Genomic DNA, 72,089 nt, shown 5'->3' with positions numbered 1-72,089 from the left:
AAACCGCTGTATGAATGTATACATGAGGAGGAAAACTAAATGAAATACACGCGAATTTCACTTTAAATATCTATTACCAAATACGATTACAGATGTTACCCCAAATTATAGATAATAATAGAAATAATAGTATTGATAGTTTAATAAATCTGATATAAATGACAAAATATAAAAATACAGTAGTATATTAGAAATACTTATCTCTACCGGGGCAGCAAAGAAAGAGGGAGGAGATTTGAGGGTCATTCTGTATATATAGTCTGCGTTGGATGCTGATTGGCTATCGAGTGTTCCAATTCTGTTATTGACTGTTTTTTTTTTTTTGTTTTTTTTTTTTTCGTCATCCCTTAAAACTTTATTGTAACTGTCTTTGCTGCTGGTGTTTATTAATGGAAAGTTAATGCATATTATGAGCCTCCTGTCTTGTTATAAAATCCAATATTAATTCAAAGGGACTTTGAAGATATGCCTTTGAATCTCACTGTAACCCTGATAGTCTCCATATATTCCCTTATATTTGTATTGAGTCTTTTGGGATTTTGTGTCCTAAATGCATAGTGATATTAAGTCCAATTAACCATTCCTTTAGTATTCTTAAATTATTACTTTCCGTATAACAACAGCTAAACACATCAGCTGTGGTACAAAATGCCCTCAATGTTGCTGGACCTCACACTATTTATTGGAGGAGCAAAACTTTTTAAAAACTGACTGAATGGTATGAGCCACATGGAGTACCACAGTTGCCACTATCCGAGATGGCGCCATAATACACCCGAGGGGCGAGGGCCAGCTCGTAAAGATAAAAAGTAAGACTGAATTTGAAAAGAGGGTAACAGAGACATGCTAAAACAAACAACTTAAAATAAGCTGAAATTCTCGTGCTAAACAGATAGAGAAAAGTTATGAGCACTGAAGCAAAATTTTAGAATTCCCATTTTTGAGTTTTTTTAAAAAGCTAGCCACACAAAAACATTTAATAATAATTCTATTGTAAATACAGAGAGAGGTTTGTAATAATTGCAAAGACTGTGCAATCCAAAAAAATGAAAAAACAGTGTTCCAGAGTACAGTAAAAAAAAAAAAACAGAAAAAATAATCATTTATTAACTGTACGAGAATATATATTCTAATACAGGGTAAGTGTGGGGTGCAATATGTCCAGCTCAGCCCGGGCAGAGATCCTCTGTATTTTCATAGCGGCAGTGATCCGGGTAAGAAGTCAGATAGTTAGAAAAGAGTTCACAACTTACATTGGGGAGGTGGATTGGGCAAGGTACAATGCACTGTAGTGGTTATGGTGCCTGGAGTGTTCCTTTAAACTGAATTGCAGTATATTGAATTGAAATATTGAAGCCAAACTAGATGATTTAGGAAATATTTCCACCACAGTTATAGTGACGGCAGGGGAGGGCTGGCAGCCTCAGGCCTGGGGGGCAAATCCAGTCAAGTGGCCCATTGCACCCCCGAATCAGCTCACCATCCATGCCCACCTTTTCCTGGTTTTATAACGGATGTTGATGTTATGCTAATCAGTAGCTCTTTTCCATACCCGCTCCTTTGCGGCTCTGACTTTCAATGTTGTCAGAGCACAGGCTGAGAATCTCTGAGCCTGTGCTCTGACTCACTAACTGAGCACCGGAACCACGAGGGAGAGGATATGATCTGACTGCACCTACTGCTGGTGCGCACCAATGGACCACCAGGGAATCGTTTAAATTAAATATGCTGGTGTACCCAACTTGTGAGCTGTGTTGGCTGCCAGGCACCTCTGTTGTCATGGCGCTCTACGTGGCCCCACAGCTTGCACACCTCAAAGGCTGGCCCTGCTGACAGACACACTGGCACTCACTCTCAATAACACACACACACAAACCCTGACAGACAAACACTCACCGACAGGCAGACACATACACATACACACACACACACACTGACAGGCAGACACACATTCACTGACAGACCCTTACTTGACAGACACACTCGCTGACACACACACTTACTGACATACACCAGTGCCATATTAACAACATTATGGGCCCCCGGGCAAAGCAGTACACTGGGGCCCTGCCTACACAACTTACAGGAATAAAAAAGTAAATTATAGATACAACGAAGATTATATTTATAAGTACCTCCAACAAACGCAATGCATTCATACAACACATACACACCGACTGCTGAATACAGTCACACACCGACTGCTGAATACATACACGCATACAGACTGATGAATAGACACACACAGACTGCTGACTACACACAGACACACAGACTGCTGACTACACACACAGACAGACTGCTGATTACACACAGACAGACTGCTGAGTACACACAGACAGACTGCTAAGTACACATAAAGAGTGCTGAATACATACACACAGTCTGCTGAATACAAACACACACAAACAAACATACACACAGATGGCTGAATAAATACAGACTGCTGAATACACACACACTGCAGTGAGGGGTGCAGTGTATGTGTTTGTGTGTACGGGTGCGGTGTGTGGGGTGCTGTGTGTGTAGTGCTATATGAGTGGGGTGCTGCGTGTGTTGAGTGCTATGTGTGTTGGGTGCTGTGTGTTTGAGGGGTGCAGGTAGCAAATGTTTTTTGTTTGTTTTTTAATACTACTATACAGTAAATACAATCTATATGTGTCACCCCCTCCTCCCCCCACCCTTCTTCTTACCTTTGGTGACAGAGGCTGGGACACAGCCAGCCCTGGTGGTCCAGTTGTGAATTCTGTACAGCCTGCAGTTTGTCTGGCTGCAGGCGGTCTCCTGTCCTCCTGCGCGCAGAATGCTGTGTGGAGCATTGCCATGGTAATGCGCTGCAACGCTCCACACAGCCTGCTTGCGGGAGGAGCGATCTGCCTTACGGGTCGGCTTCTCCTGCAGTCCTGGGTCCTAGCTACTTCTCTCCCCGATCGAAAGGATCGAAGGGGGCCCACAGCCAGAGGGACAGGGACACCTCTCCACTGTCCGGCCGGGGAGATCAAAGGATCTCCCCTGTCGGCCGGGCATGTGCTGGGCAGCTTGGTAGGGCCCCCATGCCTGTGGGGCGCACGGGCAACTGCCAGAGTGCCCATGCGGAAAGACAGCCCTGCTAAGGGACAGACACACACACTCACTTCCAGACATACACACACACACAAACACAGACACACACACTTGTGAACAGACACACACTCACCAACAGACACACACGCACACACTTCCAGACAGACAGATACACATACACACACTTCCAGACACACACTCATTTCCAGACACACACACTCACACTTCCAGACACACACTCATTTCCAGACACACACACTCACACTTCCAGACACACACACACACTCACTTTCAGACACACACACAAATACATTTTATTTCTTGTAACTCCTACCTTTAGGAGTCCTCTCCCCAGGGTGCAGTGACTTCCTGCTCCTCTCTCCTCCCTCGCGCAGTTTAGTGATGCGGGGCCGGAATGACGTCATATTTCGGCTCCCGGCATCACCACAGAGGGCGCGCGAGGGAGCAGGAAGAACAGCAGCAGAGGCAGTGCTTCCTCAACGGCGCCTGACTCCTTCCTTCCTCACCCGGCCGGTATATTGCTGCAGAGTAGGCACCTGCCATCTAGGACAAGCAGGTGCCTACTCTGCCTTGCTACTGGGGTGCCCTAGGTGGCCAGCTGGCCACCTGCTGGCCTCCCTGTAACAAGCCATCGGCCTGCTCCGCGCGGTACCCCCCTCCTTCTGGCGCCCAGGCCCAGCCCTGCATTGGCCGTTTTTCAAATGATTTAGGGTGGCCTGGGGGGCAATTGCCTCCCTGCCCCCTGGCCCAGCCCGCCCCTGAGTGACGGGTTGACTATTTTAGCCTGAATTTTGCAATTCAGATTTCAATTCACTGTTGAATATAACCCAGGTAATATGTATCGGGTTTCGTATTGTCATAACTTGCAGGAAGCAGAGGGGCAGAGCAAATAGGAGCCTTCTTCCAGAGTTTTGAATTAAATTGTTTATTAAAAGGTTTAACCTAAAATTGCCTGGGACTAGACTTGTGCATTTGCTATTAAAAGAATTTAGATGAATCCGAATTTTGGTTGATTGGCAATTCGTCTTAAATTTGGAACTCCGAAATGCCATACAGACGTATCAAGAAGCAAACAAATTGGGCAATGGACACGCCGTTTATTTTTTTCCCCATGATTCGGAGTTTCGTCTGTGACTCCAGAAAAAGAAGGAGGTAGTAGAGAATTTTTGGTAGCTTAGTTTGCCATCATATGCAAGAGGTCTGCCCAGTGATGTTGGCTGTATCTCCTGTCCAATCGAGAGGAAAAATAAAAAAGACAATTGATAGAAAAAGATGGTTGATAGTTAGGGGACAGCTAAGACTTAAGGTACAGCTTGGGGAAGGATTGTGGTGGGGAAACCATGGAGGTGGTAGGTTCGCATTGTCATTATGTTGGTATCATGACTCGCTGCCTGTGTACTGGGCCTCATCTAATCTTAAGTCGTGCCACTACAGTAATTCAATAATTCAGTGTGTGTGCGTGCGTGCCCCTGGTCGCAACATTTGCCCTGATATTCGATCATGTGTGTTTGCTAGTCTTGTGGTCCAGCATTCCCACTCCCGCACCCATCTGTGTTCGCATCCTTGTATCCTCCTGGCTATCTTCTTGTACCCACTGATTGTATCTAGTTTGCTAGTAATGATCTCCAACGTGGGAGCGCCTGTACTCTTCCAGTGGAACGCTAGATTGATTTTTGCAACCTTGAGGATTATAAGGATCACTTTGTGGTAGGGGTGGTTCGCTATACCGGGAATCATGTGCAAGAGGTAGCATGTCGACTGTTTGGGGATAACATATTGTTTGACGTCGGAGCTAAGCATTCCTACCTGCTCCCAGTATTTGTCTAGGGCTGGACATTCCCAGAATGTGTGTAGCATAGTGCCTATCTGCCCCCCCACATCTCCAGGACAACTCCGATGACCCTTATAAAAGCGTGATAGTTTATAGGGCGCCAGGTACCATCTCATCAATTGACCCCTCAGATCACCACACTTTTCAACTCCGTTAAAATGACGGGCGAATTCCCGAAGGATATGCTAGAAGCTTATGTAGTAACGCTGCCCAAGGCTAATAAGCCCCCACCCTTTATGCCAATCCCTGCCCGATATCTCTGCTTAATGCACATGTCAAACTCTATGCCAAACTAGTGGCGACAAGACTCAAACCACTACTCACCTCACTAATATCAGAAGAACAGGCGGGCTTTGTACCCGGCAGGCAAGTTGGGGACAACAGGAGACACTTCTCTCTATCCTGGAGATAATTGGGAAGTAACTCAATTATCTCTGAGGATAAGGCAAAACTCCATTTTATACATGGCAATAAAAACACAAAAATATATAATATGAAAACTACTGAATGCACTAGGTACAATTAACGTACACCCAGATAGCTTAGATCTGAGCGCACATTATTACCGAATGGTGCTCAGATCACATACATACAGTTCAATCGCCATGGAGCCAAAGTCTTTCACATAGTCTTTCGTCGAATGGGCTCCATGGATGGCTATCTGGGGTAAGTCCATTCGTAAAGAAAAGTACCAAACAGGCCGGCGTTCGTATGGTGGAGAAATAGAAGAAGGGAGGTCGGCGGCTTCAGCTGTGTTCATGCCAAATAGTGTTCATTTTAAATTCCATGAAATCGTCGACGAACACCGCTGGGCATTCGTATGTCCAAGATGGCCGCCGCCTCGTGTTTGTTATACGAACGACGACCACCCAGCCTACATTCGACAATTAAGAGGTGTCTGCGGTTAACCTCAACGTTCTAATGAGGCCAAGAGGTTAACCAGCAGCACACTTCTCTGCTGGGTGGCCGGCCGTTCGGTAGTTCATTCGGTAAAATGAGAAATAAACGTAAGTGCTGTACGGACCAGGAAATAGCCAAACAAACAGATGAACCAGGGAGAAATAAAGTAGTTTAAAAGACAGAGAGGTCTGTCACAACACAAATCTCTGGTTTGGCCACCCCAGAGGGAATGAAAAAAATAGCGTTATTCGCGGATGATTCTTTTGTTTCTCTCAAACCCAGGTGGTTGGCATTCGTGTTCCTGGTGTTATTCGTGATGGTTTTTGGTGGTACAGGCGCATGAGGGTATTGTGATCTTACCGTGGATCCCAGATTTTATGGAATGAGTTTGGTGTGCCATGTGTCTGGGCTGTTAGTTTATCCATATCTATGCTGTCAGTTATTTTGTGATGGATTTGGGCATGGGTGGGTATATCGGGGATGAACCAAGCTGCTATTGCTCTGCGGGTAGCTAGGGCGATGAGTTTTTGTTTTCGTTGCGGGTGAAGGGGACAATGGGTTTCAAAAGTAGCAGAGCCCAGGAGAACTGGTCTGGCGAGCAGTCTTGTTAAGAGGTCTGAGATGCTCTTCCAGAGGAGTATGAGCTTGGGACATGTCCACCAGCAGTGGCTGAGTGTCCCCATTTCACCGCACATTTTCCAGCAGAGGTTGGTGGGGATACGTTTAATTGCTGCAAGTCGAAGGGGGGAAAGGTACCACCTGAAAAGCATCTTGTATGCTTGTTCCTGATGGGTAACACACATGGATATCGATTTGGTAGCCTTCCAGATGTCAGCCCAGTCTGTGGGGTCGTCTGGGGAGCCTAGGTCTTTTCCCCAAAAGCTTTCTTTTTTAAACGTGTGATGTGCAAGTGTGTAGTGTATTGTTTCATTTTACAGTTAAACAAAATAACATTACCGTAGTAGTAAATCCAGCAGCAGCAACCAATTTCTCAACACAAACATCTGTTTTGACTTAATAGTGTTAGTTATACAATACACATTCATATCTCCATGTATAATAATAATAAAAACAAATCCATCATCATGGTACAGAAAGGGAAAAAAGTATTTCATCCACTGCTGATTTTGAACGTTTGTCCACTGACAAAGAAATGATCAGTCTATAATTGTAATGGTAGGTGTATTTTAACAGTGAGAGACAGAATAACAAAAAAGAAATCCAGAAAAACGCATGTCAAAAAAGTTATAAATTGATTTGCGTGAGTGAAAAAAGTATTTGAACCCTTCGACTTGGTACTTGGTGGCAAAACCCTTGTTGGCAATCACAGAGGTCAGATGTTTCTTGTAGTTGGCCACCAGGTTTGCACACATCTCAGGAGGGATTTTGTCCCACTCCTCTTTGCAGATCCTCTCCAAGTCATTAAGGTTTCGAGGCTGACGTTCGTCAACTCGAACTTTCAGCTCCCTCCACAGATTTTCTATGGGATTGAGATCTGGAGACTTGCTAGGCCACTCCAGGACCTTAATGTGCTTCTTTTTAAACCATTCCTTTGTTGCCTTGGCTGTGTGATTTGGGTCATTGTCATGCTGGAATAGCCATCCACGACCCATTTTCAACGCCCGGGCTGAGGGAAGAAGGTTCTCACCCAAGATTTGACGGTACATGGTCCCGTCCATTGTTTCTTTGATGCGGTGCAGTTGTCCTGTCCCCTTAGCAGAAAAAGACCCCCAAAACAAAATGTTTCCACCTCCATGTTCGACAGTGGGGATGGTGTTCTTGGGGTCATAGGCAGCATTCCTCCTCCTCCAAACACGGCGAGTTGAGTTGATGCCAAGAAGCTCGATTTTGGTTTCATCTGACCACAACACTTTCACCCAGTTCTCCTCTGTATCATTTAGATGTTCATTGGCAAACTATAGACAGGCCTGTACATGTGCTTTCTTGAGCAGTGGGACCTTACGGGCTCTGCAGGATTTCAGTCCTTCACAGCTTGGTGTGTAACCAATTGTTTTCTTGGTGACTATGGTCCCAGCTGCTCTAAGATCATTAACAAGATCCTCCCGTGTACTTCTGTGCTAATTCCTCACCATTCTCATGATCATTGAAACTCCATATGGTGAGATCTTGCATGGACCACCAGACCGAGGGAGACTGACAGTTATTTTGTGTTTCTTCCATTTGTGAATAATCGCACCAACTGTTGTCACCTTCTCACCAACCTGCTTGGCGATGGTCTTGTAGCCCATTCCAGCCTTGTGTAGGTCTACAGTCTTGTCCCTGACATCTTTGGACAGCTCTTTGGTCTTGGCCATGGTGGATAGTTTGGAATCTGATTATTTGCTTCTGTGGATAGGTGTCTTCTATACAGGAAACAAGCTGAGACTAGGAGCACTCCCTTAAAGAGACCTGTATAAAAGACACCTGGGAGCCAGATATCTTGCTGATTGATAGGGGATCAAATACTTATTTCACTCATTGACATGCAAATCAATTTATAACTTTTTTGACATGCGTTATTCTGTCTCTCACTGTTAAAATACACGTACCATTAAAATTATAGACTGATCATTTCTTTGTCAGTGGGCAAACGTTCTAAATCAGCAGGGGATCAAATACTTTTTTCCCTCACTGTATGTATATCTGAAGAAGGAAGTGAAAGAGTAGTGCCATCACCTCTAAGCATCTTAACAACTCTTCCTCGGGCATGAGTACTACTCACACCATCACCACTACCACCAGAAGTGGTAAGTAGTATTTAGTCTCAGACTTGATGGGCAAGCATGTCCGAATTACCAGCCTCTGCATTACACACTCTGTATTCCCTGCTCTTTTATGCCGGAGTTGGTGACTTATGTAAAAAAAAAAAACAGAAAAGGCGGTAGTTACGTTAGTAAAGTCAGCCTGGCATAAATATAGTAGCTACAAGTTTGCAGGGCTTCCCCACACAAAGACAAAGTAACACCGCACTCACTGGGGACAGGCTAACAACTTTGCTATGCCACCGAGCTCCACCTCTCCTGACTGCTTCCTATCCAGGGAGAGTGGGGCCTCCATGATCACATTGACATAACTAATCAAGCGATGATGAAGGTGTAGAACAACAGCCGGTGCTGGTCCAGTGAGGGCCATGAAGATAGACACAGTACTATCTCTATGGGTTGGCTCCTTTTTGATGGTGTCACCTGGTGGAGACTGCACTCCCCACACCCGTCAAGTGACGCCATTAGGGAAATGAGTAGTCAGGTGGGCGATTCCTCCAGTGTGCTGCACCAGAGTCAACATTTGTTTAATCAGTGTCCGCAACACATTCTTCAGGTATGGTATCCTCAGAGCTGGAATAAAACTTTAGATATGGAGCAGAAGACTGGTGATCCAATCATAGAATCTAAAGTTCCAGTTTCTGTCTCTTGTGAACCTGATCTCGAGCTTCATTTCTTGTAGTGTAAAGAGGGTAATTGTAGTGGTTATGGTGCTCAGAGTGTCCCTTTCATTACAAAGAGGTGTTAAGAGTAATGAAAGGTGTACAAATGCTCAGTACTCTGGCCCATTATGGCTAAAAAGCAACAATGAGTAAACAGGGTATAAAATGACAGTTGAGTATTTCAGCCAAAACAGTATGAAAAAAAATGAAAATTAAATCAGATCTGTAGTTTTAAAGGGACACTGTAGCGTTGATTGTGACACCAACCATTTTTAATGCATTATGCAAAATTCATAACTTCTAATTCATATCTGATTGCAAAAATCACAAATATCATTTTAGATTTCTGGAAGTAGAAAAAACATTGACTGGGATGTAGGAATGGAGAATATATACAATTAACAAGTACAGCCAGAGATCATACTTATTTTAGGCAGGACCCATGCTTGTGGAGGTCTCGGTGTGGCATTCTTGAGAATGAGAGAATGTTAATGCATTTTGTACACTGTTTATATTAATCTAATCTTACCATTGCCTCAGTATACACTGGGAATATTCAGTCTGGCTGCCCTACGTTCCTATCATAAGGATTGATACAAAGAATCTTAAACTAAGCACGATGTCTGGACTCTTATTGTGGGTGAAGTCGTCTAAAACTGACAAACAAAAACATTTATCCATGTTCAATACCCCATCCCTTAGGAACTTGATACCCAGAACAAAACACTGAAGACAAAACATCTGGCCCCCTGTTTTCACCTGCCAATGATTCCTTGGCACAGAGGGTTAGACGAACAACACTGCATGTGAGCAGAGTATTAAAGTACAGGGTGAGCGTGACGGCACTCCTACAGGTGGCTCTCCATCATCTGGTGACAATATCTCACACTTTGCTAGAGGAATATTAGAACAATGGAACGCTCTACTCAGATACCAGTGGGTCAGTATCATAGAGGAGATGCACCCTGCTTGAGGAAGTGATCCCAAGCATGGAAATTGGGTAGCTAGTGGGCAGTGTTGCTACATTAACCTTTGACCCATGGACCATGCATGTTCTTGGAAGAGACATGAAGACCTGAATGCTTAAAGGGAACTTATAATGACATGGAAGCACTTACTGCAGTATTGTTCATTCCCAAGTAATTTTAATTTAAAATGATAATAATTATTGTGGGGATATTTATGGGATAATAATAGTAAATGGCTGACACAGTCTAAATTGTCAAGACAAGATTTATGACGGTAGTTTCACAGAGAAACAAAAGTGAAACTTACACACACAGAGCTTGCAGCTTAAGGCCATAAAACGTTAGCTGACAGTTAGAATAACCCTTTCAATGCTGGTTAGACCTCCTAGGTAATTAAGATCTATTCTCATGTAATTTTAAATAAAATAACTTTCAAACCAGCTCATTAGTCATTTCCTGGAACCATCCAATAAGAGTAATCTACCATGTTCTATAAGCAGAATTTTAACTTGCCTAAACAGATATTTTATCTTATTTTAGAGCAAATCAATACACCTGGATAAATATCACGATATGCTAACATGTGATATGTCACATTAATATATATAATTATTCCTTTCTATCTGCAGAATAGAATATTATAACTATATATTCTTTAGTAACTAAGATTTCTAAATATCGAAATCTGATCGTGATTTATCCAGTCATATATCATGCTATTAGAACATTTTTAATTAATTTAGATTAATTAAATAAAACCAGTATAATTACCAGTTGAGTAGATATTTTCATCAGATGTTCTCAGGAATTTGAATGTCATGGGTCTCTTTCTCTGTCTCCTGACTTAGCCTGCTTCCGACTGCTTCCTCTGACTTCTTCCCCCGACTGCTTAGCCCTTTGCTTCTTTGCTTACTTTCTTGTTTCCTTTGCATCCATTGCATACCTCTCTCTTCCCTTTGTCTTAACTTTTTAAGGGAAAATTCACTAGGTGATAGACCAATAGAAAACTGGAGGTGTGGTTACCTTCCAGATAGCAATGTAAGTATTTGGTCTATAGAGGGCAGTCTCGTCCCACTAAACATTCCTATCCAGGAAAGAGTTCACTTTTCCTGGTGGCTATTTTGACGTCATTTAGCTTATCTTTATGGTTATTTATAATTTAAGTTTTCTGTCAGTTCAAAGAGTTTCTTTGGGCTTTCTTCAGACTATGTGTCTGGCAAATTCGGCTATAATTTCTAATATGACAGTTATAACTAAGTATGACCCCTAAACTTACAATGGGACGTTATACAATATCGAAAGTAAAATTAAATTATTTAATATTCTCTGTCACAAATGTCTTGGTTTAGAATTGATTATATTCCATTAGCATTTAGACAGTCTGTCCATCCCCCGTTCTCATCTCTTATCAACAGGTTTGTATATACTTAGCATTCCTTCAGCTCTGGCAAAGTGGTTAGTTTTACAGAAGGGATAGAAATCTTGTGTCTTTTGTTAGCTTGAAAATAACAAAATGGAGTCTGCTCTGTTCAGAGTGACTCTGACAATATACACTTTAATTTCTATCATAGCACAAAATGTCTGCCGATATAAATACCCTGACATTATCCAATTTCCTCTCAAAATTAAAAATAAAAGACAAGTATGGATTGGCTAAAACATTTCTACCACTTCCAGGAGGCAGCGGAAAACCAAGGCATCAAGGGAAATCCTTGGCAAAAGAGCAGCCTATTGAGGTATTTTCTTTTTTACCAAACTGTCATGTTTCTTAAACAGAAAGAAAAAAAAACATTCTTTAAAAAGGACCAGTTTGGGCACCATAACAACTTCAAAAAAAATTAAGTTGCTATGGTGCCAGGAGGTTCCTGGAGTCAGCTCACCTTTCCAGGTTAAACCAGTTAAATCTCTGTTCCAACGGCGTATTGTTCACTCCCCTGTCCTTCCTCTCTCTGAATCTCAGATGATGGAAGATTAGGTCAGCAACGGCAGGAGTGTCCCCTGATTGGCTTAAAGCAGTCAGCTGACATTCCAAGCCAATCAATAGCTCCCCATTTATAAAAAAGGTAATCTGCTGTTTCAGCCATGGTTACCGTGAGATGCAGAGGCTCACGTACCTGTGATGTTAGCCGTTTCATTTCTCTAATTTCAGTTATTATGGTAAAGATGAATTTCCTGTTTTGGTTTGGTATATATATATAAATATTTTTTAACGTCAGTTTACTTTGAAAAAGGGCAAAGTAATACATAAAGTGTCAGCATATCTGGATTGCTGCAGACCCGCTCCCATTAGCTTGGAAGAAGAAGAAATTACAGAAAGTTCTGATCATAAACAGAGATATCAATTAAAGACTTAGTATCTTTTTTTCTTTTTTCTTTGTAAATCAGTTTAAATTTTAATATAAAGCAAAGGTTTAGACCTACAGATCATCTCCAAGTACTATCATGTACTTAAAAAAAAAAACAATCACAACTGTGAAGTAAATAAAAGTTATAAGAGACATATTATCAGAAACAAAAAGAACTTTTAAAACGTAGCATACACTCTCCCCCCTTTACTATGTCTTCTATTTGTATATTCTGCAGCTGAGCTTATTTCCAGTACTTTCATGGAAAAAAAATGAAGTTTTAATAAACCTGTGATTTATTGTGCATAATAATTGAGTATGTGCATAAATGTATTCCAACAAACAATTTCGTCATGGCAAAACCAATTCATTTCTCACAAAACACAACGATGGTGTTTACCACAATGAACACGCTATGATACATAGAAAATAAAAACGTAACATTTTCTCTTTAAATACTAAAGAAATGTATCAAAATAAGTCACATAAAAAACAAATAAGTTAGTTTGTTTTTCTATTCACAGCCTTTAATTAGACAGCCCGTTTTACATCTTGTAGTAAAAGGGAGGACTTTCTATGTTGCATGCGTTTTGAATTGCATGAGGTATATTTGATTGCGACTAACATCTTGTAGTTAATATCTTGAGTAGTTTAGTTACTGGGAAATTTACATTTTTGCTGACACTTGGAGTTTTTTTGGATAATCTGTCCATGTCGTTGGCTTGGGTACAGATAGAAATGATTGCACAAGTCAGCAGCCATTTTGCTAATGGCTTCAGAGATTGACTCCCGTATGAAGAAGAAAATGGGGCCTCAATAGTGTAATAGTGGGAGCAGCAGGAAAATAATGGAGACATTCTGTAAAGCGGAGCTGGGGGCACAGTGACACTAGTAGCCAATGTGTGAGGTGGAGCAGACATTTTACACTCACATTTTTCGACTCAGCTGTGTGTCCTATATCCTCACCTTCACTATATCTCAGAGCTGTAGGAGATTGTGTAGGTGATTTACTGAACTTATACTCAAATTGTTTGAGTAAAAAAAATAAAAACAAAACAATATATATTTTTGGAAGCGAGAGTGGACTCTAAATATCAAGAAATCATTATCAAGTTTTAAGTAAAAAGCACAGCACAGAAATAGGTACAAGATGTAAATATTTTTTGAGCAAAATATCACTTACATGATTTTTGCTCAAAATTTGATTATTTTCTGCAAGATGTACATAAGGTGTAGAACATAAAAACTAAATAAATAAAACTGATCATACACATTGTACAAACAGAATTGCAAAGATAAATAACAGTACGTAAGAAAAAGAAAAAAAACAATGTCCAAATATTTGGCAACATCCTCGGCAACTTCCGTATATGAAGTGTAACGTTTTGCCACAGTAACATTTTAATAGCAGATATAGGCAGACATAAGAATAATGTTTTAATATTTTTTTTAACTAAGAGGTGGTGAGAGAATTATGGGAAATGTTGATCAATATAATAAAGGGCAAGGCTGGACTACCACTATACAGGCTCAATCTAAAGTTCACTATGTGCCACGATTAACATCTAAACACAGTTTATGGGACAGAGTCATTTTAAACGACTTAAATCCCTGTTTGGGGAAAACAAAATGGCTGCCGGTCTATAGTACCATATTTACACTTCCCCAATATGGGCTCCACATAATTGTAGTTGCAAGATATCCAACATGGCATGCAGCAGACGAACTGTAACATACACAACTAGCCAACCACTTGTGCTTGAACCAACTTTTTTTCTATTCCAAAAAATAAAAACATGCTTTATAAAACCATTAATGCTTGAAAAGTGTGCATATATACACACAGGCATCGTGTGCTTGGCGACGTCAAACATCCTGCCCGCATGCAATAAAAAGTGTGACAAGAATAAACACACTGAAGGGAGAGGTATAAAAGTGTAAAATAGCTACATTTTGAGGCAAAGTTGTAAAAATAGAGTAATCTCCATAGAAACCAGTGGTGTCAGCAGTAACATTTCACTGGTTTTTATGGGGAGTGTTTGCTTTTAGAACTTCGACCCACACTCATGTTCAATGTCTAACCCCAATGGACTCATTCCAGAACATGAATGTTGCAATAGTCTTGTTTAGTAGGTCAGTAGTGCTGTATTAAGTCTGCAGAGATCAGCGGTTTCAATTTGCTGAGTTGATTTAGGGATTAAAGCCATCTCGTGGACATAAAAACGATACAGTATCAGAAATGTCCGCTGCGTAACCTCACTTGTATTTGGTAATGTCTGTGGCCAAATTCCATGCCATTGGTGAATGGCCATCTATGTGCTTTGGCATCTGCAAGCAGAGAATTTGTAGTCGAGAACCAAGGTGGGGACACGAGGCTTTGAATTGACAATGTGTTACTTAATGTTCTTCAGCAAGGCTGTCCGAGCATTGACAACAGCCTTAAAGGCATCTTCGCTTCCAGGAGCCACACACTTATCCGGATGAAGGAGAACGGCTAATTTACGGTACGCTTTATTGACTTCATCCCTAGGAGACATAACATGGTGGAAATATAGTTTTCAGAACATTTTTGCAGGAAAACAAATACAGTTTGTAGAGATTGATCTCTGACTTTACCTAAAACTAGTCCAGATCAATTCAAGAGGAAAAAACAAATAGCTGGAGGCAGCAAAATATGCCCTAGATGAATGCACATCAATTAAAAATGCCTTTATCCCGGGGGAAGCACAAGCTGGTTCTGTGAAACGCGTCAGAGTTAATCCCATGCTTCCCCCTGCATGTCTGAGCCATGATGTCAAATAAGAATAAAGGTCGTTTTTCCTTAATCTATGTGGATTTAGGTGGAGGAAATCTGGCAATCAAGTTAAACATCAAAATCAATAAACTGAATTATGGTGGCAGGTAAACACTGGTGTATTTTGTTGCCAAGCTGTTTGTTGGTTTTCCTTCTGGGTGTCAGAGGAGAGGGGCAAGAACACTACACACCTACATGCAAACATCTCATCAACAGCAAGTGCCAAAGAGCACATTACTATAGGGAGTAAAGCCTGATCGTATGTAATGAACTACAGACAAATGATTAAAAGTGAAGTTACATTACTCCTTATAACAGACAGCATATTGTTCTGTAAATGATTAATTCTGACATCGTGTTTTAAACCAACATGGATTAACATCGACACTGCTGTCCTAGGTAATCACACACTAGATAGAGTATAACGTGTAAAGAAAAGGCTATATTAGTACCATTGTTTAAGAAGGATCTATCAATACTGGGGAAAAAAACTGAGCAAACAATATAAAATGTATAGATTTTTCTTAATAAATGCAGTGTGCAGCTTGCTAAACTCTATTTCTCCACGTGAAGTGATAAAAGACACAAGGTATATAAAATACTGGTAAATTGGATTTTATGCTGGTAAAACAAAATGGAAGATGTTGAAAGCAGTTATTACCTAGTGGCCCCAGGCTTGACACCTAGCATGTCCCAGCTGTCTTTGCTACTACGGATTCTGCGAATTGTGTCGGCTTGCTCTTTGGTGAATCCGATATTAATGGAGGACATTGGCCGTTTCCCACCATTCTCGCACATATCCACGATGGAAGAATAAAAAGACTGAAAGGAAAGCACGTTTATTTTTATATGAGCACTGTTATACACAAAGCAAAGACTTGCATAGAATTCATTCAAATGAATACATAAATATTAAAGCAGGACATTCCTTGGTCTGATCTGCAGCTCTGTAGTGTTTGTCTTCCATAAATATCTCACTCGAGAATGAAAAAGCAAACGAGGCCTGCTAACACATACCATTCATGGACACAAGCCAATAATTTAAAGCAAAGATTCAGAATTAAAAGAAGAAGAATTCCAATAATATATTGTATTATTAAAACATTTGAAACACTCAGGATGTTTAGCTTTAGTGTGACCTGTCTAGCATTCATATTGAAATTTTAATTTTTTGTCCAAAATAGCTGAATTTGAAACATTCTCTAATTGAAGACAGTTATGCTTTCATTCCAGATATTTTGGTCAAAAATTTAAATTCACTTTAAATTAACAAAAAATAACACATTTAAAGGACCACTCCACACCCAGCATGCTGAAGTGCTTCTTGGATGAGGAGTAGCCTGGTTTAACCTCAGTTTATAAAAGTGCTGATTTCTAAGAGAAACATTCACTTTTATCAATTTGCTAGGCAACACCCCCCTGGCTGTCAATCAAACAGCATGTGCTCAATGAGAAGCCTCGGATTGGTTATTTCCCTGTGAAGAGACTGGAAGTCTCTTACAGGGAAAAAGGCTGCAGTTCATAAGATCTAAGATATTTATATAACAGGCACCCCTGCTGGCTACCACACTTTTATCATGCTCCTGACCTCTCCAGGAATTATCTTAATTTTAACCTCCTTACACTCATAATTCATCAGAAATATTTCAAGGGCCAATATCGACTCCACATATCACACAACTGGATATACCACAATTGAACGGATGGCCTTAGTAAACTGAGATACACAACGGATTGAAATATACTTCCACTGGACCATCTTACCACCAGGAAGAGATACCTTCAGCTGAACACCACAAACAAGGTGCAGTTAAACTAAAAAAACGACTCATACCATTTGTAAATTGGCTTTTGAATTTGATCGTCCATTCAGCAATGCTCAGATTTAATTTCTAAACACCAAGAAAACTAATTGATGAAAACTAGTTCACTAAAACCCATTGGTTTTGATCTGCTGTAATCTGACCTGCATGCATGCGTTCTTATCTGTTATCTACAATGCAGCCAGAAGTGCAAAATCTTATACCTCGCTCTGGCCTGAATCCTATAGAGCAAGGCAATGTTACCAGCCCCCACTGCTAACATCCCTATAAAAACTACAAGCAACTTTAACTCCTTCACTGTTGGATCAACAGCAAAAGCATATGTGAGGAAGGCTGAACTTGATGGACGCAAGTCTCTTTTCAGCTATGTAACTATGTAACTGCTGCTATACACCCTCATATCTGTATTCCCTAAGACCCCAAAAAGCAGTCACTGCACTCAATTTCTCGCTAGTGGTTACCCTAAAATCACTTGGCATCTTCAAAGGGACTGGCAGGGGCTGTCGTGGAGGAAAATCAAAACTTAAAGTTCTATATCCTCCTGACTATCATAGCCGCTCCACCACCCTGTCTACCTGCGAGCACAATTGAAGTGATTCAACCTAGAAGCCACAAAAACTGCACTATCAAATCAAGGAAACCTCTTTATGTGATCCCCATTAGAAGACACACTGTCTCCAAAGTACAGAGCAAAAACTTAGAATTCCAAGACTGTCCTGTCAGATCAATCCTGTGTAATGCCAGATCAATAAGGAACAAAACAGCTATTATTACCGACCTTATTAAAACATGCGAGTTAGCGTGCATTACAGAATCATGGCTAGTTGAAAATGCGGGGCCTATTCGAGAGGTAGCTATTCAAGCCAATTACACAGTGTTCCACTGCCCGAGACAAGATCGCAAGGGAGGTGGAGTTATGATCTGTGTGAAATCATCCTTAAATCCTAGACCTAAATAGAGGATTCCGGATACTGTTAATATACAGACCCCCAGGAGATGGGAAAAGATTTCTTCAGGAACTCTCAGACCTTTTGGCTGGCTTAATCATTAGGAGACTTCAACATTTGGATTAATGACACCCTATCCCTGTTTGGGCAGGATCTCCTCAGCTTAATGAATGCACTCTGCTTCACACAAATAGTCACCATTTTCACCCACAGAAAAGGTCATACACTTGATCTAGTGTTCCAGTCTGGACTAGAAGTGTCACCAGTAACTGTAAATCCAGTTGTTTGGTCAGACCACCACTTCATTCACTTCTCCATTATATCACAATCAACCAGACCCCAGCCTCAGAACCTGGTCAAACACCGCTCATTAAAAGGGGTGACGCCATGGGATGTAACATCACATATAGATGTAAGTGAAGACCCCAGCTCCTTAGTCCGACTCTACAACAAAACCATGAAAGATATCCTAGAAAGCATTGCACCAACACGCATACACACTGTCAAAACCCACAACAATGCACCGTAGTTTAATAGCACCATCAGAGCCTCTATCACAGCAGGCCAAACAGTTGTTTTGGATCAAAGAAAACTTTGATTATTTGTCTATCTACACCTTCCAAATTGATTGATGAATGCGTGCACGCTTTCCCTAGAAGTAATTCACACCGGAGACAAAGTTTCTGATCAGTGAAATACTAAGGAATGCTTTATTCCCCAGAGGGGGGTCTCCTTCTTAAAGCAAAAATACGTCACAGTTTAAACATACAATATCAATTCAACAATTGGTTAACATTCAAAAAGGGTCCCACCCTACAGGATGTGATGTCATCATTACAGAGCTCTTCCCCCCATATTCCAGCTCTGGCTTGGATACATGAAGAAAGGGGAAGTGAGTAGTTTCTTTGTTACTTTAACAGTGATTCTCCATTTTGTTGCACGTGGAATTGGCACAAAGGAAGTGGGGGAGGAGTTAGCAAAGGAGGCTACCTATTAACACAAGAATGTGTAACAAGAAACTTGCAGAGGAAATAATGACTGAACCATAAAGGGGGAAGGGAATTTTTACTCTAGCAGCCAGTTTTAACATAGTGAACACAGAATAAATAGACATTAGTAAATAGCTATTTTGGTTTAATTCTTCTGTCCACAACACAGTTACACACCAGAACCACTACAATGGAATGTGGATATAAAGGGAGTTAAAAGAACTATGCAAAAGTTACACCCTACTACGTGTGACTTAGACCCAGCTCCAACTTAGCTTATGTCTGGTTGCATTGAAACACTCGCCCCAGCCCTCACAAAAATAGTGCAGTGTTCACTAAAACCTAGAGACTTCCGTGATTCTCTAAAAGAAGCTGTGGTAAATCCACTCCTAAAGAAACCTTTATTAGACCCAGACTGCATGGCTTATTACAGACCAGTATCCAACCTTCCATTTCTGGGGAAAATAATTGAAAAAATAGTGGCAACTCAACTGGAGGACCATCTATCAACCAGTGGTGTATCCTGGTTTTGTGCAGCCCTAGCCCCGCGCGCCGCCACCACCCCCACCCAACCCTTCTAAATAAACACACAGATTCACTGACAGACTCACACACACTCACTCACTGACATACACACTAACATTAACACACTCACTTTTTTTTTATTTCTTTAATTTAACCCCCTTACCTTTGGGAATGCTGGGGGGGGAGAGGGTGTGTCTCCCTGGGGTCCAGTGGGGCTGCTGGGCGGTCGGTCGGGCGGCGCTGGCGAGGGAGCACTTTCCCCTGAGTTGTCTGCTCAGCTCCCTCGCGCATCGCAGAGTGATGCCGGGAGCTCATTAATCAGTGCTCCCGCGCCAGCAGCCCGCCTGGCTTGTCAGTTAGCCGCAAGGCTAACAAGACATTTGGCCCTGTATGTTAAGGATGGTATAAAATCTAGCCTAATAAAAGTTAGTGAGGCGAACATAGAGTCCGTTTGGGTTATGTTAGAATTTGGTAATCACACAGTAACTCGTGTAGGTTTTTTTAGGCCCCCAGGACAAATTGAAGAGTTAGATAATCTACTAGTTATTATTATTCTTATGATATTTATAGAGCGCCGTCAAATTCCGCAGCGCTTTACAATGGGTGGAGTTGGACACACAGGAACAGAGGGGTTGAGGGCCCTGCTCAATGAGCTTACATGCTAGAGGGAGTGGGGTAAAATGACACAAAAAGGTAAGGATAGTATTAGACTAGTGACAGTTGCAGAAGAGGAATCAGTTGGGAGCTATTAACAGTTTAATTGATACGCTTTTATGAAGAAGTTGTTTTTTAACGATTTTTTGAAGGAGTGGAGACTGGGTGAGCATCTAACGGAGGAGGGAAGCGAGTTCCACAGGAACGGCGCAGCCCTCGAGAAATCTTGAAGGCGAGCATCAGAGGTGGGAGTACGGATAGAAGATAGACGTAAGTCTTCAGAAGATCGTAAGGGCCTAGACGGGACATACTTGTGTATAAGGAAGGATAGATAGGTGGGAGCATCATTATGTAGAGATTTGAAAGCAAGAACCAGAATTTTAAATTGAGCTCTATATTTTATAGGAAGCCAATGTAGGGCCTGACAGAAGGGTGAGGCATGGGAGGTGCGGGCAGACAAGAAGATGAGCCTCGCCACCGCATCCATTATGGACTATAACGGCGCAAGTTGAGGAAATAGCTAAAATTACATTGAAGGGGGAAGTTATCATCATGGGTGACTTTAATCTTCCTGATGTGAATTGGAAAACAAAAATAGCTGCTTGTGCCAGGAGAACACATATTCTAAACTCCCTACTGGGATTGTCTCCAAAACAAGTCATTGAGGAGCCAACTCGTAAAGAAGCCATACTAGATTTAGTGTTAACAAATGGAGATTTGGCATCCGATATTACTGTAGGTGAAAGTTTAGGATCCAGTGATCATCAGTCAGTGTGGTTTAATATAAGAACAGTGACTGAGTCACACCACACAAAAACAAAAGTTTTAGACTTTAGAAAAACAGACTTTTCTAAAGTTAGAATATGTATAAAGGAGTCATTATCAGACTTGAGCAATTTAAATTGAGTCCAAGAGAAATGGGATTATTTAAAAGTTGCACTACTGAAGGCAACAGAAAATTGCATTAGGCTTGTGAGTAAAAGCAAAAAATTCAAGAAACCACTGTGGTACTCCGCAGATGTGGCCAAAATAGTAAAAAACAAAAAGTTAGCATTTAGTAATTATAAAAAACCCAGAGTGAGGAAGACAGAATGATCTATAAGATTAGGCAGAAAGAGGCTAAGCAAGTTATAAGAGCTTCCAAATCACACACAGAAGAGAAAATAGCACAGTCAGTAAAAAAGGGGGACAAAACTATCTTTAGATGCATAAATGAGAAAAGAAAAGTAAAACAAGGATTAGTTAGATTAAAAACAAAAGAAGGAAGGTATGTAGAAGAGGATAAAGGTCTAGCTGATTGCCTCAATGAATATTTTTGTTCGGTATTTTACAGATGAAAATGAAAGAAAGGGACCTCAGTTAAGAAAAAGGATAAATGAGTCATTTATTACACGTGAGTTTACAGAGGAAGAGGTTCTATTTCAACTGTCAAAAGTAAAGACAAATAAATCAATGGGACCTGATGGAACACACCCAAAGCTATTAAAAGAGCTTAGTGGTGTACTAGCAAAACCATTAACAGATTTATTTAACCAATCATTGATAACAGGAGTAGTCCCAGAAGATTGGAAGTTGGCGAATGTTGTGCCCATTCACAAGAAAGGTAATAGGGAGGAGTCGGGCAACTATAGGCCAGTAAGCCTTACTTCAGTAGTGGGGAAAGTGATGGAAACCATGTTAAAGGATAGGATTGTTGAACATCTAAAAACACATGGATTGCAAGATCAGAGACAACATGGGTTTACTTCAGGGAGATCATGCCAAGCTAATCTTATTGATTTTTTTGATTGGGTAACTAAAATTATAGATCAGGGTGGTGCAGTAGACATTGCTTAACTAGATTTCAGTAAGGCTTTTGACACTGTTGCACATAGAAGGCTTATCAATAAACTGCAATATTTAAGTTTGGATTCCAATATTGTTGAATGGGTAAGGCAGTGGCTGAGTGACAGGCAACAGAGGGTTGTAATCAATGGAATATATTCGAAGCTTGGGCTTGTCACCAGTGGGAATGTACCCATTCTCTTTAATATTTTTATTAGTGATATTGCAGAAGGTCTTGGTGGTAAGGTGTGTATTTTTGCTGATGATACTAAGATATGTAACAGGGTTGATGTTCCAGGAGGGATAAGCCAAATGGCTAATGATTTAGGTAAACTAGAAAAAATTTCAGAGTTGTGGCAACTGACATTTAATGTGGATAAGTGCAAGATAATGCATGTTGGACGTAAAAACCCAAGGGCAGAGTACAACATCTGAGGAAAGGGATTTAGGGGTGATTATTTCTGATGACTTAAATGTAGGCAGACAATGTAATAGAGCAGCAGGAAATGCTAGCAGAATGCTTGGTTGTATAGGTGGAGGTATTAGCAGTAGAAAGAGGGAAGTGCTCATGCCATTGTACAGAACACTGGTGAGACCTCACTTGGAGTATTGTACGCAGTACTGGAGACTGTATCTTCAGAAGGATATTGATACCTTAGAGAGAGTTCAGAGAAGGGCTACTAAACTGGTTCATGGATTGCAGGATAAAACTTACCAGGAAAGGTTAAAGGAACTTAACATGTATAGCTTGGAGGAAAGACGAGACAGGGGGGATATGATAGAAACATTTAAATACATAAAGGGAATCAACACAGTAAAGGAGGAGACCATATTTAAAAGAAGAAAAACTACCACAACAAGAGGACATAGTCTTAAATTAGAGGGACAAAGGTTTAAAAATATCAGGAAGTATTACTTTACTGAGAGGGTAGTGGATGCATGGAATAGCCTTCCAGCGGAAGTGGTAGAGGTTAACACAGTAAAGGAGTTTAAGCATGCGTGGGATAGGCATAAGGCTATCCTAACTATAAGATAAGGCCAGGGATTAATGAAACTATTTAGAAAATTGGGCAGACTAGATGGGCCGAATGGTTCTTATCGGCTTTTTTTGTCACCCCCTGGAAAATGCCGCCCAAGGCAAATGCCTTGTTTCTCTCGCAGCTAAAACGTCCCTGCTATCAACATTGAACATCTTTGATCCTTTCCAGTCAGGCTTCAGATGCAGCCACAGCACTAAAACAGCGCTAGTCTGAGTGCTAAATGATCTCCTTATGGCGAGAGACATTTGACACTATTGACCATAGGACTTTAATAGAGCGCTTGCAGCACATCTGTGGTCTAGGAGGCACAGTCCTTAAAAGGTTTAAATCTTTCCTCACTGGTAAATCACAGAGAGTAACATCAAGATCAAGTTCATCGGCACCAACAGAAATGGCCTGCGGAGTTCCACAAGGGTCCATCTTGTCTCCCATGCTACTCGCAATTTTACTTGCTACCACTGGGGGACATTAGGCGACATTTCCTAAGGTATCATTGTTGGGCCGATGACACACAACTCTACTTCTCCTTTGCTCCAGATACCACAGACCCAACATGATGTAACAACAGTCACTTAGCAGACCTCATAGAATGGATGAATGCTAGTTGGCTTAAAGTGAACCGGACAAAACAGAGTTACTCTTTTTGAGGGGACCCCGGGCAACAAAAATATCCCATGATCACCCAACTGGCCTGGAGCTTGGAGGTTCTGAAATTGTTAGTTCATACAAGGTAAGAAACCTCGGAGTGCTGATTGACTCTGGACTATCATTTAAAACAGCAGATTTCCTCCGTTTGAGAAAGCCCCAAGAGGCGGGGCGAAACGAGTCACGTGACCTGGTGATCAGGATACAAGGAAGTGAACTGAATACACACACCAGCCAGCAGGAGAGAGATTACACTGAACTGTTATCAAACTCCCCATGGTGTGGTGAGCTGCAGCTGGACTGTGCTTTTTACTATTTGACTATTAGTTGTTTTTAATAAATGTTTTTTTGCCTGACACTGGAGTCACAGGAGTATTTATTAGATCCCACGTACCCAAGGGGCTGATCCTCCCTGGGCGAGATAGCTTAGAGTGGGGCTCATACCACTCTACATTTGTGAGTTGCATTCTTAAAGAGGCATTTTATCTTAGTTTACATTTTAATAATTGTATTGCACTAGGAGTGCTTTCTCTGTTCCCTCCCCCCTACTTTTGTCTCCCTAACTACAGATATCAACTGTACAGTGTAACAGGCTATAAGTATACACACGTATACACCTGGGCTTGTAGACACCCTATAAGGGATCAAACTTGCTTGCATTGTATCATCTGTTTGTAAATACTTCTCAGCACTTGAGGGGTTCTATACATATGTATGCGCACCAGCACTTTTCTGTCTTGTGATTGTTTCTGTACCATATTACATGGGTATATTGTGGGTGCTGCAAACCTATTTATATTTTATCTTAATTTTTTGCGCTTACTTATCTACTGCACATTTTTTTCAGGATACAAAACGTAATTCCACCGGATGATATGCCAACATTAATCCATGCATTTGTATGTATTTGCTAGATTACTGCAATGTACTTTACTTGCGCCTCCCAGAAAAAGAACTCCATCGCCTTCAGACGGTAGAAAATACAGCAGCCAGACTACTGACCAATCAAACTCGCTCATGCCACATAAAACCTGTTCTCAACTCCCTGCATTGGCTTCCAATTAAATGGCGAACATATTTTAACATTGGCCTGCTAACCTTCAAAGCCTTAAACAATCAAGGCCCACAGTACCTGAAAAAGCTCCTGACACCCTACATTTACTTCGGTCAGCCAGCAAATCCCTCCTGTCAGTGCCCAGAATAAAGACAGACTCAGGTTCTAGAGCATTCAGACACGCTGCCCCTACCTTCTGGAACTCAATCAGAGAGGAACCGGCCTTACAGAATTTTTTTTTTTTAAAAAGCTACAAACCCACCTCTTCCATCAGACATTCAGTCCGCTCAGCTGACCTTTAGAAACTCCTAACTTTATGTTTGTATATTTGTAAAGTGCTTTAAATCTCACAGGGAGAAAGCACTACACAAATCGCAAATTATTATTAGAATATTATTATTATATACTCCAATGGGGTTATATCTACTAACCTATATCTAACAGTGATTTGTGGAATGCTAGCCCTGCCAGGATAATGTGCACTAGGGATTGACCGATATTGATTTGTTTAGAGCCGATACCGATGATCTGTGAACATTCAGGCCGATAGCAGATAACTTACAGATATTTTGCACATTTACCATTTTGCGAAAAATAAACGATAACTAAAATATACATGCCACATGTAGTAAATGCAGTGTGTTTAGACAGGGAAGCTGTGTGTGTTTGTGTAGTGTGTATATTGAATGCAGTGTGTGTTTGCGTAGTGTGTATATAATGAATGCAGAGTGTGTGTGTTTGTGTAGTGTGTGTATATAATGAATGCACAGTGTGTGTGTTTGTGTAGTGTGTGTATATAATGAATGCACAGTGTGTGTGTTTGTGTAGTGTGTATATAATGAATGCACAGTGTGTGTGTGTTTGTGTAGTGCGTGTATATAATGAATGCACAGTGTGTGTGGTGTGTATCTAATGCAGTGCGTGTGTATTTCTGTAGGTATGTAATTGGGGGTGTCGGAAAGGGGGCATTTTTTATTTAATTTTTAAAAAAAATATTAAAATATTTATTTATTTTTAGTTCCCCCTCCCTGCTTGTTACCTGGCCAGGGAGGGGGGAATTAGCATTCCTTGGTGGTCCTGTGGCATGAACTGGGAGGTTTGGACCCGCAGGTAGCATTTACTTACCTTCCCAGCAGCTTCCTTCAGCTCCCCTGTGTAAATCTGCGTGCCGCGCGGAGCGTTATTATTATTATTATTATTGCCATTTATATAGCGCCAACAGATTCCGTAGCGCTTTACAATATTATGAGAGGGGGATTTAAATATAAATAGGACAATTACAAATAAACTTACAGGAACAATAGGTTGAAGAGGACCCTGCTCAAACGAGCTTACATTCTATAGGAGGTGGGGTGTAAAACACATTAGGACAGGAATTTACAATCAAATAAGGTGGGCTGCCCTTTAGGAGAGGGCAAGAGACAGGTATGTGAGGTAAGGGTTAGTCTTGGAGGCCATAAGCTTTCCTAAAGAGATGGGTTTTAAGGCACTTCTTAAAAGATGCAAGACTAGGGGAGAGTCTGATGGCGGTAGGCAGGCTATTCCATAGGAAGGGAGCCGCCCGCGAGAAGTCCTGCAAGCGCGAGTTGGCCGTACGAGTGCGGACAACGGACAGGAGGTGGTCACGGGCAGAACGGAGAGACCGAGAAGGGACATACCTATGGATCTGTGAGGAGATATAAGAGGGGCTAGAGTTGTTCAGTGCTTTATAGGTGTGAGTTAGTACCTTGAATTGACTCCTATAGCATACAGGAAGCCAATGTAAGGACTGGCAGAGGGGTGAGGTGTGAGAGAAACGACTAGAGAGGAAAATCAATCTAGCAGCAGCATTCATTACGGACTGTAAGGGTGCAGTACGGCTATTGGGGAGACCAATCAGGAGAGGGTTACAATAATCCATGCGGGAAATTACTAGAGCATGGACAAGCTCCTTGGTAGTATCTGGTGCAAGAAAGGGGCGGATGCGGGCTATGTTTTTAAGATGGAATCTACAGGATTTGGCAACATGCTGGATGTGAGGCTCAAAGGTGAGACCAGAGTCAAGTATGACGCCAAGACAGCGCGCTTGCAAGGATGGACTGATGTTGGTACCACAAACTTGGAGGGAGAGTGAAAGAGGAGGATCAGTATTAGGAGGAGGAAAGACAAGGAGCTCAGTTTTTGAGAGATTGAGTTTCAGAAAGCGGGAGGACATCCAGTCAGAGATGGAAGAAAGGCAAGTTAACCTGTGGCAATGATCTGACGGCCGCGGGACTCGCAAGATTTACACACGGGAGCTGCAGGGAAAGTAAGAGCTTGCTGCGGGCCCTCCAGGACCGCCGGGCTTGTCTTGGGCCCGGCTGTCCTGGTATGTATTATCGGCAATATCGGTATCTCTATAGTCCGAGACCGAATTGCCGAAAATACCGAATATCGTCCAGACCGATAATCGGTCTATCCCTACTGTGCACACTATCAGGGTTATTTACTATAGTGAGAATTCAAAGTAAATTCAAAATGGAATATCAAATTTAAAGTCAAAATAGCTGAACTGAAAAACCTCTTAGTCAGCTATGCAATCAGGTTGGCTACTCTGGCCTTCGATGATAAATTCACAGTTCAGTAAATCACCCTGTATATTGCTGGGTTAGCCTACCTACTAGTGTGGTAAGTGCTCCCTCTACTGTGGAATACTATGCATAACAGAACAAAGATTACAAAGATTAAGATTTTCAGAATTACAGCTGCCATGAGTCCTATTTCACAGCAGCTGAAGTGCCAGAAATGTCCAATTCAATTGCAGGGCTTAGCTCAGGAGATCCAACAGAAGTTCCTGCTTAGGAACATCTGGATTTCCGGTGAAAGTATAGGAAGTGGAGAGTGGGGCCAGGTAAGAAGGCAGACCATTCAAAGAAAGGATTTATAGTAGTATTTGATTTTATTTTTTATATGAGATATTTGTATATTATTATATGTCCAAAATCAAATAAAGATTTATACAAAAAAAAAAAAAAAATTAGCTATAATAGAGTGTAGAGCATTCACGGTGACTACACTTGCTACGTTTCGGCCTGTGTGTGACTTCCCTTTCAATGGATGTAAAATACACGGTGGACAATTTTTCCAACAGCTATTAAATCAGCACCTAAAGGGGTAAGGCGCATTACACATTTTATTATTTTATGCATATCTGATATGACCAAAAATAAGCAACTACCTCTCAATCAATGAGTTGTATTCCCATCATGACTCTTAAAACTGTTTTAGTGCTCTCAATATGTCAATGAATAGGTCAGCAAAATAACTAACTAGTAGTGGTACTTACCTATTCATTATTCAAATATTCACCCAAGCCATGATAACATGGTTTCCAGACCTCAGAATTATTTGTCAAAGTCTGCAAAGCATATCACTCCTTTTTTTCCTAGTGATAATTAGTTACCATAGCATCTAATACGCAAATGTGCCCAGAGCACACCATTAACAGTTAAACGGAGGATTCAATTTAACACAGATTATATCTTTGGAAAACCTTTCTATTAGGAGAGTCAAAGTCACTGATGCTGGGGCAATCACATGCAAGATTTGGAGAGCAGAAAGGACGAAAGGGGCACAGCTAAAGCTACATTTGGAAACCAGTTGTTAAAATGGCCATAAATTAAATTGCAGACAAGGAACGAAATAGGGTAAGGGAAAGTGATTTCTAGAGGGCAATCGTGGCTAACTTTCAGCACTACAGAAATTTGGGAACTACATTTCCCATAAATCTCAGTCAACCTAGGTGCCAAAATTAATACATCATTATTATGCAGAATTGTTATTTAAAATAAAATAGTAGTTTTTAATATTAGCAAATGTGAATTGAAAATGAAAAAAAAAAAAAAGGATTTATCTCATTACAATAAAGTTGGGATGGGTCAGGCCACCATGACCACTACAGTGAGTGGAAATGGCTATGATCCTTGGAGTAATCCTTTAAATAAATTGAATTAAAAAAAAAAAGCATAGTGAAAACTGGCACTACTGTTTTAATGAATGCTACCAATATAAAGACTTTTTATTTATTTATTATGGCATCCTTCAAGCAGAGAAGCTGCGAATAAAGTGTGTACCTGGAACATCTCGTTGATTCCTTCCCCACTTTGTGCAGAAGTCTCAAAATATAAAAATCCTCGGCTTTCAGCCCAAAGTCGCCCTTCGCTTTCATCCACACAGCGATGCTTGGAACAGTCAATCTGTGAATAGAAGACCATGTGTATTATTACGCCTTCTCTTCATGCTGACAATGACTTCTAACAGCAGCAATCTGTAATAGCAGCCCATAAACCAGACCCGTTTCTGACACAGCAGAGGACATGGTTTATTTCCTCCTCTGCCTTCTTAATTTCACCTAACCTCTTCATCGCACACATATGTAGAATTGTAGGTGATTCAAGCAATCTCTGCATTGTACAAGCAGGATTGCTGGCAAATGTCTAGATTTCTCTAAAATCAGAGGTTTAAAAAACAGCCCTTTCCCCCTCCTGTTGGATGGCTATGCTGTGCTGTCCATGTCTGTTATCAGGGAAACCCTCCACTGGGTGTCTCTCTTGCTTGAAATTAACTTAAAGGGACACTATAGTCACCTGAACAACTTTAGCTTAATGAAGCAGTTTTGGTGTATAGAACATGCCCCTGCAGCCTCACTGCTCAATCCTCTGCCATTTAGGAGTTAAATCCCTTTGTTTATGAACCCAAGTCACACCTCCCTGCATGTGACTTGCACAGCCTTCCATAAACACTTCCTGTAAAGAGAGCCCTATTTAGGCTTTCTTTATTGCAAGTTCTGTTTAATTAAGATTTTCTTATCCCCTGCTATGTTAATAGCTTGCTAGACCCTGCAAGAGCCTCCTGTAATTAAAGTTCAATTTAGAGATTGAGATACAATTATTTAACCCCTTAAGGACACGTGACATGTGTGACATGTCATGATTCCCTTTTATTCCAGAAGTTTGTTCCTTAAGGGGTTAAGGTAAATTACATCTGTTTGAAAGTGAAACCAGTTTTTTTTTTTTCATGCAGACTCTGTCAATCATAGCCAGGGGATGTGTGGTCAGGTCTGCATAAACAGAAACAAAGTGATTTAACTCCTAAATGACAGTGAATTGAGCAGTGAAATTGCAGGGGAATGATCTATACACTAAAACTGCTTTATTTAGCTAAAGTAATTTAGGTGACTTACCAAACAGATGTAGTGTTCCTTTAAGTGAAAGCAAGAGGAAGGAAGGTCAGATCTTGTGTGAGAGCACACAACAGAGGGAGGAGAGAAACAGCCAGAATGATTTATTGCAGCAGCTTTGGGCAGGCATTCTGAGAATGGAGAAAGCAGATACATTTTATTTACACAAAGCCAACAAAGTGTTGGGGACTTTTAACTTGTGGTGTGAAGCAAGTCTGTGCTTCCCAAACAAGGATATGCAGGAGAGGTGCATCTTACTGCAAGTGTAACCCACTGAAAACATGACTGATGCTCTCAAATGGAGATAAGGGTAGTGGAAATAAATTAAAATAGAAGCTTTTAATGTTATTAAGGGAAGAAGCAGTTAATTTGCTTACACTATATGGTGACATCACTACACCAGAGTATCCCAATATCAGTGGGTTCTACGCCAACTTTATAGAATTATAATACACAGGCAACCGACAGCAATTACTTCAATGTTAAAGTAACCCTTTCAACCTTTAGCAAAATAGAACAAAAAGACACAGACATGTCTAGACATTGTCTAATATGAGCAATAATGAAGCAATTCTACAGCAGAAAGAAAAAACGGTAATAATGGATCATTTGTTACACTGAATCAGACGTGCTGGATTACTAGTTTTTATGTAACAGGCCACAACTTCCCTTTGAGGGTTTTTTTTTTGTCTTGCACTCATTTTACATTTTGAATGCTTCTTATTGCCATCACCCAGCCCCAATTGCATCACTAATTCCTAATCCCATCATCCCCAGCCCTAATCAAATCACCCATTGCTAATCTTACCATTCCCAGCCCTAATCACATTACCCATTCCTTGCCTCTCCGTATTCAATACCTACCTCTCGGGTACACTCTGTTACTCTATCCATCTCACCTTCTCTGCTATCCCCTGTCCCACCTAATGGCTACTTATCATGTACCCATTCCATCTCTCCTCCGGTATCCACTCTGATAACTCTGTTCCCCCCATCCCCGGTACCCAGTTTCTCCCCATCCTCTCACCCCCTCCCCCCAGTCTCTCACCGTGGTTCTGGTTGAAGCCCGCATACAGCAGGCCATTGCCGTGCGGGTTACAGGGCAGTAGGTTCATGCTTGCAGTCTCACCGTAACAGCAGCCACTTCCGGCTTCCACAGGCACCGCCGAACCCGAACACGTGATCTACCAGATCGTGCGTGCGCTGCCAGAACAATCGATGTGAGCAGAGAACTGGGAGCTCCAGTTTCCACGTGTTCCTGCAGGACTCGAGCCCTGGCTTAACATGATATGGCCATATGGTGTGACTAATTCCCCATTACTGTTTGCCAAGATAGAGAATTTGAAATAGCCGTGTAAAATGAAAAGCTAGAGTGTGTATGCGCGCTGTTTCCCTAATCTGTAGCATGAAATTATAATCCCTGTTTATGGACGACCATCTACCCCACACTGTAAACGTGACCGTATATCGTTGGCCACACCCCGCAGACGCGGGCCATCCTCTACCGCACGCCGTGGACCAGTATGCTGCAGACCCTGCAGACGCGGCCTATCATCTGCCGCACCCTTCAGACGCGGCCTATCATCTGCCGCACCCTTCAGACGCGGCCTATCATCTGCCGCACCCTGTAGACGCGGGCCATCATCTGCCGCACCCTGTAGACGCGGGCCATCATCTGCCGCACCCTTCAGACGCGGCCTATCATCTGCCGCACCCTTCAGACGCGGCCTATCATCTGCCGCACCCTTCAGACGCAGCCTATCATCTGCCGCACCCTTCAGACGCGGCCTATCATCTGCCGCACCCTTCAGACGCGGCCTATCATCTGCCGCACCCTTCAGACGCGGCCTATCATCTGCCGCACCCTTCAGACGCGGCCTATCATCTGCCGCACCCTTCAGACGCGGCCTATCATCTGCCGCACCCTTCAGACGCGGCCTATCATCTGCCGCACCCTTCAGACGCGGCCTATCATCTGCCGCACCCTTCAGACGCGGCCTATCATCTGCCGCACCCTTCAGACGCGGCCTATCATCTGCCGCACCCTTCAGACGCGGCCTATCATCTGCCGCACCCTTCAGACGCGGCCTATCATCTGCTGCACCCTTCAGACGCGGAGTATCTTCTGCCGCACCCTGCAGACGTTGGCCATCATCTGCCGCACCCTGCAGACGTGGGCCATCATCTGTCGCACCCTGCAGACGTGGGCCATCATCTGCCGCACCCTGCAGACGCGGCCTATCATCTGCCGCACCCTTCAGACGCGGCCTATCATCTGCCGCACCCTTCAGACGCGGCCTATCATCTGCCGCACCCTTCAGACGCGGCCTATCATCTGCCGCACCCTTCAGACGCGGCCTATCATCTGCCGCACCCTTCAGACGCGGCCTATCATCTGCCGCACCCTTCAGACGCGGCCTATCATCTGCCGCACCCTTCAGACGCGGCCTATCATATGCCGCACCCTTCAGACGCGGCCTATCATATGCCGCACCCTTCAGACGCGGCCTATCATCTGCCGCACCCTTCAGACGCAGCCTATCATCTGCCGCACCCTTCAGACGTGGGCTATCATCTGCCGCACCCTTCAGACGCGGCCTATCATCTGCCGCACCCTTCAGACGCGGCCTATCATCTGCCGCACCCTTCAGACGCGGCCTATCATCTGCCGCACCCTTCAGACGCGGCCTATCATCTGCCGCACCCTTCAGACGCGGCCTATCATCTGCCGCACCCTTCAGACGCGGCCTATCATCTGCCGCACCCTTCAGACGCGGCCTATCATCTGCCGCACCCTTCAGACGCGGCCTATCATCTGCCGCACCCTTCAGACGCGGCCTATCATCTGCCGCACCCTTCAGACGCGGCCTATCATCTGCCGCACCCTGTAGACGCGGGCCATCATCTGCCGCACCCTGTAGACGCGGGCCATCATCTGCCGCACCCTGCAGACGTGGGCCATCATCTGCCGCACCCTGCAGACGTGGGCCATCATCTGCCGCACCCTGCAGACGTGGGCCATCATCTGCCGCAACCTGCAGACGTGGGCCATCATCTGCCGCAACCTGCAGACGTGGGCCATCATCTGCCGCAACCTGCAGACGTGGGCCATCATCTGCCGCACCCTGCAGACGTGGGCCATCATCTGCCGCACCCTGCAGACGTGGGCCATCATCTGCCGCACCCTGCAGACGTGGGCCATCATCTGCCGCACCCTGCAGACGTGGGCCATCATCTGCCGCACCCTGCAGACGTTGGCCATCATCTGCCGCACCCTGCAGACGTGGGCCATCATCTGCCGCACCCTGCAGACGTGGGCCATCATCTACTGCAGAATTCAAACATGGTGAATATTGTTTTACTAAGTGAATTATTACTGACATGCCATTGTCTATAATAAGTGACATTATACCATAAAATAGTGACAGGCTGTATTTAGTAGGATGTAAGAGGGTTTTGTTAAACGGCCGAGTACCTTGTTTGCACACACGACAAATACCACATTCTCTATGTTTCCTTGTGAGCCAAGCTCCTGTTTCATCTCTGCTAGCCAGGCATCGAGTGATTCGAAGGACTCCTTCAAGCAAACATCATAGACCAGGATTACACCTTGAGTGTCTTTGTAAAACTCATTGCGTACCTAGGAGAACAGACCAAAAAAAAAACAGTGTAAAGTATGTTAGCAGATAGTGCAGCAGCCATGTTTGAGAAGGTACATTTGTTTTTTTTTAAGGGTGGAATAAAATAAATAAAATCTGGATAACTGACACAGGGAACATAAAGCTTCAAGTGCCTGTTTTGATTTGAATCAGCGTCTGACCCTTTTTTAAAGAAGTAATTTACTTTAGTACTAGCAAGGAGCAGAGAACATGGTTCATTCAACAAAATCAAGACAGTCAAAAACCAAAAAGGGATGATGGGTAAAGTTCTCGATTATCTGTCCCACATGCCATAAAGCTGTGTGGCTAACCTTGGCACCTCAGATACTTGTGAACTACATTTCCCATGATTCTCAGCCAGACCGTTGGGCATAGCAAACTTATAGCAAAGAAATATGAATAATACATCATAATCATTACCTTTTAACATAATTCATACATTTATAAGAATGAGCATTGTTTAGAGGGACACTGTAGTCATCAAAACAGCTTAAAGCGGCACTGTCATGCCGAACTTACCTTTCCCCAATCGCTTCCTCTTCTCTCACTCTCTCGGGATCTGTTCTTCTTTTCTTCCTGTCTGCTCTAGTTTTCTTTAAAACATAAGACAAAGTAGGGACTACTTTGTCTTGTGTATTTTTTCTACGCTTGACCCGCTCTGACCCACTTCCTGTTAGTCAGAGAAATTTTCCCACAATACTCACCCTTTCCTCTGATCTTGCGATGCCTGCTTTCACTATTCCCGAACATCCTGTCATTTAGACAGAACGCTGCCGAAACTACCGAATTTCGTCCTAACAGAATGAGAACAGTTTGTTCATCCATGTTAAGACCACATTAGGTACTTTTAGGTCGGTTCGAAATTTCATTAGAATGAATACAATTTTGATCCGATCCGTGCTGCGGCTGCATCTTGCAGCCGCTTAGTAGATAGCTCCCTGATACCATGGGAATTAGGGAGCTATCTACCAAAAGGCTGAATGACCAAGATTGGTCTTTCAGCCAAGTTTACTAATACTAAGTAAAAATTGCTATGCTGCGAGGAGCGCCATGACTAAACCTGCTCACTGTTGTAAAAAATAAATAAAGCATTCATTAACTAGTGGGGGGAACATAGTGTCCCTCCCGCCCCCTCAAGTGGGGGCTATTCAACTAAACAGGGGACATGGGGGCCCCCTTGGCCCCCACCCATGATATTTGGTGTTTGTTTGTTCGTTCTGACAAATGAATGAATAGACGAAATTTCCGTCCGCATTTCGGACAATAGCGAATGCCCAAGTGTTTAACTGGGCATGTGTGGGAATTTCACAGCTCTATTTGGTGTAGGCAGATGACGTGTCCCACAGGGACTTCATCTACCCACACAAAGATGGCGGCGCCCAGGACCTAGGTCCAGGCACAAAATGAAGAGAAAAAGGTAATATGGGGCATTTGGGGGTGACAAGGAGGACAATTAGATGTAGTGAAGTCGGGAGGGGGATTAAAAACAAAACAAAAACTGTACTCGGCCATGACAGTGTCGCTTTAATGAACCAATCATGCCCCTGCGGTATCACTGCTCAGTTCTCTGCCATTTAGGAGTTACATCACTTTGTTTATACAGCTCTAGCAACAGCTCCCTGAATGTGACTTACACAGCCTTCATAAACACTTCCTGTAAAGAGAAATCTAATGTTTATATTTCCTTTATGACACTTTTATTAAATTTTTTTCTTCTGCACTGTTATTAGCCTTTTATACCCTACATGAGTCCCCTGTATATTATTACAGTTTAATTTACAGAGCAGGAGGTAAAAACATCCAAAACAAATTAAAGCGATACTATAGGCACCCGTATCTCTTCATCTCATTGAAGTGATCTGGGTGCAAAGTCCCTGTTGCTTTAGCCCTGCAATGTAAAACAATGCAGTTTCGGAGATACTGCAATGTTTATATTGCAAACTTAAGCCCGGCTCTAGTGGCTGTCTACTAGAAAGACACTAGAGGCACTTCCTGCTATTTTGACTCTGTAAAATGACTGGACGGACGTCCAGCATCCTCAAAATGCTCATAGGAAAGTATTGATTCTGTGCCTAATGTGTGCACTCGCGCATTAGGTTCCCCCTCAGTTCTGACATCAGAGGAGATGGAGACAGCGCAAAAGGTCTTCAGTGCTGGAAGGTGAGTGAAAGAAAAAAGTTGAACTCTTTCAAGGCTGCAGGGGGTAGGGGAGGTGGCAGAGGAACACAGCTTTGTATTCCTGATACTATAGTGTTCCTTTAACATCTAATTAAAAACAAAACCATTTTTTCATGCAGGTTGTGGGAGTCTCAGCCAGGGGAGTCTCTGGACAGAAAAGGTGATTTAACACCTAAATGGCAGAGAATTTAGCGAGGAAACTGCAGGGCCATGAGCCATACACTGAAACAGTGTCATGAAGTTAAAGATGTTTTAGTAGCTATAGTATCTCTTTTATTTTGAGCATGGGGCCTGAACAAATGTCTTCTAGTACAACAATCTGACAAATCGCCAATGTTAGAAAACCTTGTAATCTGAGAACTGCATACGTAGAATTGTATGCAATAGCTTGAATTTTTAATTTTATTCCATCACAATGGACTTTTATTCCATCACAATGAGACGCTTACAGGAGACGAAGCAAAATATAATCTGAAACCATGAAAAAATGCTTAATTCACGCATTACTTTTCCCCTTTACACTACTTTTTACATACCTCGTAGAAGAAGGGATGTCCTGCCATGTCAAATATGTTAACTTTGATCTCCCGTTCTTTCATTTGAACTCTACAAACCAAAAGAAGAAAACATGAAAGGAAAAAAAAGAGAAGACTGAAATGAAGACAGCAACACTGTGTAATGAATGAGATTAAAAGCTATAAAAGAATGAGATTGAATTTTTAGAACAGAGATAGATTTCAGTTAATATATAAAACTACTTACTTTGTTACACCATAGTCGATTCCAATAGTTGTCTGATATTTCGGGACAAATCGTTTTTCACAGTAACGCTTTATAATGCAACTCTGAAATAGTAAGCAGATTTACATTTAAAAGTTATTCAAAAAGTACAAAATGGTTAAACAAGTAATAACCTGATGCACAAATAAATCTTGTGAGCTAAGCAATAGAGTATGTGTGTGTATATATAATATTTATTTCCCAGCCACTCTAGGGTTAGCTCTTCTAATCACTCCCATTGGATAGGACTACATTTAAGGTTAGGTTAGGCCACATAAACCACAATACTCCGGTTCTTTTCCTATCCACACTCCCTTAGATTTTCTCTGTGAGATATTTCATTATCCTATTGTTTCTTTTTTGACATATACTGGTATTAGTTCAGCCTCTTTTCTCCCAGAAGCTGCCATATACAGTGCCTCACCAAGGGCGACCCCCTGCAGAACCCTCTTAGTGACTGGGGGTGCATGCTGCACTGACCCTTGGGTAGCAGCAATGCGGTGTGATGAATGAGAACTTTGCAATGTCGGATAAATCCTTACGGTACTTGATCTCTGCTGAAGGGAACGGGTTACAGATTTCCTGGCAGCTGAGGAGTTCCTACATGACTTGGCAGAGGTGAATTTTCGTTCCTGCTAGCATTCTTTGGGTGCCTCACACAAACGCGGTAAAGTACTTCCGAGTCAGGTGGCGTGACCTTTATTTTGGACCAAATTTGGTAGAATTCGGGTGAAATCCAGGTGACATTCGCCAATTTCATTCCTATGAACCAGATATCTATTTAAGGGAAATGTATCCCTTAGAGGAGAATCTAACAACTACCTGTAACTAATGGCGATTTTGGAGCCCTTGTGTCACCTAAAGTCGGAAATTCGACACTACTGGTGAAACTACAGGTGGACAACACTGCAGTGGTGGCATCACAGCCACAGCCCGAAAATGATGAGCATCATGATTCCCCTCATGAAATGGGCACAAAAACACCTTATGGGGCTGTGTGCGCTATATCTTCCAGATTCCATCAAGGTAAATTTCCTGAGCAGACACCAAATCTTGCCAGGAGAATGCTCTTTAGCAAAATGGGCCTTTCAGATGTTGATTCAAAGATTGGGTCTTCCGGAGATTGACATTATGGCCAAACTTCCATAATAGGCAGGTTCAGAGATTCTTCTCCAAGGAGCATCATCCCCTGGCGGAAGGTTGGGATGTCCTCAGCTGTTCCTGTAATCTCCGTAAAGGTTATGCATTTCATCTAATTCCCCTTATCTTCAACCTCTTCAGGAGGATTCAGGACAAACGAGTGGTGGTGATAGCTGTTCATATTGGCCGTGGAAACCATGGTTCCCACTGTTGAGTCTTTCCATGGAGAGCCCACATGAGTCTGCCAGTGAGAGAGGACCTGCAGTCTCAGGGTCCTTAGTTCCACACGGCTCCGCAAACCCTCCAGCTGATGGCATGGAGACTGAAATTAGGTGATTAAAGGAGAAGTGGTCTTCAGATGTGGTCATTTTAACTACTCTTCAGGCAAGGAAACGGATTACTTCTGCTGCCTATTATCGTGTCTGGGACATCTTATCTGACTGTGCACCTACCAAAGGTATCTCCCCAGGGTCCTTCTCTGCTGTGGATCTCCTGGGGTTTCTGCAAGATGGCCTGGACAAGGATCTCCGCCTGAATATGTCCACATTTTAGCCTTATCTTGAGTGAGACGGGCACTCAACTCTGATGTGGCTCATTTTATGAAGGCTGTCATGCAGCTCAGACCTCCTATCACGTCCATTTCTACTCCTTGGGATTTGCCACTTGTCCTTTCAGCCTTACAAGGTTCCCCATTTGAACCTATAAGAGATTACAGTTATGCTCCTTACTCTTAAGACATTACTTCTGGTTGCCTTGACAACAGGTAAAAGAGTACCGGAATTGGCAGCACATATCAGACGAACCTTTCATCTCGTTACAACAGAATAAGGTGATTTTGAGAACAGTTTCAGAGTTTAGGCCTCAAGCGGTTTCATCATTTCATATGAACCATGAGAGCATCTTACCTGCTTTCTTCTCATCTCATTCTGCTGAGGAGGAACAATTGTCTCAGATCCTGGATGTGGTTCGCTGTCTATCGATCTACCTAAACAGAGCTTTCAGCTGGAGAAGATCCTTTAGTCTTTTTATCTTCCCTGGAGGACATGATAAGGGCCTGTAAGGATCTCCTAAAACCAGGCTGGTCTAGGCCATTAAGCTTATGTGACTAAACAGGTTCCGGCTCCAAAGGTCTTAAAGCCCATTACAACTGAGCTCTATTCACTTCCTGGGCAGCTGTTGCACAAGTCTCTTCTGATCAGATCTGCAAAGCGGCTACATGGTCATCATCAACTTGATGTGAGATCCTCTAAAGAGGCTCAATTTGGTTCTGCCGCCTTATTGACTTCTTGAACCAATGTTTGTCACTTAATAAAATGTCAGCATTGTATGAAGTAGTGTTGCCTGGGCCATGAAAACTGAAAATTGTTTCATACTTACCGATCTGTTCCTTTTCCGGTAATGGCAGCACTAAGCACCCTCCCTGATCGTTGGCTTGTTTCAAACTGTTATCATGGTTTATGTGTCCTTTTATGAGCTAAAATGGGAGTGATGGGAGGAGCTAACCCTGGAGTACTACTGCCATGGTCCATTACAGGGAAAGCAAAATATCAGGGAGTATGAAAGAATTTCCCATTAAAAATATATACAAAAAACATTGATAAATACAAAAATAATTTAATTTGGTTTCTTAGTTGTTGTTTTTTTAATTTGCAGAATAATATGATTTTTTTTTACTTGCACAATGATGGCAAACACTGCGATTAAAGGAGAAAAAAAGGAGAAAAGTTATTGCTGCACTCTTGTTTTTAACTGGTTCTTTCTGTCACTTTTATTTACTAAAGTGAGAATTCAGAGTAAATTTCTAATTTAAGGCCAGAGTAGCCAAACTGAAAGCATAGCTGATTTAGATAATTGTTCAAGTTCGGTTATTTTGACCTTAACTTTGAATTCTCACTTCAGTGAATAACCCTGTATGATTGTAGAAAGATTATCTTTCTAACAGGGCAAGCGGCAATCTGCGCAAACAAACACACACACACACACTATATAAACTAGCCTTTTCTAAACGACGACACAAAAAAATCAGCAATGATTGATTGACTGATACAGAGAGAAGGAAAGCAAATCCCATTTATTTTCACTGGTGCAGATGGCATAGTGTTTGGAATTGTCACAGCTTGAAGGATGCTGCTGTTAAATAATGGAGCTGATTAAGAAAGTACATGGAGATAATGGATGACACACAGGCCCGGACTGGCCATCGGGCAAACGCCCGGTGGGCCGCGATAGCCATGGGCTGAGGCCGGCAGGTGAGATCACAGGATCTCCCCTGCCGGCCCTATGAGGGACCACCGTCCCTTTCCTGGCCAGAGGAAAGATTTGTGAATCCGGCCTACCTTTCTCCCTCTCACGAGCTCCAATATTATCAGTGTTGCCATGGAAACCAGCGGCAACGCTCAGTAGTACCGGCGCTCGCAAGAGGGAGACAGGTAGGCCAGATTCACACATCTTTCCTCCCTCCGGAGAGGGAGAAGCATGATCTGTACCCTGCGGAGGTACAGTCCAAATAACCTCCCGGCTGGACCACCAGAGATTGTCCTCAGCATGCTCCCCTCGACCCCAGCAAGATAATTAGAGGGAAGGGGGTGGAATACATATATTTTAATTGATAAATTAATTAAGCAGCCACCCCTGCCATCATACCCCCTTTTAACCCACCTAACCCCCTGCTCTCTCTATACCCCTTATATACACCCCCTGCACTCACACACACACTACACACACACTGCACTCACACACTACACACTCTATATTGCTTGTACACACACACCACACCCCCATGCATTCACACACAATTAACACATCCCCTTTTTTGGCCCCACCCCTCACTGTGGGCTGCTCTGCCATTAACTGCCCGGGCCGATTTTTCGCCTGATGACACAGAATACCTATTGGATATAAAACACGAGAGCAGCATTGCTATAATGGGATTAATATTCCACGTGTTCCATTTCTATCACGTATGTGGGTATTAGCAATATCTCCTGCTCCTAGCTTATTGTGTTCCAAAGTATTCTAGTTAAAGGAAAATTATACAAACCTGTACTCCTAACACTAGAATACCCTTAGCTCTGCTTAGTCCCAGTAGTTTTACCCACCTTTTTCCTGTTCACTCCTCCCCCGTCACAGGAAGTATGGCCTCCTCCTTGATGGTTCAATTCAATGCTCCGCACAAAGGAAAATTATCACCTAATGTGCATGCAGCCTCTGTGCCATGTGCATACATTTTACTCGGTCAGTACAGCAGAAGTGCCTCAAGTTGGTGTCTTACTGACAGGCACTAGAGGTGGATTACAGTGGACTAGGTGACTATAGTGTCCCTTTAATAAGGATTACCACTGACTGCAGCAAATTTGTAACTCCACCTCCGGCAATGTCACTGGGGTGTCTTTAGCAGACTAGGAAATAGCGTTCCAGACTGGCTATATTCCTACGCACAGAATTGCATTCATTGGCTGTGAGCAATGATGCCCTCAGCCAATGAATAGCCAGTGAGATCGATTCCAGGCTTCTGCACCTGGGAGTCGAGAGAGCCAAGTGTCAACCTGTTTGTAAATGGTTTGACATTTTGTTGCGGAACAATGTCGCCGTAGTGGTTATTAAATTACATTTCTATGCCTAAATAGCTGAACTGACACCTTAGTGAATAGCCTGACAGGAATGATGTACACTTCAAATAACAGGTTTTATACATGGTGAGAAATCTAAATAGAACCTAATAAAAGGCACACACATCTAATTTTATTATCCAATACCTGCCCTTCAGAACATTAATGAATGGATTAATAAACATGTTGGAAATAATTTAGAACGAACCAACCTTTCTGAATTGTCATAATTAACATGGTAGACATACCTTAAATCAGATTGAGATCACTGACAAGAGTACAAGTGAGTATTTTCATACAATCATTATACATTTTTTTTTTTTTTTTTTTTTTTTTTTAATTCTTTATTTTGGTTGTGCAATAGTTTGACAAGCAGACTTTTTATTATGCCATGACATATTGTAGATTATAAGCATTTCACATGTTAGATCTTTGTGGCATATAGAAAGAACTGCACATTTTCTGTTTTTTTTTTTTTTTTTTTGTTGTAAAGGTAACATACAAGTAGGAACATGGTATGTCAGACAGTGATATGAAAACAGGTGTACTAGGGACCTAGCATGTGAGCTGACAATAATTGTGGCGTGAGTGAAATTGTTTTATAACATGCTGACTTATTAATTTAGTGATGTGTCCGAAGCGTATTAGCCGCTGGGAGCTCTTCAACCGGCCGGAGCCTGGTTTAGGTTGACGCTTAGTATAGTGATTGTGAGTATGCTAATCCGACGTGGTGACCATCTAAGCAATCTAACAGAAAAGATTACAAATGCGGGCTAGTACAGTGCCCCTAACGTAGGGGGGCTGTGGGGGGTGGGGAGGTATTAACGCCATATGGTGTATGGGCCTAGGTGAAAGCCCCTGTGGGGTCTTTAGACCTTGGGTCTTGCGTATGTGTGAGTTCCTCCGGTTCCCCCTCCATGAGCATGTGGTGTAGTGGCTCCTGTGTGTGTGGGGGGGAGGGAGGGTGATATTATAGCCATAGAGGTACATATTCCTATGCAATTGAAAAACATAAAAACATGAGAAAAACTTGCGTAAAAGAAACAAGAAAACATTTATAACTAGGGTAGCTCGAGCCAGTCCAGGTAATGTTCATCGGGGTTTCCAACCACGTCTATACGGTGTGGGTGCCCATGTCCCGTTAACATGGCCAAGTGTCAGCGCTCAGCACGGTATCTTACGGATCTGGCGGCGGTGTGGCTCTGGATCGCGGCACAAAGGGTGTCACTGCTGTCGGATCCCAGGTGCTTGTAGGTAGGCCAGAGGTTGCTGTGCTATCGGGCAGCCCCAGTTTTCGGAGGAACGATGCAGCTTCTTCCATGGTTTGTAGGACGTGAGTGGTCCCGTCTCGTGTGACTTGGATACAATTGTCTGCTCCCCACCTGTATGTTATGCCAGCTGCTCGTAGTTGAATAGTGACGGGGTTACAGGATTTTCTCCACAGCAGCGTCGCCCTGGATAAGTCCTGAAAGAACAGTAGTGCGGAGTTCTCAAAAGAAAGTGGCGTTTTGTCCCTCACGGCCTGCATGATCTGAATCTTTTCCTGGACAGTGCGGCATCTCAGGATGACGTCTCGGATCAGGTTAGTTTTCGTGTGGGTCGTCGAGGGGAGACGGTATACCCCGTCCGGGGTCAGCTTGCGGGCTGCTGCTGGGGGTAATAAGGTTGCGAGGAGGCGTCTTGTGTAGTGGGGTAATTCCTCCGCGGACACTGTGGTCGGGACTCCCCTGATCTTTATGTTTAGCCGGCGGTGTCGGTCCTCCATAACTGCAAGCCGGCCCATCAGGATTCTTTGGGACTGTTGCAGCTGGAGGACCGTGTCCTGCATCGCGTGTATCTTGTTGTGTGCCTCCGTTACCCCGTCTTCAACCGCTCCAACCTTCTCTCTGACCTCTTTAAGTTCTGTTTTGATCTTTGCTGAGTCCGCCTCCAGCAGTCTGTGTATATTGGCTAGGAGAATTTTTAGGTCGCCCTTTGTGGACGGAGCGGTGTCGTCTGAGGCCTCCGTAATTGGTGTCACTGGTGCCCGAGAGGCTGGTGTCGTCTCTGCCTCCCGGCCGCGTGGCTCGGTTTCAGCCTCGCTTTGGGTTTCCTCCGAGGACGTATGGGTTTGGTGCTGTGCCGGCCGCTGGAGCATGGTCCCGATATCCCTGGTATCGGGCCCCGCAGTCGGTTTCTGAGACCGTCGGCCCATAGCCGGTTCGTATGTCGGCCCTTCCGCTTCTGGGTGGCCTGTGTAGCTGCTCCTCAAGAGTGCCTCGAGGTCCGCGGTTGTCAGCGGGCGGTAGGCCTCAACTCGGCGGCGCCGCTTCTGCTGCTTTTGCGGCTGGAAAAAAGGCATCAGCCGGTTCTGCCCCACTTGCTTGTTTGAGATTTTTGGGTTGCAGGGTCGGATCGATAGTATTTCAGGCGATATCTGGTGAATTAAGGGTTATTCAGGGAGAGCTTTGGGATATGGCGTCTGTTCAGGTTTGAGTTCAAGCTCCGCCTCTCATTATACATTTTTACATAGGAGTCAGACTGCTTTCAGGTATATCTGTGCAGATAGAGCACAGTCCACACTTGGATGGGGGGTTGGGAAATACTTGAAATCATCCTTCTGTGTAGGGAAACATTTATTAACCCCGTGTGTCCTCAATCAGGTCTTAGAACACATTAGGACACGTTATCAGAGGACGAGCAATGTGAGGAATTTGGGTTAGAGAGTAGAGATCACTAGGCATTGTCTAAATCTTTCAAAGCAGACATCCTACCAAACACTCCGGTACTTATGATTATTATTATACTAAAGCACTGTACATGGGTACAAGTAAAAGACAAAATGTACAATACATCTAAGAAATAGTGCGAAATTTGACAAAAAAAAAATACAGGGTCCTTCTCCCGGGAACAATCAACATAGATGGGTAGGAGAAACAGGAGGTGGCACATTGAAAGTGTGGGAAACAGCAGCAATGGTCGAATATAACAAGACAATTTGATGTATTGCTGCCTCTGCTAATGTCAGTCCAGAAACTACCGTTTCTTTCCAGAAACTACCTTTTCTGGCCCTCTTTGATCCAGTACGCCTTGGTGTGGCAGTATACACCCCATTATCTGTTAAACAATGCTGCCAAGCGTGGTTTGTCCGCTGAGAGTGGTGTCTAGACACTGGCACATTCAGATTACCATTGGAACACACATTTATTAGTTTAATTGATCTTACCGAGACACAGAATAATAAAATCTCAGAATACACATGGCCACAATGGCAGTGTTTTAGACAATGTTTAACGTATTAATCCAACAATCAGAACCACCGCAGTCCACTGTAGTGATTATTACGCCAGGAGTACCCTGCCATGGTTCCTTGGTAATAGGGCAAACGGTCTCCTAACTCCTCTGCTGATGCGAATCGAAGCACGCACGCCCACCCTGCATGCTGCATCAAAACACACAACAGATGGCTGCAGCTCGCTAGAATATCTAATCTGATGTGAATATTAAAAACATATGCCATCTGATCCCTTCACTTCACTGGATGAGACAGGAACACAACAGGCCGTTCCAGGACTGAGATAGTTAAACACCAATCATAAAAACTACTTCTAGAAAGGAAAATGAGTGGAAAAAAAACATTTCCACCAATATGTAGCCAGTAAATACCCCATGTTGGGAGTCATGGTACCGTGAGATCTTTGAAACGTATCAAAGGTCTTAAAAAGGAAGCATCTCTAGGAACAGTGTGATAGCCACTAGAGGCATGCTTTCAGACAAATCAATTAGGACTAAGTAGTTTTGGTGCCTGGAGTGTCCCTTTAATTTCAATATTACCTTGGCACTGCCAAAATATTAACTAAAGACAAACCCAATCCTTCCCAGACTCAGCAAAACCTGGACAATACACCTGCATTAACCCTAACCCTACTCAGCATCTACACTACCCATTCATAACCTCTTCCCTTACTTATCCAAGCATTGCCTGGGCATTGCCCTCCCCCCAACTTTCTAAATTAACACTTTCTTTACCTACATCAATGAACGTATCTTAACGATTTAACATGTTTTATTTTATTTTCAGGCAGCAGGGGGAGTACCTGTCATTACAGGCACTCTCCCTACTGGCATTGACATGGACGGCAATGCCGTCCAAGTGATCGCGAGGTCCTCGCAAGGACCTCACGATCACATGGCCCAGGGGGGCCGAAGAGGATGGAGGGGGACTCCCTGGGCTCCCAGGTTAGTCCCCATACCGCGATTGGGTAAGTACAAAAGATCGCAGGGCGTTCTATGCCGCCCTGCGGCGTTTAGAGCCACCAAAATAGGGACGGCATAGAATGCCCTGCGGTCTTAAGGGGTTAAACAGTCATGTTTCAGTTCTGCTCAATATGCACTATTAAGGGTTAAAGGGTCTTAACATGTATAGCTTGGAGGAAAGACAAGACAGGGGGGATTTGATAGAAAGATTTAAATACATAAAGGAAGAGACTATATTTAAAAGAAGAAAAACTACCACAACAAGAGGACATAGTCTTAAATTAGAGGGGCAAAGGTTTAAAAATAATATCAGGAAGTATTACTTTACTGAGAGGGTAGTGGACGCATGGAGTAGCCTTCCAGCTGGAGTGGTAGAGGTTAACACAGTAAAGGAGTTTAAGCATGCGTGGGATATGCATAAAAGTGTAGTGGTTTCTATAAACAAACAAACACAATTCAACTTTTTGTCTCAAGAGATTTTGCCTTTTAGCAGTAAGTAGCAAGGTGAATTATTTACCTTGATGTGGCAGGTTAGCTTACACTAACGGTCATTGCAGTGATACTAAAAAACTTATTTTATTTAAATATACATAGGGATTTGAGATAGTGTGCACTGTGCAGGTAACATTTTTAGATTTTGCACATTGATAATTTTCCATCCCAGCATTGTATGTACATGAACAATAATGATTCCCGATACCAGGACTCACTAGAACCGCTGCGTACCATTGCCCACCTTGCAGTCCGCGTGTTAACCCTTACCTTGCCCACCTCTGCGTTTCCCATGCTGATGACTTTGATTCGCAGAGCCTTTCTGCTCTCCTTCCTCTTCTGCAGGTTGGTTTCCATGGCAGAGCTATGTTTGAGTTTCCTGAGTGACACAGACAGGTTTTGATACAGCAAGGTGTGTGGGCGACGTTGTGCTATACATGCAGGTGCAAAGATAAAACGTTTTATCTTACGACAAATGAAAATCTAGAAATAAACAGAGATAAATAATAAAAAGGGTTTATTATCATACCAGCAAAGGGTGTAAGAAGACACATTAGGTATCAGGGTAAGGGATAGTGCATGCCTAGGGACTAATCACTTTCCTGATAGTAAAAGATATATAATATACAAAATTCAAAATAGAATAATCATTAAAAATGAGCATGTAGCACCCAAACTTCCTGTTATAAGGGCCCCTATCTATATATAAATAACTGGCACTAGCTGTATAGAACTGATCCCAAATCTATATATAAATGATCCCTAGCTTTATATAACTGAGATATATATATATATATATATATATATTATAGGTATTCTGTCCTGATGAAAGTTCCCGAGCGGAACTGAAACGTTGACCGTTGGAATAAAGACTGATGTTCATTTCTTATACAAGTCCTGGGATTGCTGATTTTTTTTGGCTATATATATATATATATATATATATATATATATATATATATATATAGGAAACATGGGGGGATGGTTGTGTATTTGTGTATATTTTGTGATGGATCTTGTGTATTTATTATATATATATATATATATATATATATATATATATATATATATATATATACAGGGGCGTTTTAGCCGCAAGGCAAACAAGGCATTTGCCTTGGGCGGCATTTTCCAGGGGGCGGCAAAAAACGCCGCCCCCAAATGCCCAGGGCAAGTGCCTTGTTAGCCTTGCGGCTAACAAGGCTGCCGGTCGGGCTGATGGGCTGGGCGGGCGGGCGGCTGGCGAGGGAGCTCTTCCTCTGAGCGATCTGCTCAGCTCCCTCGCGCGCCGCAGAGTGAGGCTGGGAGCCGGAATATGACGTCATCTTCCGGCTCCCAGCCCCACTCTGCGGCGCGCGAGGGAGCTGAGCAGAGAGCTTAGAGGAAGAGCTCCCTCGCCAGCCGCCCGCCCAGCAACCAGCCCAGCAGCCCGACCGGCAGCCCCACTAGACCCCAGGGAGATAGAGAACCCCCCCCCAGCATTCCCAAAGGTAAGGAGGCTGGGGGGGTAGGTTAAATTAATTATATATTATATTATATATATATATTATATATATTAAATATATATAATCTAATATATAATATAATATAATAATATAATATAATATAATAATATATATAATAAATATATATAATATATTATAATATTATATGTATTATATATTATTATATTATTATATATTATATATTTTATATTATATATGTTATATTACATTATATTATATATCAGAGAGTGTGTGTGTCTGACAGTGAGTGTGTGTGTCTGACAGAGAGTGTGTGTGTCTGACAGAGAGTGTGTGTGTCTGACAGAGAGTGTGTGTGTCTGACAGAGAGTGTGTGTGTCTGACAGAGAGTGTGTGTGTCTGACAGAGTGTGTGTGTCTGACAGAGAGTGTGTGTGTATGACAGAGAGTGTGTGTGTATGACAGAGAGTGTGTGTGTATGACAGAGAGTGTGTGTGTCTGTTAGCTAGTGTATGCGTATCTGTCAGTGAATTTGTGTGTGTGTGTGTGTGTATTTAGAAAGCGGGACGGGGGGGAAGGGTTGGGTGGGGGTGTCGCGGGGGGGGGGGGCGAGGGGGTCGGGGGGCGCCTGAGTTTTGTCCTGCCTAGGGCAGCACAAAACCAGGATACACCACTATATATATATATAAAAATGAGAATGTTGCACCCAAACATCCTGTTATAAGGGCCCCTATATCTATATATAAATGATCCCCAGCTTTATATAACTGAGATATATATATATGTAAGCTCACTGAGCAGGACCGTCAAACCCTCTGTTACTGTGTCACTATACCCCACTCCCTCTAACATGTAAGCTCACTGAGCAGGGCCCTCAATCCCTCTGTTACTGTGTCACTATATCCCACTCCCTCTAGCATGTAAGCTCACTGAGCAGACCCTCAATCCCTCTGTTACTGTGTCACTATACCCCACTCCCTCTAACATGTAAACTCATTAAGCAGGGCCCTCAATCCCTCTGTTCCTGTGTGTCCAACTTGTCTGGTTACAACTACATGTCTGTTCGTCCACCCATTGTAAAGCGCTGCAGAATTTTTTGGCGCTATATAAATAACATAAAAATAATACAAAATGTATATAACTTCCCCTTGCTATGTATGCATGTATATATATATAAACAGAAAAATTCCCCTGCACTGACGCTTAGTAGATTCACATTAGCCGGGTGCTGAAGCCTGGACTCCAAAGATACAAAAGATAGCTGCTCATCGGTCTTTATTTAAATCAGGATAAAATCAGCGATCAACGTGTCAGTCCCCACTCCGGACTTTCCTCAGGGTCAAAATAACAGGTCCTGACAGTAGCGGTGAGCAGCTATCTTTTGGAGATAGATAGATAGAGATAGATATATATATATATATATAACCAGACTCTGGCACTCAACCCAAAAAAAGTATATAAAATGTGTATTACCAGGGTGCCTCCAGGCCAGCAGGTATAAAGGTGAAAAACAGGAGCACTCGCTTGGATTTTTCAAATGTGAATAAACTGTTTAATCACAACTCAGCATCAACGTTTCGACCCTTCAGGGTCTTCCTGAAGGGTCAAAACGTTGATGCTGAGTTGTGATTAAACAGTTTATTCACATTTGAAAAATCCAAGCGAGTGCTCCTGTTTTTCACATATATATATATATATATATAAAACGACTTCTAGCTATATATAACAGACCCATACAAATATAACTGCCCCTAACTTCCCCCTTGATAGATATAGATATATATTTGTGTAAGGGGCAAATAGCCGTATATGGAGTAAGGTTCAAGTAAGAACGTAGGATAGTATAAAAGAGCAAAGTCGGTTGTGGTGTGCCGAGACCGACGATACGGTAGGCCTGTAAAGAAAGACGGCCCACCAAGAAGTAATGAAAGTAAAGTAAAGTAATAGAAAGAAAAATAAAGTTTTGAGAATGAGGAGTGGGTGGGAGGGTCATTTAGAAGCTGACCTTGATCGATATGGAGTCAGATAAGGGGTGTACCTTATATAGGGGAGTGATTTAATTTAAGCCCCTCCCAAAATTACAGGCCAAACGGCCTTAATACTTGTGTAAGGGGCAATTAGCTGTATATGGAGTAAGGTTCAAGTAAGAACGTAGGATAGTATAAAAGAGCAAAGTCGGTTGTGGTGTGCCGAGACCAACGATACGGTAGGCCAGTAAATAAAGAGGGCAAAAAGTGAATAACCAAAGATTTACAGTCAACAAATATATATACAATTATCCAGACATTTCTTTAAATGCATTTCTTAATTCTTGTGTAGGTTTGGGTATGCAAGTCGTATATGCAGATGACTTCCAACGCCCCAGTGATTTTATGATGTGCACTGGTATGTTAGCACTGGAAGCAGGGCCGGCGCGTCCATAAGGTCCAGCAGGCCGCCTTAGGGCGCACCCGCTCCGGGGGCGCAATATTTCAGTGACCGGCAGGAGGGAAGCTATCTAGACCCCCGGCGCGGCTGTGCTGTGATCAGACGCGGCGAGGGAGCTCTAATCTCACCGCTCTGCCTTCATAGCGCGCTGTCTGCTGATACCGCGGGAGCCAGAATATGACGTCATATTCCGGCTCCCGCGGCATCACTAGACAGCGTGTGAGGGAGCAGAGCAGAGAGGTTAGAGCTCACTCGCCGCGTCTGATCACAGCACTGCCGCCCGCCGCCCAGCAGCCCCACTGGACCCCAGGGAATGATTATCATCCACACCAGCTCTCCAGGTAGGGAGGCTGGGTGAAAAATGTTTATTTATTAAAATAATTAGTGAATGTATGTGATGTGTATGTGTGAGTGTCTGTGTGTCTGTGAGTGAGTGTCTGTGTGTCTGTGAGTGAGTGTCTGTGTGTCTGTGAGTGAGTGTCTGTGAGTGTGTCTCTGTGTGAGTGTCTGTGTGTCTCTGTGTGAGTGCCTGTGCGTGAGTGTATGTGTGACTGTGCGTGAGTGTATGTGTGACTGTGCGTGAGTGTATGTGTGACTGTGCGTGAGTGTATGTGTGACTGTGCGTGAGTGTATGTGTGACTGTGCGTGAGTGTATGTGTGACTGTGCGTGAGTGTATGTGTGACTGTGCGTGAGTGTATGTGTGACTGCGTGAGTGTATGTGTGACTGTGCGTGAGTGTATGTGTGACTGTGCGTGAGTGTATGTGTGTCTGTGAGTGAGTGTATGAGTGTATGTGAGTGAGTGTATGAGTGTATGTGAGTGAGTGTATGTGTGTCTGTGAGTGACTGTATGTGTGTCTGAGTGACTGTATGTGTGTCTGAGTGACTGTATGTGTGTCTGAGTGACTGTATGTGTGTCTGAGTGACTGTATGTGTGTCTGAGTGACTGTATGTGTGTCTGAGTGACTGTAATTGTGTGCGTGAGTGAGTGTATGTGTGTCTGTGAGTGACTGTGAGTGCGTGTGTGTCTGTGAGTGATTATATGAGTGTGTGTGTGTCTGTGAGTGATTGTATGAGTGTTGCATGTGAGTGTGTGAGTGTGTCAGTGTATGTGTGTCTGGAAAATCAGTGAGAGCATCTTTGTCATTGAGTCTGTGTGTGACTATCAGTGTGTCTGTCAATGAATGAGTGTGTGTCAGATCAGTAAATCTGTGTGTTTGTCATTGAGTGTGTGACTGTCAGAAGAACACTAAGGGACGGGGAAGGGAGGGGACCAATAATGGACGGGGAGAGGGGCTGGTTAAGAGGCACATAGGTGAAGATGTTATTTTTGGGGGAGAGGGAGGGGGGGGGGGGGCAGAAAAATACATCTTCGCCTATGTACCCAAAAATCTTTGCACCGGCCCTGGCTGGAAGCTGTGGAGGCCGCCCCTATGCGGAAGTAGTGACCTGAGTAGTGAGAAGGGTTAAAACCTAGCATGGTTAACAGGGATAGGATGTATTTCATGAAAGTAGTGGTAGTAAGTACAGAGCCTTGTAGTGTGAATAGGTGTTGTGATGGTGGTGATGTGCTAAGTTGAAGGTAGGAATCTAGCGCCGCCCCTGGACACAATTTGTTTTGGGTAGGGAACTAAGTGATCTCCACTGGAGGTGCGTGTTTGCTTGTTTTTGACTGGGGTAGTGACAGTATGTAGTGATCCATGTGTTTGCGTAGATGTGTGCGTAGAAGACATCTGTATGTCTGCGTGGTGGTGATAGCAGTGAATTATCTTGGCCTGAGGAACCCGTAGAATGCTATGTACATGGCAGCTTTGACTGTGCTGGTGGTAGAGTGAAAAGGTTTGGAGTCTAATAGGTCAGACAATGATTGGAAAAGTGTGTTGTCTATAGGTAATCTCTGCGAGGGACGTGGAGGAACGGCTCTCTGAATACCGCTGAGTATGTTCTTTATCGGATAAGATGACATGAAGCTATGTGTATTAGGTTGTAGAGTTAGCATGTGATGTTGAATGCCTGTAAGATATAGTTTGATGGTGTTGTAAGATAAGTGTAGATTAAAGGTGGCAAAAGGAAGTGAAGACTATGATAGATGTCATGACAAAAGGTTGGGATTTAACTTCTCCCTAGCTGTATATAATATATATCTATATCTGTATGTTATGTCTATATAACTGCCCCCTGGCTGGATATAATATATATCTATATCTGTATGGTATATCTATATCTGTATGGTATATCTATATAACTGCCCCCTAGCTGGATATAATATATATCTATATCTGTATGGTATATCTGTATCTGTATGGTATATCTATATCTGTATGGTATATCTATATCTGTATGGTATATCTATATAACTGCCCCCTAGCTGGATATAATATATATCTGTATCTGTATGGTATATCTATATCTGTATGGTATATCTATATAACTGCCCCCTAGCTGGATATAATATATATCTGTATCTGTATGGTATATCTGTATCTGTATGGTATATCTATATCTGTATGGTATATCTATATCTGTATGGTATATCTATATAACTGCTCCCTAGCTGGATATAATATATATCTATATCTGTATGGTATATCTTTATCTGTATAGTATATCTATATCTGTATCTGTATGGTATATCTATATCTGTATGGTATATCTTTATCTGTATAGTATATCTATATCTGTATCTGTATGGTATATCTGTATCTGTATGGTATATCTATATCTGTATGGTATATCTATATAGTATGGTATATCTATATCTGTATAGTATATCTATATCTGTATCTGTATGGTATATCTGTATCTGTATGGTATATCTATATCTGTATGGTATATCTATATAGTATGGTATATCTATATCTGTATGGTATATCTATATAGTATGGTATATCTATATCTGTATGGTATATCTATATAGTATGGTATATCTATATCTGTATAGTATATCTATATCTGTATCTGTATGGTATATCTGTATCTGTATGGTATATCTATATCTGTATGGTATATCTATATCTGTATGGTATATCTATATAGTATGGTATATCTATATCTGTATAGTATATCTATATCTGTATCTGTATGGTATATCTATATCTGTATGGTATATCTATGAGGTGTGTGAGTGGGTGCAGGGTGTTGTTACCTGTGTCCAGGCAGGTGAATGGCTGTCACTCTCTGTCTCTCAGAGACCCCCGAGCTGGGACACTCACAGACCCCCCACTTCCCCTCTCTCTGCCATGACACAGGGGGGCAAGGATGGTGACGTCACCCCTCCGAGCACGGACAGGGACCCCCACGCCCCGCCCCCTCAACGGTATCTGCTTGTCTCCTGTAGGACTACATTACCCGGCATGCACCGGGAGCGTAACGGTACGGTGGCACCTGGCTAAGCAGATATGAGTGACAGGTCAGGGATTACGTCACGCCCTGTGCCCCTCCTCTGCCAAGATTTCATCTTTTGTGCGTCTGTCTGTCACCTGTGGGACTACATTACCCGGCATGCACCGGAAGACTAACGGCTCCTGGTTGAGAGGAAAACGGTCTCCTAGCAACGGCAATGCGCGAGCCCAGTTTGAAGGCAACGCCCCTTCCAGAGTATTATTATTGTTAGTATTATACATAACTGCCAGGTCACAGGGTGCTGGGGTTACCTCAAAGCTGAGCTCATACCAGGAGCCATGATAAATGTGGCCCCCAATAACTGCCAGGTCACAGGGTGCTGGGGTTACCTCAATTCAGCTCCATCATACTAGGAGCCATGATAAATGTGGACCCCAATAACTGCCAGGTCACAGGGTGCTGGGGTTACCTCAACTCAGCTCCATCATACCAGGAGCCATGATAAATGTGGCCCCCAATAACTGCCAGGTCACAGGGTGCTGAGGTTACCTCAAAGCTGAGCTCATAGCAGGAGCCATGATAAATGTGGCCCCCAATAACTGCCAGGTCACAGGGTGCTGGGGTTACCTCAAAGCTGAGCTCATACCAGGAGCCATGATAAATGTGGCCCCCAATGGCTGCCAGGTCACAGGGTGCTGGGGTTACCTCAAAGCTGAGCTCATACTAGGAGCCATGATAAATGTGGCCCCCAATGGCGGCCAGGTCACAGGGTGCTGGGGTTACCTCAAAGCTGAGCTCCATCATACCAGAATCCATGATAAATGTGGCCCCCAATAACTGCCAGGTCACAGGGTGCTGGGGTTACCTCAAAGCTGAGCTCATAGCAGAAGCCATGATAAATGTGGCCCCCAATGGCTGCTGGGTCACAGGGTGCTGGGGTTACCTCAAAGCTGAGCTCCATCATACCAGGAGCCATGATAAATGTGGCCCCCAATGGCGGCCAGGTCACAGGGTGCTGGGGTTACCTCAAAGCTGAGCTCATAGCAGAATCCATGATAAATGTGGCCCCCAATGGCTGCTGGGTCACAGGGTGCTGGGGTTACCTCAAAGCTGAGCTCCATCATACCAGAATCCATGATAAATGTGGCCCCCAATGGCTGCTGGGTCACAGGGTGCTGGGGTTACCTCAAAGCTGAGCTCCATCATACCAGAATCCATGATAAATGTGGCCCCCAATAACTGCCAGGTCACAGGATGCTGGGGTTTCCTCAAAGCTGAGCTCTATCATACCAGAATCCATGATAAATGTGGCCCCCAATGGCTGCCTGGTCACAGGGTGCTGGGGTTACCTCAAAGCTGAGCTCATACCAGGAGCCATGATAAATTTGGCCCCCAATAACTGCCAGGTCACAGGGTGCTGGGTTTACCTCAAATCTGAGCTCATACCAAGAGCCATAATAAATGTGGCCCCCAATGGCGGCCAGGTCACAGGGTGCTGGGGTTTCCTCAAAGCTGAGCTCTATCATACCAGAATCCATGATAAATGTGGCCCCCAATGGCTGCCTGGTCACAGGGTGCTGGGGTTACCTCAAAGCTGAGCTCATACCAAGAGCCATAATAAATGTGGCCCCCAATGGCGGCCAGGTCACAGGGTGCTGGGGTTACCTCAAAGCTGAGCTCATACCAGGAGCCATGATAAACGTGGCCTCCAATGGCGACCAGGTCACAGGGTGCTGCGGTTACCTCAAAGCTGAGCTCATACCAGTAGCCATGATAAATGTGGCCCCCAATAACTGCCAGGTCACAGGGTGCTGGGGTTACCTCAAAGCTGAACTCATAGCAGAAGCCATGATAAATGTGGCCCCCAATAACTGCCAGGTCACAGGGTGCTGGGGTTACCTCAAAACTGAGCTCATACCAGAATCCATGATAAATGTGGCCCCCAATGGCTGCCAGGTCACAGGGTGCTGGGGTTACCTCAAAGCTGATCTCATAGCAGAAGCCTTGAAAAATGTGGCCCCCAATAACTGCCAGGTCACAGGGTGCTCGGGTTACCTCAAAGCTGATCTCATAGCAGAAGCCATGATAAATGTGGCCTCCAATAACTGCCAGGTCACAGGGTGCTGGGGTTACCTCAAAGCTGATATCATAGCAAAAGCCATGATAAATGTGGACCCAATGGCTGCCAGGTCAAAGAGTCCAGGGGACTATCTCAAAGCTGAGCTCATACCAGAAGCCATGATAATTGTGGCCCCCAATAACTGCCAGGTCAGAGTGTGTTGGGGTTACTTCAAAGTTGACCTCACACCAGGAACCATGATCAATGTGTCCCTCAATGACTTCCAGGTCACAGAGTGCTGGGCTTACCTCAGAACTGAGCTCACACCAGGAACCATGATAAATGTGGCCCCCAATGGTTGCCAGGTCACAGAGCACTAGGGTTACCTCAAAGCTGAGCTCATACCAGGAGCCATGATAAATGTGGCCCCAATGGCGGCCGGGTCACAGGGTGCTGGGGTTACCTCAAAGCTGATCTCCATCATACAAGGAGCAATGATAAATTTGGCCCCCAATGGCCGCCAGGTCACAGGGTGCTGAGGATACCTCATAGCTGAGCTCATACCAAGAGCCATATTAAATGTGGCCCCCAATGGCTGCCAGGTCACAAGGTGCTGGGGTTACCTCAAAGCTGAGCTCATCCTAGAAGCCATGATAAATGGTTGCCAGGTCAGAGGGTGCTGGGGTTATATCAAAGCTGAGCTCACACCAGGAGACATGATAAATGTGTCCCTCAATGGCTGCCAGGTCACAGGGCGTTGTGGTTACCTCAAAGATGAACTCATACTAGGAGCCATGATATATGTGATCTCCAATGGCTGCCAGGTCACAGGGTGCTGGGGTTAACTCAGAGCTTAGCTCATACCAGGAGCCATAATAAATGTGGCCCCCAATGGCTGCCGGGTCACAGGGTGCTGGGGTTAACTCAGAGCTTAGCTCATACCAGGAGCCATAATAAATGTGGCCCCCAATGGCTGCCGGGTCACAGGGTGCTGGGGTTAACTCAGAGCTTAGCTCATACCAGGAGCCATAATAAATGTGGCCCCCAATGGCTGCCGGGTCACAGGGTGCTGGGGTTACCTTTTGTTTCGCCTAAATCTAATTCCAGCCTTTTGTTCATTGGTTTTCACCTGAAAGGACCTATCTACTAAAAAGTTAAAAGACCAAAGTTATGAAAAGCCCTTCTTGTTTATAATTTGGTCTTTCAGACAACTATACTAATACTAAGCAAAAACTATGTATTGTTATTAAAAAGGGAGGTTAAAAGGAAATGAAAAAACATAGAAAGGAAATTTAAACTAGTGGAGGGTCAGATAGCGGATAAACCAGACAAGGCATGGTAGGCATTCTAAAGTTAACACCACAGTAAGCACAGTACAGGGAGTGCAGAATTATTAGGCAAGTTGTATTTTTGAGGATTAATTTTATTATTGAACAACAACCATGTTCTCAATAAACCCAAAAAAACTCATTAATATCAAAGCTGAATATTTTTGGAAGTAGTTTTTAGTTTGTTTTTAGTTTTAGCTATTTTAGGGGGATATCTGTGTGTGCAGGTGACTATTACTGTGCATAATTATTAGGCAACTTAACAAAAAACAAATATATACCCATTTCAATTATTTATTTTTACCAGTGAAACCAATATAACATCTCAACATTCACAAATATACATTTCTGACATTCAAAAACAAAACAAAAACAAATCAGTGACCAATTTAGCCACCTTTCTTTGCAAGGACACTCAAAAGCCTGCCATCCATGGATTCTGTCAGTGTTTTGATCTGTTCACCATCAACATTGCGTGCAGAAGCAACCACAGCCTCCCAGACACTGTTCAGAGAGGTGTACTGTTTTCCCTCCTTGTAAATCTCACATTTGATGATGGACCACAGGTTCTCAATGGGGTTCAGATCAGGTGAACAAGGAGGCCATGTCATTAGATTTTCTTCTTTTATACCCTTTCTTGCCAGCCACGCTGTGGAGTACTTGGACGCGTATGATGGAGCATTGTCCTGCATGAAAATCATGTTTTTCTTGAAGGATGCAGACTTCTTCCTGTACCACTGCTTGAAGAAGGTGTCTTCCAGAAACTGGCAGTAGGACTGGGAGTTGAGCTTGACTCCATCCTCAACCCGAAAAGGCCCCACAAGCTCATCTTTGATGATACCAGCCCAAACCAGTACTCCACCTCCACCTTGCTGGCGTCTGAGTCGGACTGGAGCTCTCTGCCCTTTACCAATCCAGCCACGGGCCCATCCATCTGGCCCATCAAGACACTCTCATTTCATCAGTCCATAAAACCTTAGAAAAATCAGTCTTGAGATATTTCTTGGCCCAGTCTTGACGTTTCAGCTTGTGTGTCTTGTTCAGTGGTGGTCGTCTTTCAGCCTTTCTTACCTTGGCCATGTCTCTGAGTATTGCACACCTTGTGCTTTTGGGCACTCCAGTGATGTTGCAGCTCTGAAATATGGGCAAACTGGTGGCAAGTGGCATCTTGGCAGCTGCACGCTTGACTTTTCTCAGTTCATGGGCAGTTATTTTGCGCCTTGGTTTTTCCACACGCTTCTTGCGACCCTGTTCACTATTTTGAATGAAACGCTTGATTGTTCAATGATCATGCTTCAGAAGCTTTGCAATTTTAAGAGTGCTGCATCCCTCTGCAAGATATCTCACTATTTTTGACTTTTCTGAGCCTGTCAAGTCCTTCTTTTGACCCATTTTGCCAAAGGAAAGGAAGTTGCCTAATAATTATGCACACCTGATATAGGGTGTTGATGTCATTAGACCACACCCCTTCTCATTACAGAGATGCACATCACCTAATATGCTTAATTGGTAGTAGGCTTTCGAGCCTATACAGCTTGGAGTAAGACAACATGCATAAAGAGGATGATGTGGTCAAAATACTCATTTGCCTAATAATTCTGCACTCCCTGTATAACTAAGCACTGGGAACATACTGTGATGGGATTTGATAGGAGAGAGATTTACACCTATCTTATTTCTTTGGGTAATTGTTTTAAGTAATTTAAGTCTTCTGCCTTTTTTAGAGGCAGTTTTCTAGGCACGCACGCCTGTGATTGTTTTGCTTAGAGTGGCGAGATGGGAAGAGCCCTGGCACCGCTGCAATACAAGAGTCAGATGCCTGGTCTCCCCCCTCCGCCGAGGTGGTACTGTGTCAGCCGCCGGGAGAGACGCGGAGGAACCGGTGAGTGCCCTGACACCAATATTCCCACAGTTCAACAGTTTGGGAATTCCAATTTTTCACTGTAGAGCAACCTAACTCTATCTTGCATCAACAGATAATGTTGTTTAATTAATCTATTCTAATTTGGGATATTGAAAGATTGTGGTGGGACTGCTGGCTGGCTTGGTGAATTAACCTCTTCTATATTCGTAGATTCCCCAGTATAAAATGTGTCATTCCCCATGTAGTTTTATTTTAAGTGTGTAATATGCCTTTTAAAAGCGCAGGGTCAAAATGAGGCCAAAATGAGGACCACCCCGGTGCCCCATTAGAATGTTCCCACCAATTAATCAGAACGTTCGCAACATAGGTGTGAAACCGCAAGGGAAATAATTAATGAGCGCTCCCCTGGGTTGCCGCCAGGGGGAGCATTTCCCTGGGTGACCACCAGGGGGAGCGTTTGGATCCCGAAGAGGGATGCTTCCCTTGCAGGGGCTTTGCACCGGGACTCCAGGGACTGATCCATGATGTTGGTGGGGATATCTCTGGGGTACTGGTGGTCCGGATCACCCTAACCTACTCCTAAAAGAGCCATAATCACTGTTTCCCCTACCCAAGGGGCTGCGAGGCCTGGCTCGTAGCTGCCCAAAGAGTGCTCCCCCCAAGGTCTGCCTCAGTGGAGACCCTGGGGCTGTGAGTCGGCTTCACAGCCGCAGAGTCCCTGCTGGCCGTCTGGAAGTCTGCACCGACCAATGGGAGAAGGCTCTCCCATTCAAACTGGGTTCGCGCCATTCTCCTGATTGGTCAAGACGAGGGAGCGCTGATTGGTTGCTGCGGGGTGCAGGCGACCAATCAGAGAAGGAGCGCCTTCCAAATGGGGTTTCGTGCCCTTTTATCTGATAGGGCAGCGAAACCCATCTCCTCCCCACACACTGATTGGTGCAACCGAGTTTCGCGCCTTTTCTTCGGATTTGGGTGCCGAAACTCCTCCCCTCTCTGAGCGTTGATTGGCGGGATTGGGTTTGCACCCGTTCAGCTGATTGGTTGTTGCTTGGTTTAGGCGCGAAGTTTGAATTCACCGGACTAAACCAAGCAACTCCATGGAACTAATTTCGGGGATGTACAGAGCCTCAAGCCCCAGATTTTACACAATGATTTCTCAGGCTTTGTACATCCAATAGCCCTGCTATTTGCAGGAATCCCAGAGGGGACCTGGGGATATCCAGTGATATGTGTCTGATATGTGTGACCCCTTCCCAGGGCGCGGAGTACCTAAGTGTCCCCCCTGTATGACCTATGTTTTAATGTGTGTAACTATTGTCCAGTTAGTATCTCCCATAGCGGGAGATGGTTATCTGCTGTAAGCCATCCCCCTCCAGCCTGGGACTGAGGAATTTGTACTGAATGAATAGAGACCCCCTGTGGGGGTCTGTGCATAAAAGAAGCTTGTTTTCCATTAAGATTGTTAGAGTTGTACCTCCAAAACTGGGGGGAAATAGGTCTTTTTGTATGTTACATGGTTCCTGATTGGGTGAAGGAAGGCCATTAGCGGAGGTAACTGGTCGGGTTACCAGGTGGTCCGCTACAGCAATCAATAGTTTTGCTGAAGTTATTATGTGCAGATCTAAAGGGCGAATATATTTCTGTACTCTATTCAACCTCAGGAGAAGTAGGGCAAGCTCTGGATTCATTCCTGTCACAAAACCACACAATTTGCTCAAAAAATCAAACAGCTGCCTGTAGAAGTTCGTGATCAATAGACAAGTCCACCAAATATGTACAAAATTCCCAATATTCTTTCCCCATCTCCAACATGGTTTAACAGTATCATTCAGATTATTACTCACTTTCCTGATTCTAGAAGGGACCCAATACCATCTGTTATGCAGTTTATATTGTATTTCTCTCAGGTTAACACAGTGTATATTTCTATGCTGGATTTCTGTTGTAAGATCTGACTCCCATTTTTTTAATGGAATGATAAGTTTTTCTTTGATTTATTGTATAGATAAATTGTGCACATTTAGACATAAAACTTTGGAAATGTGTTTGTCCTATCAGCGTCTCAAGATCCTTCAGGTCTTCTGAACTCACTACAGGTCCATATTTAGAAAAAAACCCTCCCACTCTCAGATTAAATATTTCTCTAGCAGGCAGATTATATTCTGAAACCACATTGGGAAAGGGTTTTATTTTGTTTTGGTCGAAAATGTCTTTTAAGACTTTTGATCCACTGCTGCACCAATTTCCCAAATGGATGTTTTCCATTACTTAATCAATATTTTTTATAGGTTGGGAGCACGCCAATTTGTTTTATGTTTGCCTCTTTTTTTTTTTCTTTAAATGTACAAATCTCCTATTATATTTTTCCAACACCTACGGTCTGGGATGATTTTTTTGCGTTTTTTTTAAGACCCCTGAAACCAAAATAGCGCCAGCAAATCATTGGTCATAGAATAATCTTGTTCAATCTGGAGCCATGTTTCTTTTTTTAAGCAGTCCCTCTGTGTAATCAAAACGTGCATAAGTCTGCTTGCCTTGTACATTTTAAAATTACCTGGCATTCCCTAAACAGCAAAAGAATTAGAAATAAAACAAAAATAAAAAAATTGTAGTAACAAAACTACCAGTAGGTGTCACCAGAGGTTAAGAAAATATCGAAATTTTGTATTACTATGTCTATTAATAAAACTTAACTTTTAATATGTTAATGCATAAAATAAAACAAGTGTGACAAGCAATTTTAAAATAGGGAAAGTAGTCCCAAATCTGCCTGTAAGATAACAGTACAGATCCTATTTAGAAAGGTGATCGTTTAGTATATTTAGCCAATATCTATCAAAATTACTAAAGGAGATAATCAGCCCTGAGGTGCCTACTTTAGTCATATAAAGCAGTTACAATTATTACGGAGTTTAATTTAGGATGCAATCCTCATATTGTTTTGTTTAGCAGTTACACAACGGCAGATAGACTTTTCTCTGTGCTGTTAATAAAGATCCATTTCTCGTGCGGTGTATTCAGTCTTTGATTTATAAAGTATCTGTCACGTTGGTTCTAAATAGACCTGAATCTCTTACATAGAATAGTGCAGACAGATCAGAAAAATGTATCAGTAAAAGAAAAAAAATGGTTTTATTCTTTAGAACAGACCTGCTGTATTTCTGAGTTCCTATTATATTGTTAATGTTGTAAGAAGCAACACGAGGGTACTCAAATCAGTGAGCTAATGCTTATCTTTTAGCTGGTCTATAGTTCTTAGGAGGGAACCTTCAAGGTAAAATATTCTTATCTCATGTGCCTTCAAGGGCACCCCTTAATAAAAAACCTGTCTATTCTGTCTTATGCCCACCACTTAAAATTAGTAATAAGTAAAGGTAAATAGTCGATCTTAGGACTGCTAGATACCTAAAAATGTGCAGGACGTCTATACATCAGGTTAGTATTCTGTAAGTACAGATCTCAGCAATTACCGATTAGATGTCCTGAGCCCCTGACGCGCGCGTTTCGCCAGGATCGCTCATCAGAGGGGAACTGAAGACAGGTGTCTGATTTTTAAATGACCAACTCATCGATGGTTGGCTGAGCACTTTGTCCAGCCTGCCAATCGTGAGAGAGGAGGGCGTCCTCTTATTTGCAAACTATTTAACCCTTATGTAGCTTGCCTAATACATGAAAATAAAAAATCTCTTATGGAGTAAATGTTATGAATTCATATCTCATACGTATGCTATGTTGTGATGGCATCTATGCCAGTGTATCTAAACTACAGTAAGAAAAATGTTTAACCCATTTGAACCCAGTTACTATTTAAACAACATTAGCTAGGATTCGGCAGTTACTACGTTTTAGTTCTCCTAAAGGATGATTTGTGTCTCTGTATTGATTCATTACATAAACACATAGAGTGTGCCACAATAATCTCCCTATATGGTATACTGTGAATGTTTCTGCCAGATTAGATAAAGCTGTAGCTATTAAGTGGATTTTATTCAAACTTATTCTCTAGACCTTCAGACCAAAGTATTGGTTGTTATAACGATTTATGTGGAACGTTTATATTGTTATATGTACAAACGAGGACATTCCATATTTTGAATAATACATCACCTGTTACCAGTAAGATATCCATATTCATATTAATATGGTTATTTCCTAACAATGTGCTCCAGAGAATTTAAAAAAAAATATATATATTTTTTAATGAAATAGGGTAATTATTTTTTTCAACCATTAGTAAAGGAAATTAGTTGTGAATAAAGGGGGTAAAATTGAACTCCTCATTAAGGCCCTGGGGAGACAGAGTCTTAAATTGACGAATCCATCTGGATTCTTTTTTGAGTAAAGTTAAATTAAAATTCCCTTTCCTGGTATTTACATGAACTCGTTCTAGTATTTGAAAAGTAAGGTTCGACGGATCAGCATTGTGGAAATTTATGACGTGATTGGTGACCGGTGTGGAGATGTTATGGTTTTTCACAGAATTTATATGTTGAAGGATTATTCTCCTGAATTCCTGGTACGTCTTTCCTATGTACTGGAGCTTGCAACTGCATGTTATTACATAAACGACTTTTGTTGTGCTGCAGTTTGCAAAATCTTTTATAGTATAGATTTTTTTTGTATTACTGCATTCAACAACGTTAGATGGTGTAATAAATTTGCAGGCTTTACAACGTCCACATCTGTATAGACCCTTTGTTGGTTTGAGCCATGGTTTTGGTGATTGTGTAGATTCCAGGTGACTATGCACTAGAAGGTCACGTAAGTTTTGTGGTCGTCGGGGAGTAATGCTAGGAAACTGTTGGATGCTATTTGATATGTCTTTATCGTGAGTTAAAATGGGCCAGTTGTCCGAAAAGATTTTACGAACCGGGTTCCAGAACTAATCGTAAGTTCCGATGGATCTAATCATTTGTTTTTTGGGTTGAGTTTTTTGGTTTCTGAGGCATGTTGCCCTATCCATTTTTGAGACCCTTTGAAAAGCCTGTTTCAAAATACTGTTGGGATAACCTTGTTGTTTGAAACGCTTCCTCAAGGTCTTGGCTTCCTCAAGAAAGATTGCCTCATTTGAACAGTTTCTTTTGGCTCTCAAGTATTGTCCAAAAGGAATTCCCGCCTTCAACTTATATGGGTGGTGGCTCTGTCAGTTCAAGAGGTTATTACAAGACGTCAGCTTTCTGTATAGTTCCGTCTTGATTTCGCCTCCTGGTGTCAATATAATGGTAAGGTCAAGGAATTCCAAGTGACCCTCACTGATTATATGGGTGAGTTTTAAGCCAATGTTGTTTACATTGAGTTGGGATACCAATTCTTCAAATATAGAGATTGGGCCTGTCCAGAATAGCAGGATATCATATATATACCGATGCCAACTACGAATGTATTGGTTATACCTTGTAGTTGTTGTTTCAATCAGTATAGTGGTTTCCCACCATCGTAGGTATAAATTTGCGTAGTTAGGGGCACATGCCGTTCCCACGGCTGTGCCCCTAGTTTGAAGGTAGTACTCACCATTAAACACAAAGAAGTTGTGAGTGAGTATAAACTCCAACAATTCAATAAGGAAAATTTTCTGTGATGTTTTACATTTTTTTGATTTTTCCAGAAAATATGTCGTAGCTTTTAAACTGACATCATGTGGTATATTGTTATATAGCGAGACCACGTCAAGGCTGGCAATAAGAGTATATGGAGGTACTATCAGGTTCTCTAACAGTAGTAAGGTTTGTTTATTATCCTTTAGATACGAAGGTAATTCAATAACCAGGGGATGTAGAACTTTTTCCATAAATTTGCTTGCTTGTTCAGTCAATGAGTTATTTCCTGAAACTATCGGTCTGCCCGGTGGATTTATCGCATCCTTATGAATTTTAGGAAAGCAATAAAAAGTAGCTACTGTTGGTCTATTATTGGATAGCAAAAAAATAGCTTCCTCTTGGGTAATGATTTCTTCATCTTTGGCCTTATTTATCATTTGTTTTAACTCATGCAGGTATTGTACGGTGGGATCCCCATTAAGTTTTTTGTAATTAGAGATATCACAGAGATGGATCATGCACATATCAATATATCTTTCTTTGTCCATTAGTACGATATTGCCCCCTTTATCAGATGGTTTAATTATTAAATTCTTTGCCAATCTTAGTTCTTGTAGGGCTTGATTTTCAATGGAAGATAAGTTAGTAATTCTTGGTGTTTGTGCAATGTTTAGTTGTTCAATTTTATCTGTAATTAATTGTACAAATAAATCTGTGTTGATAATCTCTTTAAAATTTGGGGTATACCAACTTTGAGGTTTCAAGTCTGTTAGAGGAGGATCTTTTTTTTGATCTTCCAATAACGATAGTAGTGTGCTGACATGTTGTATGTCTTCAGGATCGAGTCCTATCTCTTTAGTCATTTGGTCGTCTTTCTTTTTATGTAGGGCGCTAAGTTCCAATTTGCGTCCTAAAATATTTGTATCTTTTAGCCAGTTACATTTATCTGTACTAGGAGTATGAACAAAGGAAAGTCCTTTAGTAATGTTAAATGTGACGCAGTAAGGTGAAAGTTCGAAAGATTAATTACTTTATTTTCAGAATTGTTTGATTGTACTATTTGTTCTGTCTGTCTCCTCTGTAACCCCATTTGTTCCTGTCCCTCAATCTGGGTTTTTGGGAATTCTGCCAGGCCTGATCTAAAAAAGTGGCAGCTCTTGATTGGGATTCCGGATTGCTTTGGGGGGGGGGGGGTGTATTCAGAAAAGATACCGATTTGTCTGGGTTTTTCAGGATGCCTTTATTTCTAGAGTTTGAACTGTCTGTATTCTTGGTTAGGGATCTGCCTCTGCGTCTATTGCCTGAAGAATCTGAACCAGACCAATCGGAATTATCTGATCTAGAGGAGTTTCTACAGCGATTTTTAGGACGTCCCTTGATTTCAAATATGTTTCCTTCACTGAAATATTGATGGTCTCGTTGAAAATTATAGTGTTTTTTCTCCCTGATATTTTTAGTGAAACTCTCAAGATTTTCCTGTAATTTAGATTCCATCTCTTTGAAATCAGTATTTTGCTGGACATTTTTAACCAACGTTATTTGTTCTTTTAGTTTTTGGTTCGTGATTTCAAACTGATCCTGTTCTAATGTAATTAGATACTGCATCAGTTTAAAAGAACAATCTAGGAGGATGTTGTTCCATCCAGTTAGTTTGTCCTCAGTATTCACTTTGTCTGGTGTAGAGATGTTAAGTCTTAAGCCCTGTGGTATTAATTTTTTCTCCACGTATTGTTTAAGGCTAGTTAATTCCCAAACCCTTTCATTTGTTCTTTATATAGATCCTGAGTTGAAAAGAATGCCTCAATAATATCTGTAAGGGTACCTGTTATTCCCATACCACCTTGTATTGTATTTAAAACTAAAATCTCCAATTTAATAGAGTTTTTTAACTCATTCGTACAAGTTTCATAAAGACCATATGAAGTATATTAAGACAACTTTCTTACAGAAGAATAACCTATTGTAGAAGATTGTATTAACACAAGGCTTCGATTCCTAACTATTTAATATGATATTGTGCCCTTAACTTTGATCACCAATCTGAGTTATAAAAACATTTTGAGGTGGAAGCACGCTGGATCTTTTTATTGGATACCATGTTCACCAAAGGATTAAATGAATGATTTTTAAGTATTTGTTCATTTTTCATCTTTTTATACAGTTTATATAATTCATTATTTTAGCTTTTACATTTTATTATGTGAATTTGTAATAAAATGGGATGCACTGATAAGTATTACTGTTTTTATTTATTTATTTGGTCTGGCTTTATGCTTTTCAGATACATTTTTTTTAGTTTGGATCAGTATATATATATTTGCTGGTTCTTCTTTTCTAATAGATGCTCTGTTCTTGATAAAGTCTGATATTTAAAATATACATTTAATAAATTGTAATTCTTTAGTTCCATCACAACAAGCACCACTGTGTTACATTAATATATAATTTTATATTGTAAGACACCTTCTTCCTTTTTTAAGTGTGCTTTTTCAAAAGTTAATCAAAATGGGAAGCAGGAGCACTCGTTGGTCTTTGCAATCCAAATATTTTTTATTTTAATCCATGAAGTATGATGTAATAGATCGGGGCCCTTTAGATGCTAAACGGTTTGCTTCGTTATTGTGAAAGAATTTACTTTGATTCCAAGGTTCAAGCTTATAGGTGTCATATTAGATAGCCTATATTAAAATTGGCTAACTTGGACTCAGTAAATGCTTAATGCTTAAACGACACTTAAGACCATATATGTCTAGTTCCCGGGAGCAGATAGCCCACACCTGAGCTGTCTCTCCTAAATCAGACTGTTCTCTTTCCTGGAACTTATTTGTTATATGTACATGACATTCATCCCTATGATATGATTATTTTGATAACAACACGCGTCTGGTGTCTGAATTTACACTTTTCCAAGTGCACTTGAAACAACATGAGTATATAACAAAGTTCGATATTGGATCTATAACATCAGGAACCATGCCAGGGAACTACTGTCATCATAACAACAGAGGGTTGTTGTGGTTATGTTGCTTGGAGTATCCCTTAAAGAATTACCCAGGCTATTAATCTTCCACTCAGTTGGTGTTCAAAAGTAAGTGGCGTGTCTGACTTCCGGCGTAATCGGACGCATGGAGTGAGCGCTCTGACCTCGTAAGAGCCAGCCAAGGAAAAAATCTCCTCTCACTTCCATCTCCAGCCTAAACCTCAAACAGGTCAGGGAACGGCTACAAGCGACTGTGAGCCGAGTGCTCACTCGGAGGTGCACTGAGGTGCCTGGAGGTGAGGGCACAGAGCAGTGGAAAAAAAATAAAAAGCACAATGTCTCCTTCAAAACAAACGAAGCTGACAGATCCATCGAGGGCAGCCAGAAAAAATGGACAGAAACACGTGCAGGACGATGCTGACAATGCTGTTGTTTCAGGTCTGAAGTTGATATAATGCTAGATAGGACACAAGATGGCATAAAAGATAGTGGAGGTGAAGGCCAAGTTACAAAGGAGTTTCTGACACAAATGCTTCAAGGTGTGAGAAGAACTATACGAGAGGATTTTACCTCTATTACGACTCAGATACATAGAGAAATTGCAGTTCTTGGTGACCGCACAGATCATTTAGAAAAAAGTGAGGAGGAACTCTGCATAGCCCATAATGAAGCAACGGTGAAAATACTAAGCTGTGGCAGCTGTTGAAATTCAATGAAATCTGTTCCCTCCTTGGGGAATGTATTCTCTATGTTTTCTTTTGATAATTCTTCTGATCATGCATTCCCAAACATATCTGAAGATTCCCAGGATGATGAATGTTACCAATAAAATGAGAAACCTAGCAATGCAATGTAAACTTATTGTAATTTATTTACTGCAACTCATATATCCTGTAATTCTGTATTTTGTATACTTTATTTCAACATATCCCATTGTACTATAACAGGGGTAGGCAACCTTTTAGCAGCACTGTGCCGATATAGGATTGTGATGTCCCGTAGCGTGCCGATCCTATTTTTTTAAATTGAGGTGTGTATGCTGCCGTATTCTGCTTGTGCTATTTTTACTGTAATTGCTTTGTATCATTGTATTTGTGCGTATATGAGCTATTATATTGTATATGTTCAGGAGTAGTTTGTGGTATCATGTATGATACATATGAATGTGGGCTGTGTATGAGGGCTGCTTCTGGAATTGTGTGTGGATGGATATGTCACATTGTGTGTTGGTAGTGTGTGGGGGCTGTATGGGGTATTGCATGTGAGAGGCTGCATGTGGATTGTTAGTGGTGTTGCATTTGTGGGGATTGTGTGTATGTTTGTGTGTGGGCTGTTAGTATTATTTGTATGAGTGGAGGGTTATTCTGCATTTCTGTGTATATCTAGCAGTGTGGGTAGCTTCCCTATGTTCCAGTGGGGACCGGGCCGGCCAGGTATAGCTCAAGTATAGGAGCTGCAACAGCAGCTGCAGGCTGTTCTGCTACAGTGTGGATTCCCATTTACAAGTGCTGGGAGGAAGTGATCTGAGATCACTTCCTCTACGTGCTGCAATGCATAAATTGAGGATTGTCCTTCACCACCTCTTCGTATTAGCAGATATCTGAAGTTTTACTGGGACTCCTGATAGGAAAGAGCCTGTTTGGCTCTAGCAGCCTTGAGTGCCGTGAAAAGACACCTCGAGTGCCGTACATGGCACTAGTGCCGTAGGTTGCCTACCCCTGTACTATAACATACTTTAAGGTATTGTAACACATTTTAGATGCCTTTTAAACATTATGTGTCTCAATACCCTAAATACAGTCTGATAGGTGATTCATGACATCCTGTACGATCCCACTTCATGTTCATTACATACATATTACATTCCGAAGAGATCATTTTATTTTATTTTATTTGAAATTTTTTCATTAATACATAGAAAATGTTATGCAGATGTATCACTATATATGTTTTGATCCCGATCTTCTGTTTTTCTGTAAAATGAATCAAAAGTTTTTATTGACAATTAACCACTTGTGGGGATATTTATGGGATGATAATAGTAAACAGTTGAGAATTGCCCACTATTTCAATTCTCAGATCCCAAAGATCGTTATCGTGTAAGTGAAATGTATTCCATATACCGTATATACTCGAGTATAAGCCGACCCGAATATAAGCCGAGGCCCCTAATTTTACCCCCAAAAACTGGGAAAACTTATTGACTCGAGTATAAGACTAGGGTGGGAAATGCAGCAGCTGCTGGTAAATTTCTAAATAAAATTAGATCCTTAAAAAATTATATTAATTGAATATTTATTTAGTGTGTGTATATAATGAATGCAGTGTGTGTATGAGAATGCAGTGTGTGTGTATGAGAATGCAGTGTGTATATGAGTGCAGTGTGTATATGAATGCAGTGTGTGTATATGAATGCAGTGTGTGTATGAGAATGCTGTGTGTATGAGTGCAGTGTGTGTGTATGAGAATGGTGTGTATGAGTGCAGTGTGTGTGTATGAATGCTGTGTGTGTATGAATGCTGTGTGTATGAATGCTGTGTGTATGAGTGCAGTGTGTGTGTATGAGAATGCTGTGTGTATGAATGCAGTGTGTGTGTGTATGAGTGCAGTGTGTGTATGAATGCAGTGTGTGTATGAATGCAGTGTGTGTGTATGAATGCAGTGTGTGTGTATGAGAATGCTGTGTGTATGAGAATGCTGTGTGTGTGTATGAATGCAGTGTGTGTGCATGAATGCAGTGTGTGTGTGTATGAATGCAGTGTGTGTGTATGAATGCAGTGTGTGTGTGTATGAATGCAGTGTGTGTGTGTATGAATGCAGTGTGTGTGTGTATGAATGCAGTGTGTGTGTGTGTGTGTGTGTGTAATGCAGAGTGTGATGCAGAGCCTTGGTGGGGGATGGGCATTTTTATTTTTTTATTATTTTAATATTTTTTTTGCTTCATTAAATTTTTTATTATTATTATTTTTTTATTTTATTATTATTTTGTATTTTATTATTATTTTTATTTTATTATTTTTTTATTTTTATTTTTTTTATTATTATTAATATATTTACATTTTTTTCGTCCCCCCTCCCTGCTTGCTAGCTGGCCAGGGAAGGGGGCTCTCCTTCCCTGGTGGTCCAGTGGATGGGCACTGTGTAGGAGGGGGCTGTGGGGGCTGTGGGGCTGCAGAGAGATGTTACTTACCTTTCCTGCAGCTCCTGTCAGCTCTCTTCTCCTCCTCCGGTCCGTTCAGCACCTCGGTCAGCTCCCAGTGTAAATCTCGCGAGAGCCGCGGCTCTCGCGAGATTTACACTGTGAGCTGACAGAAGAGCTGAACGGACCGGCGGAGGAGGAGAGAGCTGACAGGAGCTGCAGGAAAGGTAAGTACAGCTCTGACAGCCCCCCTCTCCCCCCAGTCTGTATTATGGCAATGCAAATTGCCATAATACAGACAATTGACTCGAGTATAAGCCGAGTTGGGGTTTTTCAGCACAAAAAATGTGCTGAAAAACTCGGCTTATAATCGAGTATATACGGTAAATAAAATCACAATTTGTTATAAAAATAGATACAATTTAAATTATAATAATATGTAACATGTGTGATAATAATCAATGAATATTCAGTATAACATAGTATGCAATACAATGGCAATACATTCCAATGGTTAACACAGCCAATTGTCAAGACAATGATTTATGATGGGCTTCACAGAGAAACGAAAGTGAAACTTACACACACAGAGCTTGCAGCTTAAGGCCATAAAACTTTAGCTTACAGTTAGAATAACCCTTTCATTGCTGGTTAGACTTCCTAGGTAATTAAGACCTATTCGCATGTAATTTTAAATAAAATAACATTTAAACACGCTCATTAATCATTTCCTGGAACCATCCAATAAGAGTAATCTACCATGTTCTATAAGCAGAATCTTAACTTGCCTAAACAGATATTTTATCTTATTTTAGGGCAAATCAATACACCTGGATAAATATCACAATATGCTAACATGTGATAAATCACATAAATACATGATTATTCTTTTCCCATCTGCAGAATGGGATGGTTATAACTATATACTTCTTAGTTAACTAAGATTTCTAAATATCGAAATCTGATCGTGATTTATCCAGTCATATATCATGCTATAGAAAAATGTTAATTCATTTAGATTAATTAAATGAAACCAGTATAATTACCAGTTGAGTAGATATTTTCATCAGATTAGTAGGTAGTCTCAGGAACTGAATAGATGTGTGATTGGTGTGTAAGAAATTCTGAGTGCCCTGGAGTGGATATCTGTCATGGATTTCTCTGCATTGCCCCTGACTGCTCACCTCTTTCCTTCTTTGCTTCCTTTGCATACCTCTCTCTTCCCTTTGTCTTAACTTTTTAAAGGGAAAATTCACTAGGTAATAGACCAATAGAAAACTGGAGGTGTGGTTACCTTCCAGATAGCAATTTAAGTATTTGGTCTATAGAGGGCAGTCTCGTCCCACTAAACATTCCTATCCAGGAAAGAGTTAACTTTTCCTGGTGGCTATTTTGACGTCATTTAGCTTATCTTTATTTATAATTTAAGTTTTCTGTCAGTTCAAAGAGTTTCTTTGGGCTTTCTTCAGACTATGTGTCTGGCAATTCTGCTATAATTTCTAATATGACAGTTCGTAAACTAAATACGACCCTTAAATTACAATGGGACGTTATACAATATCGAAAGTAAAATTAAATTATTTAATCTTCTCTGTCACAAATGTCTGGGTTTAGAATTAATTATATTCCATTAGCATTTAGACAGTCTGTCCATCCCCCGTTCTCATTTCTTATCAACAGGTTTGTATATACTAAGCATTCCTTTAGCTCTGGCAAAGTGGTTAGTTTTACAGAAGGGATAGAAATCTTGTGTCTTTTGTTAGTTTGAAAATAACAACATGGAGTCTGCTCTGTTCAGAGCGACTCTGACAATAT

The 72,089-nt window shown here is 42.3% G+C and overlaps 1 protein-coding gene across 4 annotated transcripts; it reads right to left on the bottom strand.

Annotated features, from left to right (window-relative positions):
* Nucleotides 1-12,976: 12,976 nt before the first annotated feature.
* On the bottom strand, nt 12,977-53,321 carry DNAJC27 (DnaJ heat shock protein family (Hsp40) member C27). Of its 4 annotated transcripts, none has more exons than XM_063441987.1 (8): nt 53,171-53,321; nt 46,408-46,620; nt 36,644-36,726; nt 36,418-36,487; nt 33,520-33,684; nt 28,939-29,061; nt 16,008-16,168; nt 12,977-15,078 (listed from the first exon to the last, which is right to left on the bottom strand). In XM_063441987.1, the coding sequence occupies exons 2-8, from the start codon at nt 46,492-46,494 to the stop codon at nt 14,946-14,948; spliced, it is 822 nt and encodes a 273-aa protein (XP_063298057.1). In that variant the 5' UTR covers nt 46,495-46,620; nt 53,171-53,321; the 3' UTR covers nt 12,977-14,945. The 4 variants fall into 4 exon arrangements, with proteins under 4 accessions (XP_063298057.1, XP_063298058.1, XP_063298059.1 ...); XM_063441988.1 differs by having other exon boundaries at nt 46,408-46,568; XM_063441989.1 differs by having other exon boundaries at nt 46,408-46,516.
* Between the last annotated feature and the right edge of the window lie 18,768 nt (nt 53,322-72,089).

Source organism: Pelobates fuscus, chromosome 2 (assembly GCF_036172605.1).
Source record: "Pelobates fuscus isolate aPelFus1 chromosome 2, aPelFus1.pri, whole genome shotgun sequence".
Lineage (NCBI taxonomy): Eukaryota > Metazoa > Chordata > Amphibia > Anura > Pelobatidae > Pelobates > Pelobates fuscus.
The sequence above is the reverse complement of the archived record's forward strand: the minus strand, read 5'-3'. Positions and strand labels throughout refer to the sequence as shown.

Coding starts and splice junctions, on each gene's coding strand:
- DNAJC27 (XM_063441986.1), bottom strand. CDS start 46,691: ATGTGTCTTCTTACACCCTTTGCTG. Junction 36,727..46,407: donor GAAACGCAGAGGTGGGCAAG/GTAAGGGTTAAC, acceptor TTACTATTTCAG/AGTTGCATTATAAAGCGTTA. Junction 33,685..36,417: donor GACATCCCTTCTTCTACGAG/GTATGTAAAAAG, acceptor CTGTTCTCCTAG/GTACGCAATGAGTTTTACAA.